Source organism: Taudactylus pleione, unplaced genomic scaffold (assembly GCF_031769625.1).
Source record: "Taudactylus pleione unplaced genomic scaffold, aTauple2 ptg000393l, whole genome shotgun sequence".
NCBI classification, from domain to species: Eukaryota; Metazoa; Chordata; class Amphibia; order Anura; family Myobatrachidae; genus Taudactylus; species Taudactylus pleione.
The window spans coordinates 7,973,917-8,046,005 of NW_028284794.1; the positions used below are offsets into that span (position 1 = coordinate 7,973,917).

At 45.9% G+C, this 72,089-nt stretch overlaps 1 protein-coding gene and 1 pseudogene across 1 annotated transcript; both read right to left on the reverse strand.

Annotated features, from left to right (window-relative positions):
* Positions 1-30,507: 30,507 nt before the first annotated feature.
* On the reverse strand, positions 30,508-31,832 carry LOC148507445 (uncharacterized; annotated as a pseudogene).
* A 10,700-nt stretch (positions 31,833-42,532) lies between these two features.
* On the reverse strand, positions 42,533-45,793 carry LOC148507446 (galactose-3-O-sulfotransferase 4-like). The gene is made up of 2 exons (XM_088446103.1): positions 45,509-45,793; positions 42,533-43,348 (listed from the first exon to the last, which is right to left on the reverse strand). Exons 1-2 carry the CDS (start codon positions 45,791-45,793, stop codon positions 42,533-42,535), a joined length of 1,101 nt encoding a protein of 366 aa, XP_088302229.1.
* Positions 45,794-72,089: the final 26,296 nt, after the last annotated feature.

Below are 72,089 nucleotides of genomic sequence, written 5' to 3' on the forward strand. Positions count from 1 at the left end.
TATATTTATTTACACTTATTTATATAAATTCATATGATAAAAATATTTTGGTATATCCTTTAATATAATACTTGTATTAATGTGGACACAGAGACTATGGGCGGTATTCAATAAGTTTTGCACCCACAATAAAGTTTTGCATGCCGGACTTTTCACATACATCATGCATTTTAGCTGTGGAAACTTTTGGTGCGTGTATCCTCTATTCGCCCTATTCAATTCCAAAAGACGTGAAAATGGCAACACGCGAAGTCAGAACAGGAGAAAAGTGGTTCCAGAATCGGGGAAATAAGCCTGAACCCCGGTGCAGAAACATTGGGGATCAATGTATTAGTGCCCAATTAGACCTAATAAAACTGTTTGGGGTACTTAAGTACGCACAATGCTCCTTCGTCCCCATCTACCCCATCTGTGTCAACCCAGTTTGTCTTCCCCCACCTTTTTAGAATGTAAGCTCTCACGAGCAGGGCCATCTACCCTCTTGTTCTTCTCCTTACTATAGTGTCATTTACTTCTTACTCACCACTAGGGCACCTAACACTTGGTTGCTTATGCTCTGTTGCTTATCTGGGTGATATGGTCGCTAATGTAGCAATATATATTATTTATTTTATTTATTTATTAACAGTTTCTTATATAGCGCAGCATATTCCGTTGCGCTTTACAATTGTAAACATTAATAGAACAAAACTGGGTAATAACAGACAGATATATAGGTAGGAAGGCCCTGCTCGCAAGCTTACAATCTATAGGGAAATAGGCATTGATACACAAGGATAGGTGCTATATATTGCATTTGGTCCAGCCAGAATGCACAGTTTCTTGGTTGGCTGCATGATCCAGTCACACAGGAATGTCGACCAAATGTCATGAGGATGTGAGAGAAAGACAATGTGTGAGATTGTGTGTGGACTGTAAAAAGGGGATGTAATTAGATATGGAAGCTATGAATGTTATGTGGGAGGTTCTGGAATTTGATAAGCTTGCCTGAAGAGGTGAGTTTTCAGGGATCACTTGAAGGATTGGAGACTAGATGAAAGTCTTATTGTGCGAGGTAGTTCATTCCATAGAGTGGGTGCAGTGCAAAGAAAGTCCTGTAACCGTGAATGGGAGCAAGTAATGCATGGGGATGAGTGACGCAGATCTTGTGCAGAGCAGAGAGGTCGGGTTGGGAGATATTTTGAGATGAGTGAAGAGATGTATGTTGGTGTGGTTTGGTTAATAGCCTTATGTGTAAGTGAAAGTATTTTGTATTGAATACGGTAGAAAACCGGCAACCAATGGAGGGACTGACAGAGCGGGGCAGCAGAAGAAGAACATTTTGCAAGGAAGATAAGCCTTGCAGCTGCATTCATAATGGATTGTAATGGTGATAGCCTGTTTTTGGGAAGACCAGTAAGGAGGCTATTGCAATAGTCAATGCGGGAAATAATAAGTGCATGGATTAGAGTTTTTGCAGTGTCTTGTGTGAGATATGGTCGAATTTTGAATATGTTTTTTAAGTGTATGTAACATGATTTTGAGACAGATTGAATGTGGGGAAAAAAGGACAGTTCAGAGTCAAGGATGACACCAAGGCAGCGAGCTTGTGGGGCGGGGTGGATGGTCGAGGTATCAACAGTGATAGAGAGATCAGGTTGGTAACTGTTATTGGCCGGTGGAAATATAGTTAATTCTGTTTTAGAAATATTAAGTTTCAGGTGGCGAGATGACATCCAAGATGAAATGGCAGAAAGACATTCAGTGACACGGACCAATACAGATGGAGATAAATCTGGAGAGGATAGGTAGATTTGAGTATCATCCGCATACAGATGGTACTGAAATCCAAAAGAGCTGATTAGTTTGCCAAGAGAGGTGGTATAGATTGAGAATAGCAGAGGACCTAAGACAGAGCCTTGCGGTACTCCAACTGATAGAGGTAGCGAAGAGGAGGCAGAATCCAAAAAATGAAAAGAGCGATCAGATAGGTAGGAAGAAAACCAAGAAAGAGCTTATCCATGTCCTGTATTGTATTGTTCTGTAAGTCACTTGTCTACAATTTGTTTATGTACTTTGTAAGGCGCTGCGGAACACTTGTGGCGCCATATAAATAAATGATAATAATAATAATAATAATAATAATAATAATAAAGTGTTTCCAAGTAGCATTTTTAAGAAGCTATTCACTTTTAAATCATAATCTATAATGAAAGCACAACAACATGGCTTTTTGCTGCTAGAGTTACTGGGGCTGAATATATGTGACCGGATGGCCTCTTGCTGATTCCCAATCACAGGTTGGGGCTTCGACCACCACTGGAACTTGGGGATTCAGGGATTCCCACTTACCGTCAGTGACTGCCTGTCACTGACTCCACCCACTGCGCCATAGGCGTAGCAATGCTGCCACCACCAAACTCTACTATCAGCATTTGGAACTGCTTCTTAGGTACACTCAGGCTCCTACCGCCGGCACCTGGAACCGCTCTGCTGTGTATGCATTGACTAGCTGTGGCCACAACTCCTGTTTGGTGTCGGCTGTTCCCGCCTGATCCATCGCAATGGACCAAGCTCTGCACGGTAGCTGGCAGGGGGCTTGAGCTTTGGAGATGTTTGGCTCTACCCAGAACAGTAGGAGAACAGAATAGTGTTTGGCGCAATTCTATTGGTCGCAGGATAAAATGCAATCGAATAGGCAAAGGTGTTTATTGCTCAAAGTCTTAAAAAAGACTTGTCCCTTTGGATTGAAGGGGAATATCAGCATACAAAATATGTTACAGCAATTTTTCTCCACACAGGATATACAAGGATGTACAATTTTTACCAGGCACGAAGCCTTCTCTTATGCTACTCCAATACACATTACCACAGGGGGTAAGCCCATCCTGTGGTTTCCAACCAATTATCTTAAGTGCATAACCTGTGCATGTGCTGGCCACATGCATGTTTATCATTGTCCCATATGGACAGTGGGGAGTGGTCACTCCTCGGTGTCCGAGCCCACCCAACCCACAGCTCCGACTCATCTGGAAGGCCCAAAGCTTTTCCCTCCAAAACTGACTTCCAGGAATCTGCTAAGGGACCAAGCCTGCCATCTCTGCCTGAATCTGTGCTCCAGAGATGGGAAAGCAGTGTACCCGGGCACGGTTTCCGGGCCACAGAAGGGAAGCTATTTTGGAGATCCCTGAAATGGTTAGTTGGCTGCATTAGCCAGCTTCCTATGCACCTCCTCATACCACTTCCAGGCATGAGGCTGCATAGGACATTTTATTTCTCTGAAAGGGGCTGGGGGATCCAGCAGCCCACCCACGACTCTGGATCCCCTGGTCACCCAGAGAATCACAGGTAAGTGTATTTACATTTAAAATGACACCTTTAACATACATGCACTTAATATACACATTTTATTGAACATTATGTATCCAGGTGTGTGTTTTTTTTTAAATGTGTGCCCAGTGCTCAGTGCTGGGCTTTACTAAACTTAGCCCTGCCATGCTGGGACACTGGGAGCTGAGCTCCCAGGCCCCAGCATAGTGCTTTCAGCTATGCAGCCAGGGACCCCGCCCTGGCTGCAGCAGCTACAACTTACACCCAGCAGCACTCAGCTGCTGGTCCCCTCTCAGTGCTGGAGATACAGGAAGTTGGCTCTTTCTGACCCCCAATGTGTGGCAACTGTGCTCCACACTGGGAGCCAGCTTCCCCAGTCTCCAAGTGTGCAGCTGCTAAGCCCTGCCCTCCACTGCCTGGCTGCAGTAAGCAACCAGCACTGAGGGACCAGTGGTGACCCTGTGTAGCTGGGGCTCCGGGAGCCAGGTATGAAATCCACACTGTTGCCCTGCCACAGCCGTCGGAGATGATCCGGGGTTGAGACGCTCACATACCATCCACACCCCCGATGCAGCACGCCGGGGGTTAACACTGCCATCCTTAAATGCTGGGGCACCGGGAACTCGGCTCCCAGTCCCCAGCTGCCGGCACACAGCCCCCTTTTACCCCGCTGCACTGAGGAGCTGGGAGCTCGGCTCTCGGTCTCCAACGTTAGTGCACAGCACCACACAGGGAGCCGGTTAACCTGGTTCCCCTGTGTATGGTGCGTGGCTTAATTGCACGATTCTTCATGATTCACATCATTTGGTCCTGCCCCCTATTTAAATTTGAGCCTATTGCGGCTCTTTGCTGCTAGGGATCGGGGCTTAATGACGCGAATCGCCAGGCCCCGCTATACCATCACCACCCTCCTGCTTCTCTTACCCGGGCTTCTCCCGGGAAGAGAATAAAAAAGGTAGGCAAGTATGCCCTAACCATGCTCCTGTTCACACTATACTACCCCTAACCCTGCTCCCCCTCCCTGCAGTGGTAAACGCATGATATCTTGAGGGGGGTTTACAAATGCTTGATTTTAGAGTGAGTGTGGCCAGTCCATGAAGAGGGCATAATTAGGACTTATCAATCTTTTCGTCAAACAAAGTGTATTGTGTGTCATAAAACCAGCATACAGTATCAGCTATCACAGCAAGGCATTAAATGCAGCAGTAGGGCCATCTTGCCTGACCTGAATGTTTTTATTTGAGATGTGGGCACCATTCCAGAGCATTGGAACAAGTCCGGGAGTCTGGGTGAGCAGCAGAAGAACCTAGCACTGCCCTGGACATATATGTACATATTGGTCTCATTATTATTACTGGCTGACACATGTTAAAAGATCCACAGGTGGTACTAATTATTTAATTTGTGATACTGAGAAGAACATGCAGCACTAGTAATATTCTATTATATTACTATTTCTATTGTAGTCATGGTGTGGGCTGGGGAGGGGGGAGGGTTTCCAGGCAACTGGAACCCCCCCTGTGTTTGCCTATGCCCTCCACACTACCCCTAACCATGCTTCCCCTCCTTCCACACTCCACACTACCCCTATCCATGCTCCCACTCACACTATACTACCCCTAAACCTGCTCCCCCTCCCTCCACACACTATACTACCCCTAATCATGCTCCTGCTCACACTACACTACCCCTAACCGTGCTTCCGCTTCCCGCTCACACACTAAACTACCCCTAACCATGCTCCCGCTCACACTACACTACCCCTAACCATGCTTCCGCTTCCCACTCACACACTACACTACCCCTAACCATGCTTCCGCTTCCCGCTCACACACTACACTACCCCTAACCATGCTCCTGCTCACACTACACTACCCATAACCATGCTTCTGCTTCCCGCTCACACACTACACTACCCCTAACCATGCTCCCGCTTCCCGCTCACACACTACACTACCCCAACCATGCTTCCGCCTCCCACTCACACACTACACTACCCCTAACCATGCTCCTGTTCACACTAAACTACCCCTAACCATGCTCCCGCTCACACTACACTACCCCTAAACCTGCTCCCCCTCCCTCCACACACTACACTATCCCTGCTCCCGCTCCCTCAACACACTACACTACCATTACCTTTCTCTGGCTCCAGGCACACACTGCACTACCCCTAAACATGCTCCATCTCCCTCCATACACTGCACTACCCCTATTTCTGCATCCTCCACACACTACACTACCCTTACCCTGCTTCCGCTCCCTGCACACTCACTACACTACCACTAACCCTACTCCTGCTCCCCGCACACTCAGTACACTACCCCTAACCCTGCTCCCACCACACACTATACTACCCTTACCCTTCTCCAGCTCCAGGCACACAATACACTACCTTTAGTTGGTCCCATTCCCTGCACATACTACATTACCACTAAACCTACACCCGCTGCCCACTCACACTACACTACCCCTAAACCTGCTCCCGCTCTCACCACATGCTACACTACCCTTAACCCTGCTCCCACTTTCCGCTCACACACTACCCCTAAACCTGCTCCCCTTCCTCACCCACACTACAGTACCCCTATCCATGCTACCCCTCCCCACACACACTACCCCTAACCCTGCTCCCACTTCCCACTTGCACTACACTATCCATAATTTTTCTGCCACTCCCACCACACAACACTACCCCTAACCCTGCTCCCGCTCCCATCACACACTACACTACCGCTAACCCTGCACCTGCTCCCACCACACGCTACACTACCCCTAACCCTGCTCCCGCTCCCACCACATGCTACACTACCCCTAACCCTGCTCCTGCTGCCACTCCCATCACACGCTACACTACCCCTAACCCTGCTCCCGCTCCCACCACACGCTACACTACCCCTAACCCTGCTCCTGCTCCCACCACACGCTACACTACCCCTAACCATGCTCCCACTCACACTACACTACCTCTAGACATGTTTTTGCTTCCCGCTCACACACGCTACACTACCCCTAACCATGCTCCTGCTCACACTACACTACCCCTAACCATGCTTCCGCTTCCCGCTCACACATTAGACTACCCCTAAACGTGCTCCCGCTCACACTACACTACCCCTAACCATGCTTCCGCTTCCCGCTCACAGACTACACTACCCCTAACCATGCTCCCGCACATACTACACTACCCCTAACCTTGCTCCTGCTCACACTACACTAGCCCTAACCATGCTCCCGCTTACTGCTCACACACTACACTAATCCTAACCATGCTCCCGCTCACACTACACTACCCCTAACCATTCTCCCGCTCACACTACACTACCCCTAAACCTGCTCCCCCTCCCTCCACACACTACACTATCCCTAACAATGCTCCCGCTCACATACACTACCCCTAAACATGCTCCCCCTCCCTCCACACTCAGTACACTACCCCTGCTCCCACTCCCTCCACACACTACACTATCCTTAACTTTCTCCGGCTCCAGGCACACACTACACTGCCCATACCCCACTCCCGCTCCCTGCACATACTACATTACCACTAAACCTACACCCACTCCCCGCACACTCACTACACTACCCATAACCCTGCTCCTGCTTCCCACTCACACTACACTACCCCTAATTCTGTTCCAACACCCACCACACTCTACACTGCCCCTAACCCTGCTACCACACCCACCACACACTAAACTACCCCTAACCATTCCTCCACTTCCTGCTAATACACTACCCCTAACCCTCCTCCCCCTTCCCCTCCCTCCACATACTACACTATCGCTAACCATGTTCCCACTACCCGCTCACACACTACCCCTAAGCATGCAATTTTATTTTAATACCTGCCCCCCCTTATGACCAACCTCCCCCCCCCCCCCGTTTGATCATTGGAAGTACAGTACATTGTAGTTGAGGTGGAAGAAGTAACAGAAAGTGTGTGAGGTCCTGAATGAGGTTACACCAACAACCAGGTAAAGGATCTGGGATAGAAATCACATCAAAGAGGGATATACAGTATTAGTGTAGGATAAGCTGTGAGGGACAGAGCAATTGGGGCGGATTTACTTCTAAGCATCACAGGCGGCCGCTTAGGGCCCAGTGGGTCCCAGGGGGCCCGCTGACAGGGCTATCTAATGGAGTCTGGTATTATAAATTATTAGCCATAGCAAAAGTAATTAGGGATCTTACTTTGAGTCAAAGGGCTGTTATATGCATTTTTGCATAAGTGTGAAAAAATTATATTAAGGAATGTTTTTTATGAAAAATAATTGCTGTAGTAAAATTGGGGGTACATGTAAATGGATACTAGTATATTGTATTTTGGGGGTTGTAAAGTGCAGAATAAATACATGTTAAAAATATACCTGCTGCAGCCTCCTGCAATCCTAAAAACACCTGTCCCATCCATACAGCCCCCAAAATACCTGTCCCAGTACCTTAGACCGATTTTCCAACACTTTTTACATTTTCAAAAATGACGTGCATTTTTTAGGGTAAATTAAGATAATTTTTTTTTTTTGCCTAATTACTCATTAGGGGGGTCCAAAGGGTTCTGAACCAAGTCCCCCCATTTTTACACCAAAATAGGGATTTTGTACATCTTTTCTCCTGCCTTTTGGTGAAGAAACTTTTTCGCCTGTTTTTTGCCTATAGAGTCTTCGCCTAGGCGAAACAGGTGAAAGCAGGAAACAGAAAACAGGTGAAAACCGCGCATCAGCGAAAACTTTTTGCCGATCGCGGCTTTTCACCTCTAATTGAATACGGGCCTAAGACGTATTTAAGAGAAATATGGCCATTGAGCAGAAACTATTATAATTATAAGAAGGGACAAATCGAAGCAAGAGGCACAGCATTGAATATAATTAATTTTTAATTTTATAAACACAATTTTTTTCATCTTTAGTTCACACTAATAAAATATTTTAAATATTTCACCTTTTTCTAATAGCAAGATGATATATTTTTAATGCATGCAAATAAAGAAATATTTTTTTCACAAATTGTTGGTCCTAGTGCACCCTGATATATGTTCTTCTTTTCCTTGTTTTTTGTAGTAATAGGGTGACAGTTTAGAAAATGTGAGAGTAAACTCTCACACTTTTTAAACTCGGCCAATGTAGTAGAGTCCGGGAACAGGAAAACTCGCATGTTTTTCAGACTAAAAAAACTCTAAAGATTTAAATTGTAATCCAGATGTTTTCCCATGTTGAAGATACAAATCGACCAGTGTAAATAGTGGCATAACTAGGGTATTTGGAGCCAGTGTCGGACTGGGGCAGGAAGGGCACATTATGGAAATGTAACTGAAGGGGCCCACTGATAGGGCGTGACCAGCCAATTGGTAGGTGTGGTCATTAACTGGAGGGGTGTGGCTAAAGAGCTTTAGAAAATTAGAGACAAAAATATTATGAATGGAGGCCAGTTTATTTCAGACAGATCTAGCAATCCAGAAAGTGCCCAAGAATGTTGGAGAGGGAAGTGGGGTGATGTAGCAGGATTACCGGCAACCAGGAGTAGTAAAGGGGTTAGTAAGAAAAGAATGTGGTAGGAAGATTTATATGTGAGGGGAGTATTATGGAAAATGTAGGTAGGTGAGGGGATGTAAATAAGGGTAGCAAAAGATATCATAAGAAATTTGTTCCAGAGAGGAGTAAGGTAGAGGCCACTGGGCAAGGTGAAGTACGAGCTGGTTATTAGGAGGTGGAGAGGGAGGGTGCAGAGGAAGCAATTTGGAGCAGTGCAAAGTGAAGGTGTGATACCCCGACAGGTATATGGTATTGGTGCCGTGTGGTGTCACTTAATCCTACCAGATTTCAGCGAGTGCTTTAGCTCCTTTTCTGTTGACAGAGAGGTAAGGAGGGACTACAAGCACAGATTGACAGTAGCGTGGTCTCAATTAGGGGTTACAATTTATTAAACAGATAACATTTCACAATGGGTCACCATCGGCAAATCACAAGTTACAATAATCTTCCTTCACATCTACTAGACAACCAAACTTAAATTACAATGAAGGTTTTATTAAACTGGAACTGTGGCAGGGGTGAATACCCTTTTCCTAACAGGAAACTGGAGAAACTGTGGGATTTGAATGGATCAGTGTAACAATGTAAGAACCACAAGGATATTATTACAACAATATTGTATAAATGAACTTCACAAAATATTCCTGGATCTACGTAACCTTTCAAATATAATCATACTTTATACTAATTCTAAAGTTTTGCTACTTTAACAGCTCTAAACTCCTTTTTTGGTTATAATATACTATTGTAGTTGTGCCTTTACATCTTCCAGCACTGTTCTTCCTTTTCTCTGATTTTGACCTTTGAACTGTACTACTCCCTCATCTCACACTCATATCTACTACTGACTCCCCCCCCCAACTGCCTCATGTACACTATGTCTCTTTTCTTCTACTCCCTCACTCAGCTGCTAAATTATTTTCTCCTCTACTACCAGTTTTCACCTCTTTTCGCATTCCACAGTCCCCTCTACGTTCTCCCCCTTCTTCCTCTCCTCTCTCTCTCTCTCTTCATCACATATAAGTCTTGCCACTGCGTCTCCCACAACTCCAGTATTATTCACTTCTCTTCTACCATGGTTCTACTGCACCACCACTAAACCCTGCACCCTCTCTTTTCTCCAAGTTATCTGTCCTCTCCCCCCCCACCACCACCTGCTGTCACCCTTCCTCATTCAGAAGCCAGCCACATAACTCCACACTCCTTATCCCCCTGCTCTATATCTATATCACCTCCATACTACATCAACCCTAATAATCTCACTCTCCTCTCGCCTCTTAACTCTGTCCCTCTCTCCTGTTCCCTCTGGAAAGCCAGTTTTGTCTGTAATAAACTGGTCCCTGTTCATGAGCACTTCATCTGCAATGCCTTGATTCTCCTTGCCATCACCAAACCCTGGATTTACCCATCTGACACCACTGCTCCTGCAGCTATCTCCTTTGGGGGCCTCATATTCTCTCACACACCCTGGCCTGGAGGTTTCCAGGGTGGTGGTCTTGGGGTCCTGCTATCCTTGGGTCACTCCTACCAAGTCTTATCTTCTGAATCCTACATCTCATTCTTTCCATTCGACACTAATGACATTTGCCTCTTCCAACTTCTTCGACTAGCTGCCTTTTTTTGTCTCCCTGGCCTTCGTTCAAAATTCATCCATCACTTGGTTTCCTAGCTCTTAATCTTCAAATGGGCTCTCAAGACCCATTTCTTCCTCAATGTTTTCCAGAACTCATCCTAACCCACTACTCTATGCCCCTTCCTCACTATCTAGCCCAATTGTGTCACCCCTGTTTGTCTGACCCTCCCCTCAGAATGTAAGCTCTCGCGAGCAGGGCCCTCTTCCCTCACGTGCTTCTTCTTGCCTTACTTTTACTTTCATTTACAATGGCACCTAAAACTTGGTTACTGACACGCTGCTGCTTATTTAGGTGTTATGCAGCATTGTTTATAAATCATGTACTTGTCCTGCATTGTCTGTACTGTTAATAACAGTTGTCTTGTGTGCTCATTTGTTTATGTACTTAGTAAGGCACTGCAGAACCCTTGTGGTGCCATATAAATAAAGGATAATAATAATAATAATAATAATAATAATAATAATAATAACCTCCAACTCTCTTTCTCTAACTATCTAATCCTAATGCATGCATGTAATGTTCTACCAATAATAAAGTCTGTCTGTAGAGATGGTGCACATTAAAGGGATTGCCCTTTGTTTATTTCTATTGTCCTGCTATTTTATTGCTGGATCCCTATAAGATACTATGTAGCCTTTCTCCTTTGGCAATGCTGATGTTATTTATAAGTGTTTGAAGGACCAGCAATATAGACACCTTTTGTAGCAATAGAGGGAGATTTTAGTTGCACTTACTAGTGTCTCTCTTTCTAGCAGATCTCCTTTTTACCAACTATGCTTTCTTTATAGAAGAGTCTAGCACTTTGGTTACTGGCTGAGGGCTTATACATTTGCAGTCCTCCCTGAACTGAAGAGAATCCTGGCTGCTGGCTGTCCCTATGGCTGACCTATGAAGAAGAGTAGCTGCTGCTGAGTGGACCTAGGCATGTAGTACTGCAGTGGGGTGGTGGGACTATAGTGCAGGGTTGTGTTGGGCAATTTAGTTATTACAGACCTCTCTTGCTGGCTCCAGGTGCCCTATAGCTGGTGTCTGCCTTTGCAGGGAGTGCTGTTCTCCCTCCATCTGGTTCCCTCAGCTGGCTCGTTGCTTACTGTGCTACCAACCAGGGAGGTCCGCAGCTCTCACAGGGACACAGCTCCAAAGCTGCCAATCATCATATAGCAGCAAAGGTCACCGAATAGATTTAGAGGACAGGGGATGCCTCAGCACAGATCCCTCCCTCAGGACTCCCTCCAACTGCGGAAACTGCCCAACCCAGCCACCTGCAGCTGGTTTCAGCAGCTTCTAAGTCATGTGACCTGTGGCTGACTTACCATTGGTCCGGCAGCTGGGCTTTTTATAACCTCCCTCCAGTCCATTGGTTGTCTTTCTTGGTACAGAGAATAAACATATATTTGTCCATAATATTGGTTAAATTATATACAAATTACTTACACAGGGTGCTTACACAGGGTGCTAAATATCATACAGGAGAAATGCTGTAAGTATGGCAAAAACAACAGACAGGCAAGGTTTCCATACATTGGAATCTGCTTATGTACCCTTTTTACACCTAGATATATATGTTTCTTAGGGCACTGGGGTACCACAAAGGGACATAAACAGAAAAATTAATTAGATGCATGGCTGTCAGGGCTATGCGGTAACATACCTGTGCTGCTATTCTACAGTCCTTCAAGTGAGAACTCCCATCCTGCTCTCTTAGTGGGAGAGCTTTTAGAGCCTGATTGTGAGTTGGACACTATGCCATTGCCGGACACAGTTGAGCAATTTACATTTTTTCTTACTAGTACTCATTGAGATACAGAGTCGTGGCAGTGATTTGAGATCACTGCGATATTATGCTAATAGATTGCTATCACTATGCAGTTGCAGCACAACATAAGGCGCCCACCTTACTTTACACACATCCGTAATGTTTCACAAGACTGCAAAACCTCCCACAAACAGCAATCACTCTGCGATGGGTCTGCGTAGTCACTGTGATCACAGTGGCTGGTTCATGCACGCATGCTGCATATACATGCACAGAACGCAACAATCGGCCAATTGCAAGCGCAATCACAGTTGTGATCATAGCTGAATCAGGCCCCTAGTCACTCACATTCTAGCCCATATTAGACAGAGATTCTGCACCTAGCATGGGGCTGGTGCAAGTTTCTATGCACCAAGATACAGCTAAAAATATAGCAGTGTTTGGGGATGCTCTAAATGAGTGTCCCTGTCCTTGCACATTCATTCATATGAGTGTACACTAGGAGAGGAACTAAAGAAATTTAATTAAATGAGGTTGGATTAAATTAACAGGATTTATTTCCAATATATGGAGGAATAGTAAAAATAATCTATTAAATGTTTTGGTTTGTATAGGATACTTCTCATAGTATACATAGATTATGTTACATCTGTTTGAAAGCTCTATAAATACCGTAGCTGATGGAAAAAGCAACTTATCTGATGATTGGACAATTGAATATATAATGTGGTACTGATGATTGGGTGATTTGAAATCACTCCTGATAAAAGACGGCATTTGCTGAGCATCCGGCTTGCCTTGAAAAAGCAAACTTAGTGAAACGTGCGTCGGCTGGTACCTGCCACACGGAGCTCCACCTAAACCATGCTCAGTATAAGAAATATATGTTGAATTATGTTCAAGTGATTAGGGGAACTGTGAGGGGGAAAAAAAGCGCGTGATGAGGGATCGTAATACAGAAATCCCAGTGTGATTAATGCAGTGTTCAACTGGCAGTGAAAAGCAGCCAAATACGGCTGTACTTTTTCTTGCTTTATGATCTTGGCAAGTTAAATGTGTTCTGCCACTATCCCCATAACACAGAAACAACGTGTGGGGAGATAAGCTGATCATAAATTACCTCAGTCAAAAGTGATTGAACACGCTAGCACGCAATGTATAAAACCCTTGCAAAGTTTAACTAATACTATCCCTTATAGCACAGGGAGTACTAGATATAACTGCACCATAGTGCCCCCACCCATAGTTCTATTCCTTAAAGTAGTTCCCCCTGTAGTTCTGTCCCTTAAAGTAGTTCCCCTCCATAGTTCTGCCCCTTAAAGTAGTGACCCCCATAGATCTGTCCCTTAAAGTAGTGACCCCCATAGATCTGTCCCTTAAAGTAGTCACCCCCATAGTTCTTTCCATTAAAGTAGTGCACCCCCCATTAGTTCTTTCCATTAAAGTAGTGCACCCCCCGTAGTTCTGTCTATTAAAGTAGTGCACACTTCCCTTCCCTGTACTTACCTGATCTATCACGGCTGTCATCCAGTCTGTTGTTCCAGCTGCTGTGCTGACTGGATCTAACTTGATCCAGCAGGTGCAGCCTCACAGGTTCCTTAGCGCACGGGTGATGTCACGACGTCACCCGTGCACTGCATCACTGGGAATGCCGGCCTCTGAAGAGATTGGAGGCTTCCTTAGCCTCCGATCATTTCAGAAGCCATCGTGCTCAGTTATGCAGTAGTGGTGGAAGCCAGTGCCTTTGGATACCTTTGGCACCTGGAGCTTGTGCTCCACTGGAACCACCCTCCCTAAGCCCCTGGAGGGGGAATATAGACCTGTAAAGAGCAGAACTCATGTGTCTGGGGACAAAGGGCAGAAGCTGACATGCAACTTGGCTTGGGGGGCCCCTGTCCCTGTTACCACCAACAAACGGCACATTCTGTCAGTCAAAATAGCGAGCTCTCTATGTGTTCTGAGTGATCACTTCCAGATCGCTATTAGAGGCTCACGCACATGCACTGCAATGCATACACATGCACAGATCACAAAAACAGGTGGCTGAGTGCTAACGAAGCCTAGTGACCGTGTCTGAATCGGGCCCAAAGAACACAGTTGCACACTCTGAGTACTCGCTCTGAATCAGGGCCCTCCTTTTTTTTGTGAGCAGCCTCCTGGCCGCTCGCATAGCTGTGGGTGACCACCCGCAGCTATAGCGAGCGGCCAGGAAGATGGTCAAAACCATCGCGACCATCGGGCTTGCAACAAGACCCTTGTGGTAGGGTCTCATTGCCGCAAGCCCCAGAGTGCTTTCAGCTCTAACAGAGCAGAAAGCACTCCCACTGACATCACTTGTGATGTCAGTGGGGCCGGACCCAGACGGTAGGCGTTCACATGGGAACGCCTCTATCTGGGCAGGCATGCCCCGGCCCGCCCACCAAAGGGGGCGTGCTGTAACTCAACATCGACAGCACGCACCCTTTGGTACGAGACCCGGAGCGATGGAGTGCCCGTCGCTATCTGGGTCTTACGCATGCGCACGACGGAGCCGGCTCCGTCGTGCGCATGCGCACTGGGCCACCATCGACCCGCTTGGGGTCTGAATCAGGCCCAAAGAACAATGATAGTCAAAATAATCCTGATAAACTCGACAATTATGTTAAATGGAGAATAAGTGAGGTTCTTAGTACAAGTTTGGCTAAAAATGTTTGCCCATCCACAGCGTCAAGGTGAACCCCATAAGATGGGACCTGAACATCTCTAATGCATAGGGGTATAGTTATCAAAGGTCATTCGACTTTCATTTTGAAGTTCAATTTAGCTCACCTCAAACCGACTCAAATCGAACGTTCAAATCCCTCTGAAAATCTTTAATTTACAAAAATTCGATTTGAGAAGCTTTCTCTAAATCGAATTTGATTTTGGTCGGTTTGGAAAAGTAATTTGCTGTTTGATTTATCATGTTCATGTACAAATCGAGCAGCAAATCCCACTTCATACCCAACTGCAAACCCCCAACTGGAGAGATCTGCTACATGCTTTCACTTTCAGCACGAGCAGTTCATTTTCACACAGATACATGCAGACATCAGTGAGATGCCTGCATGTATCTTACTGTAACTAGCTTAGAAGTAGTTAAATTCTGAAAAAAAAAAAATTAAGGGAGGACCCCCCTAAAACAGAACCAGCCCCGGACTTTTCATACCCAGTCCTGGTTGTTTAAGTACAGGGAATAAAATACGTATGGTTCCACTGTACTTAAGGCCTGATTCAGATCCGGATGATAAGAAGCGTTCACTCGTAGCTGCCGAAGGTTCACTTTGTGCGCATGCATATGCATCGCAGTGCGTGTGCTCGAGCCAGTCACTGTGATTGGGAATCGTGCGCTCGTAACACAAAGACTGAGCTCTATTTTGAGTGACAGATAGCGCCGTTAGTGGGTGGTAACAGGAGAAGGTGCTTGTGAATGGGGGAGTGGATGTGCGAATGTAGGGCGTCTGGGCGTCAAAACGGAGTTTTATGGGTGTGTATAATTAGCATGGAAGCGTCATTGTAGATGTCACTTGGTTGGATTTCAGCCTGCAGTGATCGCAGTGCTTGCGGTGGGGTAGGGGCTACCTCAAGCGCTGCGTGCAGCTCCGATGGCTCTTGATGGTTCTGATTAATCATACATTTCCTGGAGATGACGTGTGTTAAGAAAGGAAATTGGGCGTGTATAGACACCTGAGTTCGCTCACTGCCGTCGCTCTATAAGACATAGGGCCTGATTCAGAGCCGGACGCTATTTGCGGTCGTTCGTTCACAAAAAAGGGGTGGCTATTCAAATAAACCGTTCGCTCTTTGCGATCTGTTCATGCCTCTATGTCTGAACGAGCGAACAAAACTTGCAGTTGTCATTTTGAAAAAAGACACCCCCTGGCCGCTCGCATCATATGTCATGACCGCTATTTATTAGATTAATTGAGTACATCGAACAGCGTATGAACTGCTCGCTATTCTTGTGGCTGGTTTTTCCTACTACTATATTGTGAGCAGTTCTGACTGTAAAACAACCACGTGACGTGGTCAATGACGCTGCTGTATTAATTATGCACCCCCATAATACGCCCGTTTTGACCTTTAAGCATGCCTGCTTTCTGAATTCCATTCCCCGTTTTCAAGCACCATCCCCTGTTACCACCCACATACGCCTCCCTCTGTCACTCAAAATAGCAGGCATTCGCTATATAGCGAACAAACATTTTTCGGCCGCACTGACTGGTTCGCGCATGCGTATTACAATCCATACGCATGCGCAGATCTGCAAACATTGCTCGGAATGAGCGAAAGGCCGCTTACGAGCGGCTCTGAGGCAGGCCCATAGAGGGTGTCCTTGCACCACACAGTGCGATCGCGGAATTTGCAAACCGGGCCCCTTTTGGCCATGAGCGATCACGGCTTAGCGTCCAGGTCTGAATAAGGCCCTTAATACAACCAGCACTGGGCTCTGGGAACCAATCCTGGTTCTGGACTTACAAGCCAAAAAATATGTAGGGGGTTTCCCTGTAAGATCCAGAAGCAGCACCAGACCCTTTTTTAGTGGGGGACTGATGCCACAGCCAGGGGAGCCCTATCACTGGGCCCCAGCAACAGCATCAGCCCTGACTGCTAGTCAGCCCAGGCCAGGTATCCTTGGGGAATTGGGGACCCCTCTCCAGGGCACCCCTAGCCTATGCTGACAGCCCGGGGCTATCCCTGTATCAATATCTAATTTTAAACCTATATGCAATCCTGCCTGATACCTCTAAACCTTCCTGCCTACAACCTCTAAACCTTAGGTGACGCTAGTAAGCGTCACGAGTAGTCGCACATAGGAATAAATATTTTCAGACTTTGGCTTGTGGTTCCAACGCACAAAAAGTTATTATTCAAGAAAAAGGCAGATAGTTACACGCTGTGATCTAATACAATAAGCGTAAATAAATTATACAGTCACAATGTACAGTCGATACATACGCATGCGCTCTGGATCCAGATCCCGGCATCAAGATGAAACTTCTGTCAACAGCAAAGCAAGAAGACTGGGAGTCCAGTTTCAGAGTGTCTACATATATACCCTTACCGTGATAAGCAATACAATAAAACACGTTGGCATGTTCCCATTGGTTCTTCTTCCTGCTTCTTCTGTTACGGTACAATTCATAGGTCAGTCCTACAGCTCATTGTGTCTACTTTCCCACTGCATGATAATTCTAATCTGGTTACATGACAAAATACATTTTAATGCCTAACTCTCTATAGATCATAATTTGCAGACACATGTTGCAATATCACCACCGAAGATCTGCAAAGACACAGTAGTTTAGAATGGTACCAAAAACGGTCTGCTTATCATGTACTAAACCATAGTTATCATATAACATACATTTCACAGTATTGTAGATAAAAGTAAAACCTTGGGTAATAACCTTTATTAACGCAGAACCTTTTTATGTAATTATGTAATATGTGTGCATTAGGAATATGAGGAAAAGACGCTAGTTAGCGCTGTGCGCATATGTGTTTATGTGGTACACCCTGGTACGTGTTATGCAAGGTTGTCTTTAAAAAGGGCTTAGATATATCAGGGTACGGTTTCTGGAAGGATTATTAAAGATCTTCTTGTGCGTCTGAGTCGCATGTTGCTACATTATAACATCGCCATATGTACTTATTATCGTGAGTTGTAGCTAAAATGGCGACTAGCGATCAGTCGCAAAATGGCATCCTGTTTGCCATTCGCAAGATGGTGTTGTGCAGATTCTGATTGTAACAGATTCTGTCTTAGCCAATTACCCGGCTTCGACACCTGCCACCCCTGGTGGCGGTGAGTGGGGGGGTTGATAGTGTAGGTGTTGTGCATTTGAATTAGTTTTAAATATTGACTTTTGCTGTGGAACTGCAGGTCCCAGCAAGCCTCCCCCTCATGCTTAATCACACGTACCAGCATTCGGGGCATTACTGGCCCACTGGTATCTGTAGTTCCACTGCAAAAGCAATATTAAAAAAAACACAGGACACACACACACCCTACACAGTATAATTTTATTAAACATTCATGCACTCACACATGTACACACACATTAGAATTTCCATACAGTACCTGTAAAAAAAAAAAAACATACTCACCCTCTCCTGTACGTGGTTCTGTCCTCTTCTTTCCAAGGTAGGCATCCAAGGTCTTCTTAAAATAAAAAATGCGATCCATGCAACAGATCACAACCAGACGTGGCTCTAGCCTTTGTAGAGCCGTATCTGAGTGTTCATTGGCTGAGAGAGGTCAACCCCAGCCTCTCTCAGCCAATGAACGGCTCCTCCATTGAAGTCAATGGAGAGCCGCAGAGTAACTAAATTTTACTTTCCGGTTCCCACCATTGACTTCAATGGAGGAGTCATTCATTGGCTGAGAGAGGCAGGGGCTGACCTCTCTCAGCCAATGAACACTCAGATATGGCTCTACAAAGGCTAGAGCCATCTCTGAGCTCTTCATTCGGGAGATGATAATCATCCTGGTTGTTATCTGTTGCATGGATCGCATAATTTTTGTTTTTTTATTTTAAGAAGACCTTACAGGGGCAAGTGGACCAGTTCAGGTAATGTAGGTGAGTATGTATATATGGATTAAAACTTTACTGTCATCTTTACAGGTGAACTACAGGTACCAGCGGGTCCTTAATGCCCCATATGCTGGTACTTGTGGTTCCCCAAGTACCAGCATGCAGGGGAGGCTTGCTGGGACCTGCAGTTCTACTGTAAAGACCATGTTTATACACCTATACTATCAACCCACCGCCACCAGGGGTGGTGGGGATAGCCCTGGGCTATCAACCTAGGCTAGGGGCACCCTGGAGAGGGGGTCCCCTTTATTGAGGGGGTTTCCAAATCCCCAGGCATCCCTTGCCTAGGCTGTCTAGTGGTCAAGGCTGAAGCTGCAGCTGGGGGCCCAGTGATAGGGCTCCCCTGGCTGTGGCAGAAATGGCCCGATGCTGGGGAACCCTACACAAGTTTTTCCCTATAAGTCGAGAACCTGGACTGGTTCCCAGAGCCCAGTCCTGGTTTTATTAAGAACAGTGGAACCCTACATATTTTTTTCCCTGTACTTAAACAACCAGGATTGGGTATGAAAAGTCCGAGGCTGGTTCTGTTTTAGGGGGGACCTCACATTTTTTTTTAAAAATTAACTTTTTCTAAACATTTTACGGTAAGATACATGCAGGCATCTCACTGATGTATGCATGTATCTGTGTCAATTCGACCTGCTCATGCTCAAATCGAAAGCATTAAGCCGGTCTATTCCTTGTGCGATTTGAAGTTCGATATGTTGGTCGATTTAGTGTTCGATTTCAAATCGAATGATAATAAATTAGGTATTTGTGTGTTGGACTATGTAAAAGTACCGATGTTTTTTTAATGTTCGATATGAGAGCGTTTTGAGTAAAATTAAGTTTAAAGTTTGATTTTACATTAAATTTGGCCTTTAGTAAATACCCAAATGCAAAAATTGAATGCAAATCACTCAAAATGCTAAATCGAATGTTAGTAAATTTACCCCATAATGTCAATTTATCCAGGATTTACCTAAAATAGTGTCCATTCTAATATGTATACAGCAAAGTAGGAACCTGTGTAGATAATTAAAAGCACCTAAGGGCAAATGGGTGGGGTTCAAATAACAAGCAGAAGGAATCTCAGCCTTCAGGTGTGCAATATGCACACAAATATAGAAGAAAGGGGGAGGGGGTTTGGACTGCACAACTCAATTGTACAGTAAACATAATAAGAGGTGCTACCATGCAGAGACTGCTAGTACAATGCAGGGGACAAAGAATACAGGTGCACACCCTAGGTACTAAGAACAAGGATAGTCAAAATAATCCTGATAAACTTTACAATTACCATGGAGTATAGTTCTTAGCACACAGATAAGCAACATCGTACGTATATACGAGAAGGCAGCGGTGGGCATCATTATGCTTGGGTAGGCTTTGGAACTATTAATATTTTCTCACCTGTGTTACAGTATGTGCGAAATTGCAGTTGCGATCACATTATTGTCAATCAGAGAAGGCCGCTAATGCAATTTTTATGAAGATTGGGCCTGATACACTAGGGATTGCTATTGCGATCGCATCTGCGATTACGCGCTCAGGTCTGCAGTGAAAATATGGTAATGACTGCAGTTGCAAAGCTAGTATAGAGACGCCCAAAGCCAGCATAGATACGCCCACTATCGCTTTCACACATCCATAATACCTTGCAGTCCTGCATATACATCGGTAACAATGAGTAACATCGGCCCCTCACGTACAATTACAGCAGGTCTGAGCTTACCCAGAAATCGCTAACCTCATCGCACGCAGTGAGTACACAAGCCGCATATGCCGTCGCACAGGCTTATTTATGCTCACCTATGCAACGGCGTTCAAACGGACAGGCACACCTGCGTTTCTCCGACCACTCCCCCGTCACCTCCCCCAAACGCTGACGGCCCGTCACTCACTCTGCAATGGCTTACCGTGCTCTGCGTGACAGACCGCAGAGCGATTGCAATGCTAACTCACGCACTGCGATGCATACGCATGCGTAGCACGCACCATCGACCGACCGGCGTACGCTGCAGAAGTTGCGATCCATCATGAATCCGGCCACTTGAGCAATTGTTCACCATAGCAAATGTGTGTAAGCCGTATTGCGCACACTTTCAAATTGGTTTGCGATTACGCTGGCACAAAGGATCTATTCGCAAAGTAAGTGACTGGTAGTCAGCGTTTGGGGGAGGTAATGGGTGTCGGTTAATAAAATGCAGGCGTGTCGGGCTGTTTCAATGCCATTACATGGGTGTGCATAAATTAGCCCTTGCTACGCAGCATGAGAGGCCCTTTCAGCTCTCCAATTGGTTCATTCATGATTACAACACAGAACAGCGGTTGATGAAGGGAGATTATTTGTACAATTATTTGACATCTGATATTACAGATATGACCATGAATGCATTATATATATATATATATATATATATACAATGTACAAAAAAATAGGCAGCACTCGGAGACTGGATAAGACTCGTGAAACCCTCAGCCGAGGGACTTTTAATCAATCATAGGTCGACGTTTCGGGGTCTTGCACCCCTTCCTCAGGACAGCAGTCCTGAGGAAGGGGTGCAAGACCCCGAAACGTCGACCTATGATTGATTAAAAGTCCCTCGGCTGAGGGTTTCACGAATCTTATCCAGTCTCCGAGTGCTGCCTATTTTTTTGTACATTGTGTATTGGGGGTGCTGTCTTCCTAATAAGGAAGGCACCGGAGCAAGGTGTGGGCTGTTTGTCCAAGTTACACTGCGTGAAGGAGTGCCGGAGTTGTTGCTTCTATATATATATATATATATATATATGTATATATATATATATATATATATATATATATATATGAGGATCGACAGATAAATCTGGTAAGTTATTATAATTAATATCCTTGCGGCCCAAAATAAAAATTCATATACATATCTGCCACATACATAAATGCCATAAATGATGTATATTGTGAATTTATGAATAATAACAATCCCACATGAGTTCAATATAATGTTGAAGTATATATTTACAATTATCCTGGGTTAAGAGTGAATATTTTCAATTATCTGATTGTCCTAAGTTGGAAGGGAAGTATCCATAAAAATAAATATTCGTAATTAATTATCTGATGGTCCTAAATTTAGAAATAAATGTTCCTAAAGTTGTCCTCATGAATTAGTCATAAATAAATTTTAATCTCAACGTTAAAGATATACAGTAATTACTTATCAAATTTCAGTCCTGGAAAATAATATACTCTCTTGGATATACATTGAATTTCATAAACACATATATATAAATAAATTAGGGGTGTGCACCGGCCACTTTTCGTGTTTTGTGTTTTGGTTTTGGATCTGGATCTTTCTTCGTGTTTTGGATCTGGATTGGTTTTGCCAAAACCACCCTTCCGTGTTTTGGGTTCTGGGTTTTGTGTTTTGGATCTGTATTTTTTTTTTAAAAAGCATAAAAACAGCTAAAATCACAGAATTTGTAGGTTTTTCTGCTCCTATGCTATTATTAACCTCAATAACCTTAATTTCCACTCATTTCCAGTCTATTCTGAACAACTCACACCTCACAATAGTGTTTTTATGTCCAAAACGTTGCACCGAGGTAGCTGGATGACTATGCTAAGCGACACGAGTGGGCGGCACAAACACGTGACCCATCTAGGCGTGAAACTGCAGTGGCAGACAGGATGGCAGTTTGAAAAACTAGGCCCCAAACTGTACATAATGCAAAGAAAAAAAAGAGGTGCAAGATGGAATTGTCCTTGGGCCCTCCCACCCACCCTTATGTTGTATAAACAGGACATGCACACTTTAACAAACCAATCATTTCAGCGCCAGGGTCTGCCACACAACTGTGGCTGAAATGATTGTTTCGTTTGGGCCCCCACAAAACAAGCTGGCAATTAATGTGTCCCTGCACAAACTGGCTCTATGGAGGCAAGATGTCATCCTCATCCTCCTCATCCACCGATTCCTCACCCTCTTCAGTGTGTACATCCTCATCCTCACAAAGTATTAACTCGTCCCCACTTGAATCCACCACCACAGGTCCCTCTGTACCTTCTGGAGGCTGGTCTCCCTGGAAGAGCTGATAATTCATTTTGATGAACATCATCTTCTCCACATTCTGTGGAAGCAACCTCCTACGCCTTTCGCTGACAAGGTTCCCGGCTGCACTAAACACTCTTTCGGAGTACACACTGGAGGGGGGGCAACTCAGGTAAAATAGAGCCAGTTTGTACAGGGGCCTCCAAATTGCCTCTTTTTCCTGCCAGTACAGGTATGGACTGTCTGCCATGCCTACTTGGATGCTGTCACCGATGTAATCCTCCACCATTCTGTCAATGGTGACAGTATCATATGCAGTGACAGTAGACATGTCAGAAATTGTTGCCAGGTCCTTCAGTCCGGACCAGATGTCCAAACTTGGTCCTGCCTGCCCTGCATCACCGCCAGCGGGTTGCTTAGGATACCTAAGTTTTTTCCTGGCAGCCCCAGTTGCAGGAGAAAATGAAGAAGGAGCCGTTGACGTGTCACGTTCCGCTTCAGCTGACAGTGTGTTCACCAGCAGGTCTTTGCACCTCTGCAGGCTTGTGTCGGCCGGAAAGAGAGACACCACATAGGCTTTAAACCTAGGATCGAGCATGGTGGCCAAAACGTAGTGGTCTGATTTCAACAGATTGACCACCCTGGAATCCTGGCAAAGCGAATGAAGGGCTTCATCCACAAGTCCCACATGCCGAGCGGAATCGCTCCATCTTAGCTCCTCCTTCACTTTCTCCAGCTGCTTCTGCAAAAGCCTGATGAGGGGAATGACCTGACTCAAGCTGGCAGTGTCAGAACTGACTTCACGTGTGGCAAGTTCGAAGGGCTGGAGAACCTTGCACAACACGGAAATCATTCTCCACTGCGCTTGAGTCAGGTGCATACCCCCTCCTTTGCCTATGTCATAGGTGGATGTATAGGCTTGTATGGCCTTTTGCTGCTCCTCCATCCTCTGAAGCATATAGAGGGTTGAGTTCCACCGCGTCACAACCTCTTGCTTCAGGTGATGGCGGGGCAGGTTCAAGAGTGTTTGCTGGCGCTCCAGTCTTCGGCACGCAGTCGCTGAATGGCGAAAGTGTCCAGAAATTTTTCGGGCCACCCAAAGCGTCTCCTGCACGCCCCTGTCGCTTTTCAGAAAATTCTGCACCACCAAGTTTATTGTGTGAGCAAAACATGGGACGTGCTGGAATTTGCCCAGATGTAATGCCCGCACAATATTGGTGGCATTGTCAGATATCACAAATCCCCAGGAGAGTCTAAGTGGGGTAAGCCACTGGGCGATGATTTCCCTCAGTTTCTCTAAGAGGTTGTCGGCGGTGTGCCTCTTACTGAAACCGGTGATACACAGCGTAGCCTGCCTTGTAACGAGCAGGCATTTCTGAGATGCTGCTACTGGTGACGCTGCTGCTGTTGCTGCGTAAGGTGATACATCTACCCAGTGGGCTGTCACAGTCATATAGTCCTTAGTCTGCCCTGTTCCACTTGTCCACATGTCCGTGGTTAAGTGGACATTGTGTACAACGGCATTTTTCAGGACACTGAGGACACTTTTTCTGACGTTTCTGTACAGTCTCGGTATCGCCTGCCTAGTGAAGTGGAATCTAGACGGGATTTGGAACCGGGGACACACTACCTCCATCAATTGTCTAAATCCCACTGCACTAATGGCGGATACCGGACGCACGTCTAACACCAACATAGCAGTCAAGGCCTCAGTTATACGTTTTGCTTCAGGATGACTGCTGTCGTACTTCATCCTCCTCGCTAAGGACTGTTGGAGGGTCAATTGTTTAGTAAAAGTAGTGGTGTTCCTACTTCCTCTCTGGGATGATGAACGACTCCCAGCAGCAGCAACAGCAGCAGCGGCAGCAGTAGGCGTAGCAATGCAGGATCCTCCAGAGGAATCCCGGATAGGAGAGTCAGTCATGCCAGTGACATGGCCTGCAGGACTACTTCCGATCCTGACTAAGGAGGAAATTGACGAGGAGGGAGTTGACGGTGTGGTTTGCAGGCGCTTGGATACAACAGGACAACGGGATTTAGGTGTCCCTGGACTGCTTACGGTCTTAGCCAAAGTTTCTGAACTTGACAGTAACTTTTTATGAACGCGCTGCAGGTGCCGTATAAGGGAGGATGTTCCTAGGTGGTTGACGTCCCTACCCCTACTTATTTCACCTTTACATATGGTACATATGGCAAGACAGTTGTTGTCCGGATTTGGATAGAAATATTGCCAGACCAAAGAGGTGGAATGTTTGGTCTTCTGCCCAGGCATGACCGTGATGGGCTTTTTCATCCCACGGACAACAACTGTCTCCCCCGGAGCCTGATTTAAGCAAACCACATCACCATCAGAATCCTCCTCGCCAACTTCCTCCTCAGCGCCAGCTACACCAGTATCCTCATCCTGTTGTACTTCAACAGTGACATCTTCAATTTGCATATCAGCAAGTGGACTGTGGGTGCTCCTTTCAGCACTTGCAGGGGGCATACAAATGGTGGAAAGAGCCACCTCTTCCCGTCCAGTGCTGGGAAGGTCAGGCATCGCAACCACCACCACACTTGGACTCTCCTTGGGGATTTGTGATATCTTCTTAGAAAGCACAGTTCTTCGCTGTGCTTTTGCCAGCTTAACTCTTTTGATTTTTTTAGTGGGAGGAGGGCTTCCATCGTCATGTGAAGCTGAACCACTAGTCATGAACATACTAGGGATCGACCTTAGCCGTTCCTTGCCACTCCGTGTCGTAAATGGCATATTGGCAAGTTTACGTTTCTCTTCAGCTGATTTAAATGTCTTTTTCAAGGTCATTTTCCTGAACTTTGCCATTTGGGATTGTATGTGCCCTCTACTATGACATTGGGCATCGGCCTTGGCAGACGACGTTGATGGCATGTTATCGTCTATGTCATGACTAGTGGCAGCAGCTTCAGCACTAGGAGGAAGTGGTTCTTGATCTTTCTCTATTTTATTTTTATCGGAGAAAGTTTGGTCCTCCATTTATGTTATATCGATTTGATATATACGTGCGGCTAAACACAGAAAATAATTTTTTTTTTGGTTTGGACTGGAGTGTACTTTGTGGGTTGCAGCACCCTTTAACGGTCAAGCCAGCCGGCCCTTTACTTATGACACAGGCGCACGCTTGGCACTACTTTGTTGATGCACGTGCGGCTACTGCGCACACAATTCACAAACACAGAAAATAATTTTTTTTTGGTTTGGACTGGAGTGTACTTTCGGGGGTTACAGCACCCTTTAACGGTCAAGCCAGCCGGCCCTTTACTTATGACACAGGCGCACGCTTGGCACTACTTTGTTGATGCACGTGCGGCTACTGCGCACACAATTCACAAACACAGAAAATAATTTTTTTTTGGTTTGGACTGGAGTGTACTTTCGGGGGTTACAGCACCCTTTAACGGTCAAGCCAGCCGGCCCTTTACTTATGACACAGGCGCACGCTTGGCACTACTTTGTTGATGCACGTGCGGCTACTGCGCACACAATTCACAAACACAGAAAATAATTTTTTTTTGGTTTGGACTGGAGTGTACTTTCGGGGGTTACAGCACCCTTTAACAGTCAAGCCAGCCGGCCCTTTACTTATGACACAGGCGCACGCTTGGCACTACTTTGTTGATGCACGTGCGGCTACTGCGCACACAATTCACAAACACAGAAAATAATTTTTTTTTGGTTTGGACTGGAGTGTACTTTCGGGGGTTACAGCACCCTTTAACGGTCAAGCCAGCCGGCCCTTTACTTATGACACAGGCGCACGCTTGGCACTACTTTGTTGATGCACGTGCGGCTACTGCGCACACAATTCACAAACACAGAAAATAATTTTTTTTTGGTTTGGACTGGAGTGTACTTTCGGGGGTTACAGCACCCTTTAACGGTCAAGCCAGCCGGCCCTTTACTTATGACACAGGCGCACGCTTGGCACTACTTTGTTGATGCACGTGCGGCTACTGCGCACACAATTCACAAACACAGAAAATAATTTTTTTTTGGTTTGGACTGGAGTGTACTTTCGGGGGTTACAGCACCCTTTAACGGTCAAGCCAGCCGGCCCTTTACTTATGACACAGGCGCACGCTTGGCACTACTTTGTTGACGCACGTGCGGCTACTGCGCACACAATTCACAAACACAGAAAATAATTTTTTTTTGGTTTGGACTGGAGTGTACTTTCGGGGGTTACAGCACCCTTTAACGGTCAAGCCAGCCGGCCCTTTACTTATGACACAGGCGCACGCTTGGCACTACTTTGTTGATGCACGTGCGGCTACTGCGCACACAATTCACAAACACAGAAAATAATTTTTTTTTTGGTTTGGACTGGAGTGTACTTTGGGGGTTACAGCACCCTTTAACGGTCAAGCCAGCCGGCCCTTTACTTATGACACAGGCGCACGCTTGGCACTACTTTGTTGATGCACGTGCGGCTACTGCGCACACAATTCACAAACACAGAAAATAATTTTTTTTTTGGTTTGGACTGGAGTGTACTTTCGGGGGTTACAGCACCCTTTAACGGTCAAGCCAGCCGGCCCTTTACTTATGACACAGGTGCACGCTTGGCACTACTTTGTTGATGCACGTGCGGCTACTGCGCACACAATTCACAAACACAGAAAATAATTTTTTTTTTGGTTTGGACTGGAGTGTACTTTCGGGGGTTACAGCACCCTTTAATGGTCAAGCCAGCCGGCCCTTTACTTATGACACAGGCGCACGCTTGGCACTACTTTGTTGATGCACGTGCGGCTACTGCGCACACAATTCACAAACACAGAAAATAATATTTTTTTTGGTTTGGACTGGAGTGTACATTGGGGGTTACAGCACCCTTTAACGGTCAAGCCAGCCGGCCCTTTACTTATGACACAGGCGCACGCTTGGCACTACTTTGTTGATGCACGTGCGGCTACTGCGCACACAATTCACAAACACAGAAAATAATTTTTTTTTTGGTTTGGAATGGAGTGTACTTTCGGGGGTTACAGCACCCTTAACGGTCAAGCCAGCCGGCCCTTTACTTATGACACAGGTGCACGCTTGGCACTACTTTGTTGATGCACGTGCGGCTACTGCGCACACAATTCACAAACACAGAAAATAATTTTTTTTTTGGTTTGGACTGGAGTGTACTTTCGGGGGTTACAGCACCCTTAACGGTCAAGCCAGCCGGCCCTTTACTTATGACACAGGCGCACGCTTGGCACTACTTTGTTGATGCACGTGCGGCTACTGCGCACACAATTCACAAACACAGAAAATAATTTTTTTTTGGTTTGGACTGGAGTGTACTTTCGGGGGTTACAGCACCCTTTAACGGTCAAGCCAGCCGGCCCTTTACTTATGACACAGGCGCACGCTTGGCACTACTTTGTTGATGCACGTGCGGCTACTGCGCACACAATTCACAAACACAGAAAATATATTATTTTTTTAGCACTTGGGGGGAGCACCCCTGATGGACAGAGCTCCCCCTGGACAACACTACAGCACTCCTTTAGGACTGGGACACTGCACAGGACTTTGGAGTGGACACAGCCCCTATGGAGAACTGACTGCACAACACAGTCCAGCCAGCCCCTATGGACTTTGAAGTAGTGGACACAGCCCCTATTAACAACAGCAGCACAGCACAACACAGCCAGCCCCTATGGACTTTGAAGTAGTGGACAACAGCAGCACTACACTACACTACACAGCCCTAACTCCCACCCTCCCTCTTCACTGTCCACAGCCGAGTGAGAAAATGGCGCCGACGCGGGTACCTTATATAGGATCCAAAACCCGCGAGACTCGGAAGGCGGGATGATGACGTTTTGCCTCGATTTCAGATCCGAGTCAGGCGGGAAAAGTCGAGCCTGACTCGGATCGGACTCGGATCGGGGGAGCTCGGGGGGGTTCGGATTTCAGAAATCCGAACCCGCTCACCCCTAAAATAAATATATATATATATATATATATATATATATTAACCCCATATCATGTGTAAATATTTCTTACAAATAATTTAATTATGATAAATTGAGGTTACGGATATGTGATGAATATGTGACATAGTAACATCTGTGATTATTGGGCCTGTTCATCAACCGTAAAGTTCTGTTTTAAACTAATTTTTCCTATACAGTATTTATCTTTCATTTGTATTCATTAAAAAAACGTAACCAGGAGTTATCAGCGATATCTCCTGCATTAAGTCTGTCTCTGTTAACTTCCACACTTCCCATATATTAATATGGGGATGCCGAAATATGTACCTTTATTCATCAAAAGCCTAAAATCTTATATTTTCAGTAATTGATGTTGTAAATGTACACAGCCCCTGAAAGCGCTCACAATCTGCCGTTTAGACAGCACGGTATCTTGTGTAGCAGATATTCCTCCCGCTTCTGTGCACTCCTCCTCCCTCTCCTTGTGGTGTCCAGCAGTGGCCCCCCTCTCCCGCGGCATGACAAATCTTACCGCAGCCGCTGCCTACTGTTTACAGCAGTCTTCTCCAGGAGGTCGGCTTAGTCCTCCAGCTCCCTCTTCATTTAGGTCCCTTCAGGCTCCCTCCTCCAGGTCCCTCCAGCTGCACTTGTAAGTTCTCCCCACTGATGCATGCTGCTGCTTCTGGCGGTAAGCATCTCCTCTCTGTTCCATCAGTATGCCGAGCATAGGGATCCCGGCATAGGTAAAGTGACAGGTGCCGGGATTTCGACGCCTGTCATTATACCCTTGCTGGGATTAGATATGCCGACGGTCGGTATTTAGATAGTCAGCATCCCGACTGCATACCTTTGTAAGTAAGCTTAATAATACCTCTTTTCCACCAAATACCCGGGTCCAACCTGGGTTTTTAGACATGGTTCCAACCCAGGTCAGACACAGTTGACACAGCACCATCGATCTGGGTTATTCTCAGGTCAGCCCCATTCACACTGAACCTGGGTCTGCCCTGCTAGACTTGTGAGGTCATAAAAAGTGGGAGGTGACTGCTCCACAACCACCAATCAGCTCATTTTAGGCATGACCAAGGTCAGATAACCTGGGTTGCGCCATTTACACTGCACCATTACCCAGGTCCATCCTGGGTAAAACCCTGGTAGCTACCTGGGTTGGATTGCAGGCAGTGGCGGAACTAGAGAGTGGAAGGCCCAGGTGCAAGAATATGCTTTGGGCCCCCCTACCCATTCCTGGCACCCTGCACCCCAATATCTAACACAAACCCACAGAAGAAAAACAAGAGTCATTAGTAGCTTGTTGCATTGTTTACTTCCTTTCAAGCATGTGTACAGTACAATATAATATGACCACATACAATTACCAAAAATGTAGAAAAAAACCTGAAACATATACAATGCCACATATAAATATTAAACATAACATTAAGATCAATAAATAATATATTAAATTTTAGCACAAAGTCTGTTTTCCTTGTTGGCATTTCTCTTACGCATAAACAATTTCAAGAGGGACCCAGGTTTCTGAGGTCTTTGGGATATAACCATCACCTACTGCTATAGGAAACAAAGCAGATTCTACACCCATTTTTTCAGGGGTTTTTGTGAGTGAACACATTTAAATTGTAAAGACAAACTTATTACTGCTCATCCAAAAATCCACAAAAATGAATCTACTTTATACTATGACTTGAAGTTCATCTTCCTTGCGTTTCGGTCAGCAAATTCGTCAATGATCTTATCTAATTGAAGGTTCTTTGCCCTCTCATTTTCGGTTGATAATATTGCTAATCCTTGAAGTCTTTCTTGTCCCATTGTGCTACGTAGGTAATTTTTTATTATTTTAAGTTTTGAGAATGAACGTCCAGCAGTTGCTACGGTTACTGGGATGGACAGAAACAAGATAATAGCTGGAAAACTTGATGACAAGACACTATTCTCAGTAATGAGTAACTTTGCCAAATCTTCCACTGTGGATAAATTTAGACATTTCTGGTTTTAAGCATTCTCTGAGAAAGACCCAGTAAAGTCTTTACTGAAATATTTAGCTGTTCAGCATCCTCATAGAGCTGGTCATCTGTTGCTGTCACAAGTGTGCTTGGTAGTATTGCTTTAAACTTTTTGACAGTGGCATCCAGACTCTTGAAACGATTAGACAGTTGTGCCACAATAATATCTAAACAACCACAGGAAATATTTACTTTAAAGGATCTTTCTGGATCATTTAGCCTTTCATCCTCACATTCCACTTTTCAGACATGTTTATAGCAATATTTTTAGCTTCTTCAAAATTGTTTCTAAACAGTGTCAGTGACTCTGGGCCTGATTCAGAGCCGCTCGTAAGCGGCAGTACGCTCGTTCCGAGCGATGTTCACACTTCTGCGCATGCGTACGGATCGTAATACGCATGCGCGAACCAGTCAGTGCGGCCGAAAAACGTTTGTTCGCTATATAGCGAATGCCTGCTATTTTGAGTGACAGGATGAGGCGTATGTGGGTGGTAACAGGGGAAGGTGCTTGAAAACAGGGAGTGGAGATCAGAACGCAGGCGTGCTTAAAGGTCAAAACGGGCGTTTTATGGGAGCGCATAATTAATACAGCAGCGTCACTGACCACATCACTGGGTTATTTTATAGTCAGAACTGCTCGCAAATTTGTGGTAGGAAAAACCAACCACAAGAATAGCGAGCAGTTCATACGCTGGTCGATGTACTCGATTAATCTAATAAATAGCGGACATGACGTATGATGCGAGCGGCCAGGGGGCGTAGTTATCCAAAAAATGACCGCAGGTTTTGTTCGCTCCTTCAGACATAGAGGCGTGAACAGACTGCAAAGAGCGAACGGTTCATTTGAATAGCCACCCCCTATGTTGCTTTACAAATTAGCTTTGCAGCATTTTCTAAGGGTGTTTGTTTGGACTGTAGGAATTTAGAAACAGAATTGACTATTTCAACCATCTTTTTTTGAAGTGCTATCTGTACTACAAACTCAAAACATCCTAACATTTTTTTCAAAACAGCAGCTTCATTACATTCATCTTTATTCTTGCTGAGAAGAATTATTTTTGTAAGTGCCTTCATTATGTCCATATACCGGAATCTCAAAGCAGTAAGAGAATCGGGACTTCATTCAGAGTCGGTCGAAGCGGCCGCACGGTCATACGCAGCCGATGTTCGCTTAACTGCGCATGCGTACAGTTCGCAATGCGCGTTCGCAAACTAGCAGCTACGATCAGAAATTTCTCTCTCCTTGAACACCGCCAGGTCGGTAGTTTGAGTGACAGATTGCGGCGTTTGTGGGTGGTAACAGGGGAAGGTGCTTGAAAACGGGGGAGTGGAGATCCGAACGCAGGCGTGCCTAATTATGCGAACGGCGTTTTATGGGAGTGCATAATTAACAAAGTAGCGTCATGGCACATGTGACATGGGAGGTTTGTACACTGACATGATCGTAGAGCTTAAGAGAGGGTATGGTCAACCTTAAGCTCTACGACCAGTTCTGATGGTTCCCGATGGTCTCGATTAATCCTTATATGCCTGGAGATGACGTGTAATGCGTACGAGAAGGGGGCGTATTTTTTTGTCTTCAGGACGCTTCCGCCCCTTGGTCGGCCAGCTGCCGATCCGATCTTAGGGATGCAACATGCAAGTGCATCATTTGCATATCCGGCCCCTTTTCCCGTACGACCGTGCAGCCGCAACGACCGACTCTGAATGAGGTCCTCATTCCTTGAAGACCAACGTGTTGGACATAATCTTTTAAAAGTAACATTGCTGCCAATCTCAGCATCAGAGAGAGCTGCCAACTCTGACAACATGGCCCATCGTTTCACACTATGGCCAAAGAAAGTGTACACTCTCTCAAGCACAGCATAGAACTGTTTTATTTCAGGTATACCCTGAACACAATCATTTAATGCAAGATTCAAATTGTGGGCAGCGTAATGTACATATTCTGCACTAGGTTCTCGGCGAGCTATTCTTGCCTGCACTCCTGCCTAAACGCCGCTCATATTTGCTGCCCCATCATACCCTTGCCCACGGCACTTTGATAATTCTAAACCTTTTCCTTCAATACAGTTTAGTATTTTTTTCTCAAAGCCAGCAACTGTTTGATCAGATATAGCATGAAACCCTAAAAAGGACTCTGATTTTCACACTAGTGACATTAGAAAGCTCATTACTTTCAAATGGCACATAACTAAATACTTGACTTAGTTGGTCAGTTTTTGAAATATCTTGTGTTGTATCCATGATGATTGAGAAAAAAGGTGCTGCTTTGATTTCGTCAACAATTTCATTCTCAATCTTTTTGGCCAGCAATTCAATAAGTTCATCTTGAATCTTGTGACTTAAATATCTAACAGAGCCTTTAGGCATATTAAATAGCTGCTTCTAAACTGGGCCATACTTTGCAAGAAGTTCAACAATTGACAGAAAATTTCCACTATTTACATCTCCTAAAACTTCCCTATGCCCTCTGAAAGGGAGATTACACATTGACATTGTTAACGTTACATTAATAAGGCGATCCAATACTTGTCTCCTGAAGTTTTTTGCTTTTAAGAGCTCTCGTTCATTTTCTTCATCAATAGTGCCATGCATTCGCCAGTGCTGAAATACAATGCAAGCATTTAAGTGTTGTTGGGATTTTTCATGACTACCTATTCTGTCAGTTAAATGACGCCAATCTCTCACACCAGTCACCCATGCTGCATTATATGCATTAGTATTACGATCAGCAAAGAGCCAACATGGCTCACAGTATGCGCTATTTAATGTAGGTGAATAGCAAAGCCATGTGCGAGGTATGATAATACTGGCCTTTGTTTTCATAGTGTAATAGATTTCAGAAAAGCACCGTCCCCCTTGCTTTTCATCTCTCGGAAAGATCCCTTTGGGCTTACATGATCCCTGAGAAATTATATATCTTTTTGTTTTATTGTCTGTGATATCGGATTAAAAATCTCCTCGATCTGTAGGATATTTGCTTCCTATACACTGTACACTTTCTTCAGGATTTTCCTCTACTGTATAGTTGTCAGATTCATCTATATTTAAACAATACATCACTCCTATCCACTTCTGCAATATTATCCTGATTTTCACGCTCTTTACTTATTTCAGAACTTGTACTTGCTGCACTATGTCTGTACATTCAACATTGCTAATGTTTGGGTTGCTGTCAGAATCAGGGATTTCAATACGTTGAAAAAAAACTGCTAATCTTTGGTAGCGTGGCACTCTTTTCTAATTCTTCCTTCATTTCTTTGCGCTTTTGTGCCCCACTTTTAGATTTAGCCGGCATTCCTGAAAAAGGTGATCAAAATCAAACTAGAGTTGATGACACCCACTGTAAATCAAACGGTAGCCAAATCATTACAAACCTCGTCACCATACAAGGGTCAGAGAGAGAGAACAGAGTTGTCTTTATCTGTGGCATGTTGCAATGATTAAATGAAAAATAAAGGTTATGTTTTAAATTACATTTAGTGCAAAACAGATAAAGACAACTCTGTTCTCTCTCTGACCCTTGTATGTTAAATAGTTGTCAGTGAGCTGCACCCCCTATACTCTATTTGCATCATTATGATTGTTGAATATACAGGATAATATGGGGCCCTTATGTTATTCTGATTAACATTACAATACTAGTGCAGTCATCGTCGTTCTCCCCCTTTTTTCTTATACACCCAAGTCTCCCCAAACCTCTGCCCATTCCCTGTTTTTGCTTACCTTTATTGTTCTGATATGAAATCTCACTCTTTTGCTGCCATCTATTTTCTGCTAGTGGCAGATGGGTGTCATGTACTGTTGGCAGGCGGGTCCTCTGTGTAAAAATGTATACACTTTCAGCAGATCTACACTTTAGGGACATATTATAATTGCAGAATTTGACAACTTCAGTTTCTAAAATGCCTCATAGTAGTGCTGCCAGTTCCTTCCTAACCCCATAGGTGCTACATACCATTTAGAGCAGTGATTTTCAACCTTTTCAACTCGAGGCACACTACACAAGATTTAAAAATTGCCAAGGCACAGTATCCAGCTATGCGGTGTGTGTGACCAATGAAAAAACATTGTTTTCTCCCACATAAAAATATGCATGCATATTGGCCTCCACAGGAATAAAACACACACATTGGCCTCCACAGGAATAAAACACACACATTGGCCTCCACAGGAATAAAACTCACTACATTGGCCTCCTCAGGAATAAAACACACTACATTGGCCTCCTCAGGAATAAAACACACACACTACATTGGCCTTCTCAGGAATAAAACACACACACAACATTGGCCTCCTCAGGAATAAAACTCACTACATTGGCCTCCTCAGGAATAAAACACACACACTACATTGGCCTCCTCAGGAATAAAACACACTACATTGGCCTCCTCAGGAATAAAACTCACTACATTGGCCTCCTCAGGAATAAAACTCACTACATTGGCCTCCTCAGGAATAAAACACACACAGTACATTGGCCTCCTCAGGAATAAAACACACTACATTGGCCTCCTCAGGAATAAAACACACTACATTGGCCTCCTCAGGAATAAAACACACTACATTGGCCTCCACAGGAATAAAACACACTACATTGGCCTCCTCAGGAATAAAACACACTACATTGGCCTCCTCAGGAATAAAACACACTACATTGGCCTCCTCAGGAATAAAACACACTACATTGGCCTCCACAGAAATAAAAAACATACATTGGCCTCCACAGGAATAAAACACACACATTGGCCTCCACAAGCATAAAACACACTACATTGGCCTCCTCAGGAATAAAACACACACACACTACATTGGCCTCCTCAGGAATAAAACACACACATTGGCCTCCACAGGAATAAAACTCACTACATTGGCCTCCACAGGAATAAAACTCACTATTTTGGCCTCCACAGGAATAAAACTCACTACATTGGCCTCCACAGGAATGAAACACACTACATTGTCCTCCACAGGAATTAAACACACTACATTGTCCTCCACAGGAATAAAACTCACTACATTGGGCTCCACAGGAATAAAGCACACTACATTGGCCTCCACAGGAATAAAACTCACTACATTGGCCTCCACAGGAATAAAACACACTACATTGGCCTCCACAGGAATAAAACTCACTACATTGGCCTCTACAGGAATAAAACTCACTACATTGGCCTCCACAAGAATAAAACTCACTTCATTGGCCTCCACAGGAATAAAACACACTACATTGGCCTCCACAGGAATAAAACACAGAACTGTACAGGTGCGCTGAGCTGACCGCCGAGGCACACTTGACAACCACTTGTAGCACACTAGTGTGCCACGGCACAGTGGTTGAAAAATGCAGATTTAGAGACATCTCTCAGTGTATCTCCAGAACCCTGCCAATTCCCCATTTTTACTGACCTTAATTGTTCTGATAAGATGTCTCCATCTTTTGCTGGCAGCTATTCTGTGCTGGCGGCAGGTGGGTCCTTTCTGCTGGCGGCAGGACCTTCCAATAACTTGACCACTGAAGATCACCGTAAGCCAAAGTTATTTTTCAAATTTGCAACATTTTCTGTATCACCTAAATAATCATTCCAAACAGTGTAACAGAAGCCTCAGGTCACTACTCTGTGCTGCTGCAGGACCCTGCTCCTTACACTACACAATTCAGTCTGTTCCTTCCTGCTGCCTCCATTCCCTAATATTTATTTTATATACTGTATTTATCAAGGGGCCCAGACCAGGCATTCAGTAATGATTGGCCAAGCTTCTAAGCATGGGCCCCTGCCACTGCATTCCCCCTCTGGGCACTTCATGCCCCAGTCCGACACTGGGCAGTGACATGATGTGAGGTTCCTTTGAGTTTTGCCTCGGCCCCCAACCAAGAGAATATTTCTTTCCTCTTGTTCACTTAAATACTCAATTCTACTCTCATGGGAGCACCTCCACTTTATTTATTTTGCCGATGATTGAATTAATTTTCCAGTGGAACAACATACCATACATGCCTACTCTCCCGGGAATCGCGGGAGGCTCCCGATTTTTCGGGTAACCCCCCGCGATCCCGGAAGAGTAGGCACATCTCCCGCATCCCGCCCACTTTCTAGTGAAGTGGGCAGGATGGGGAGATTTTACCTGAAATTATCGGGCCCGTCGGGAAGGGGCGGGGCTAAATTAGGCAAATCGCGTCATTTAGCCCCGCCCCCTCCTCACGGACCCGCGAATCACGGGGGTTTTCTGTAAAGGGGGCGGGGCCTAATGCCATCTATTGTCTGGCCCCGCCCTCCGAAGAAGAGAGCAGCAGGTCCCCTCCTGCTGCTACCGGAAAGCTGCCCATCAATGTAGGTAAGTATGCAACATACCTATTTTTCGACTATTTAAAGGCTACTGTCTGACTGTACCAGTGCTCTGCCCTGCTTTTTATTTTCACCAACTTACCCCACTTAGTCATAAATCCAGTCTCTGCCCTCCCCTGCTGCCCAGCTTTTTGTTTTTCACCACCTCACTACACCCCCATCATTAAATCCAATCTCTCTGCCGCAATACCCCCCTCCCCCACTGCCCAGCTTTTTTTTTTTCAGCAACACGCACCACCGCAATACTGACCCCCCTTCTACCACCCTTTTCTTTTCCACCTCCGCCGGCCATCGCTTCAGAGCTGCGCACAGTGCCCCCTGCCCAGACTTTTTTTTTTTCACCACCAGCGAAATGAACCACGCCCCTGATGCCCCCTTTTTTGTCAGACCCCCTAACGCTGCCCGCAACTCCCTCCCGCTGCCCGCCCAGGATTTAACCACTGACAGTTAGTGGTTAAATAAATAATTCACTCACTTACCTTCCGTCAGAGTCCACTTCTTCCCTGGCGCTGCTCCTCTCGATCCGCGCTCTCCAAGTCTCCAGCAGCGCGCGTAATGTCATGATGTCACGTGCGCCGTCTCAATACAGGGGTGGCGCCGGCGGTGGTTACTGTGGGTGCATGTCATGGTGGAGCCAGAGCGGCTGGAGTGGCCCGCTCCGGCTCCATCCAATTTCTTAAAGGGGAACGGGTTGGCGGCAGCGCTGTAGGATGCCGCTAGGTCCGCCTCTGATTGCAGGGTCACTTGACCTGGGTTATTTTTCAGGGACCCTTTTACACTGAGCTGCGACCTGGGTATAGCCAACAAAAACTCAGGTTTTTGCTCTGGTGTAGAAAGGGTATAAGTAACTGTTTATAGTAAACACTCGCAAGTGCCACTGGGGAGCAGACAAAGGGGAGTCACTTCCCATCAGCAGCATGCAGCAGCAGGGAGAACATAGACAAGACTCTTGAATAAATAAAAATATAAATCTATTTTATATTCAATTACAGCAGCTATAATCAGTGCTCAGCTTCTGTGAACTGAAACGGCGCATGCGCAGAACTGATTACTGCTGCAGTAAGTAGAGCAGACAGGGAAAAGGGCCTGATTCAGAGTTGGGAATAGAGAGAGAGATGGCACTTAACTGTGGGCCTGAATCAAAAATGGATGCTCTGAAAGAGCGCTCGCTCTGAATCAGTGCGTCCCTATCTTTTTTCCTTACAGACAACCTCCTGGCCGCTCGCCAAGCAGTGGGTGACCACCCACAGCTTTAGTGAGTGGCCAGCTGATGGTTGCGATGGTCAAGACCATCACGACCATCGGGGCTTGCGATGGGACCCTTGTGGTAGGGTCTCGTCTGCCGCAAGCCCCAGTGAGCTTCCCGGCTCTAATAGAGCCGGAAGCTAACCACTGACATCATTCGTGATGTCGGTGGGGCCGACCCCAAATGGCAGGCGTTCCTTTGGGAACGCCTCTGGTTGGTCAGCCACCCCCCCCGGCCCGCCTACCAAACGGGGCGAGCTGTCGATCAACATCAACAGCCGCCCCGTTTGTAGCGAGCCCCGGAGCGAGAGAAATTCTCTCTCGCTCCGGGGCTTGCACATGCATGCGGCGCGCACAGTACCCGGCCATCGACCTGCTTGCGAGCGGGTCTGAATCAGGCCCTGTGTACCTGAACAAACCATGTTGCAATACAAGGGGTGTAAACACATCATTTTTATTTGCATTTTCCCCTCTCGCACATCCTTGCAATCCAGCCAAAACATCGGTAACATCGAAGTACATCGGAGCTACTCGCACATTTACAGCAGGTCAGACCTCACTTATAAATTGCTAGCTTTCCTGAACACATGGAGCACTCAAGCTGCGTACGCCATCGTAGTGGCTAATTTATGCACGCCCCTGTAACAGCGTTCAAACGCACTGGCACGCCTAAATTTCTCCGACCACCACCCCCCCAACGCTCACTTCCTGTCACTCTGCAATTGCTCTGCGTGGTCTCACTGATCCTAGTGAGGCATTCGCGCACGCATGTGCAGTACGCAACAAATCAGCAATCTGCGTACGTGATCGCATCAGCGATCCTTGCTAAATCAGGCCCATAATCCATAATAATGACAATCCAAATTACTAAAGGAATACCCCATAATTTATATATTCGTTTCTACCCCTTGGTTGTAGTGCACCCATCAAAATAGTCCAGTGGCTCTCTCTTTTTAGCAACTTCTGGGTAACATTTACACCTCTTATGGAGGGTACACACTGTCAGATATCCTTGACGATATGAATGATAAGGATGGAAAAAATCATTACATCGTTCATATCGTTGACATGTTTGGCATGCATCGACCAACGATGAGCGTGTGCGCATGTCAGATAACGATACCTGAAGTCGTCTGTGTTTGCAGTGCAAGTTGGACGACTTCATCATTTAAATAATGTCAGAAAGCGTTCAGCGTTCATCGTTAATGAGATTGTTGGTAAAATCGTTAACATCGTTATCGTTCATGAAAAAAAAAAACATTCAACGATATCGTTGATCTATCAAACCTGGCCTAGTGTATACACCATTATTTCTAAGCGTATTTTTTCTATACCAAAGACTATCAGTCCACTAGGATTGCAATGTTTACTATTGAGGTTGCTTAAATTTACCCTGATTGACTTTGGAGTTCCTAATGGAGCAGACATGATGAAATATTCTTTGCATGAGAGGTCTGGTAGAGAAACCAATATATCTATTTTTCACAGGGACACGTAACAGTACACCACATCTGTGGTGTTACAATCAATGTTATCACATGTATTTCCTATTAAAGGTTTAAACAGGATGCTGCGCTAATAAAACAATTGGAAAATGGCAGACAAATCAATAGTCAGGAAGCTCCTATATATTATTAATATTTAATCTCCTCAAATACTGTATACATACAATGTCATTGAAAAAAGTAATCTCAAAAAATAAATACATAAAAAGCAAAGTAAACATAAAAATCTTATACATTACATGCACTGTTGGAATGGCTAGATTAGGCACATTCAACTCTCTTGTTAGATGTTCTGCTGGCAGAACCCCCCCCGAGCCCCTTAGCGAGGAGGAAGAAGTACGACAGCAGTCATCCTGAAGCAAAACGTATAACTGAGGCCTTGACTGCTATGTTGGTGTTAGATGTGCATCCGGTATCCGCCATTAGTGCAGTGGGATTTAAACAATTGATGGAGGTAGTGTGTCCCCGGTTCCAAATCCCGTCTAGATTCCACTTCACTAGGCAGGTGATACCGAGACTGTACAGAAACTTCAGAAAAAGTGTCCTCAGTGTCCTGAAAAATGCCGTTGTACCCAATGTCCACTTAACCACGGACATGTGGACAAGTGGAACAGGGCAGACTAAGGACTATATGACCGTGACAGCCCACTGGGTAGATGTATCACCTTATTCAGCAACAACAGCAGCGTCACCAGCATCTCAGAAACGCCAGCTCGTTCCAAGGCAGGCTACGCTGTGTATCACCGGTTTCAGTAAGAAGCACACCGCCGTCAACCTCTTAGAGAAACTGAGGGAAATCATCGCCCAGTGGCTTACCCACTTACACTCTCCTGGAAATTTGTGATATCTGACACCACCAATATTGTGCAGGCATTACATCTGGGCAAATTCCAGCACGTCCCATGTTTTGCTCACACAATAAATTTGGTGGTGCAGAATTTTCTGAAAAGTGACAGGGGTGTGCAGGAGACGATTTGGGTGGCCCGAAAAATTTCTGCCCACTTTCGCAATTCAGCGACTTTGTGCCGAAGACTGGAGCGCCAGCAAACACTCTTGATTCCAGGGTGGTCAATCTGTTGAAATCAGACCACTAGATTTTGGCCACCGTGCTCGATCCTAGGTTTAAAGCCTATGTGGTGTCTCTCTTTCCGGCTGACACAAGCCTGCAGAGGTGCAAAGACCTGCTGGTGAAAACACTGTCAGCTGAAGCAGGACAAGACACGTCAACAGCTCCTTCTTCATTTTCTCCCGCAACTGGGGCTGCCAGGAAAAAACTTAGGTATCCTAAGCAACCCGCTGTCGGTGATGCAGGGCAGGCAGGACCGAGTTTGGACATCTTGTCTGGACTGAAGGACCTGGCAACAATTTCTGACAGGTCTACTGTCACTGCATATGATACTGTCACCATTGACAGAATGGTGGAGGATTACATCGGTGACAGCATCCAAGTAGGCATGTCAGACAGTCCGTACCTGTACTGGCAGGAAAAAGGCAATTTGGAGGCCCCTGTACAAATTGGCTCTATTTTACCTGAGTTGCCCCCCCTCCAGTTTGTACTCCGAAAGAGTGTTTAGTGCAGCCGGGAACCTTGTCAGCGAAAGGCGTAGGAGGTTGCTTCCACAAAATGTGGAGAAGATGATGTTCATAAAAATGAATTATCAACTCTTCCAGGGAGACAAGCTTCCAGAACGTACAGAGGGACCTATGGTGGTGGATTCCAGTGGGGACGAATTAATACTCTGTGAGGATGAGGATGTAGACAACACTGAAGAGAGTGAGGAATTGGTGGATGAGGAGGATGAGGACGACATCTTGCCTCCGTAGAGCCAGTTTGTGCAGGGACAGATTCATTGCCAGCTTGTTTTGTGGGGGCCCAAACAAACCAATCTTTTCAGCCACAGTCGTGTGGCAGACCCTAGCGCTGAAATGATTGGTTTGTTAAAGTGTGCATGTCCTGTTTATAAAACATAAGAGTGGGTGGGAGGGCCCAAGGACAATTCCATCTTGCACCTCTTTTTTTTCTTTGCATTATGTACTGTTTGGGGCCTAGTTTTTCAAACTGCCATCCTGTCTGCCACTGCAGTGTCACTCCTAGATGGGCCACGTGTTTGTACCGCCCACTCGTGTCGCTTAGCATAGTCATCCAGCTACCTCGGTGCAACCTTTTGGCCATAAAAACAATATTGTGAGGTGTGAGGTGTTCAGAATAGACTGGAAATGAGTGGAAATGAAGGTTATTGAGGTTAATAATTGAATATTAGCATAAAAACCCACAAATTCTGTGATTTTAGCTGTTTTTATGATTTTTTTCAAATTAATACAGATCCAAAACACAAAACCCAGAACCCAAAACACGGAAGGGTGGTTTTGGCAAAACCAATCCAGATCCAAAACACGAAGAAAGATCAAGATCCAAAACCAAAACACAAAACACGAAAAGTGGCCGGTGCACACCCCTAGTTTAAACATATATAATATGATTATATAAAACACAGACTTGACCTTTTCCTAATATAGTCTATAAGTGAAATATGCACTATAAAAGTGGTCTTATGCTGTACCCCAAGAGTATGTTGCTTACATGACTTATCTGGTCCTCTCACTGACCTGTAGCCCTTGTTAGCTTTGTATTATTTTGTCCCCCTACTAGAAACTGACGTGCATGTAAGAGTTCCAGGTATTGCAGCTCTGGGGTCACCATTTTAACACAACGTAAATGGTCTTGGAGCGGAATGTTTGTCCTAAGATCCCACCCTAGGATCTTCTGCTGTCCAGATTGAAAGGGCATAAAAGCTTTTTCTTTAATGTCTTCTGGTTTAACAGGCTCCAAATCCGCAAGACAAAGTTCAGCCAACTGCTGTCTCCTTTCTCTCAATTTCTTCACCTCATTTTTCATCTTTGCCCTCCCAAAACATTCCACCTTCTCCCAGAATGTGTGGTTAAAGTGAGAATAAAGGTACCAGTCCAGAGCATTCCATGCCCTTGATTTCTCTACTTCTTTTTGCTCCAGCGGCATTGAGGCCTCACGCATGTTAAGTTTAAAGGTCAGCACATCATCAAGCTCCCAACACAGCTCCTCTTTCAGGAGGATCATAGATTCATCAAAGTGCTCAGCTAGAAGGACCAAGTTAAAAGTCCCCTCCACTGCTTGGACACCTGTACTTGCCAGATCTTCTGTAAATGGGGCATCTGGGTTAAATCCTAGATCAAACCACAATAGGTTGAGTGCAAGATGATTGTCCTGTTCTCCTGGTTTATAGTAGCGTGATGGATTGGAAATAAATGCACTAAAATTATCGGCCTTCTTGAAAGCAGGTGTTATAAAATGATTGTAGGAGAAGGAGGACTCGGCCATTGTAGCTGGATCCCGAAGAATTGTGAAGTAGAAGGAGTCTGACGGCATGACCTTCCGTACCTGCAACATATACAAACTATGTTTTATTTACAGTTTGGTGTAATTATTCCATGACTTATGTGCACAGTGACTAGCAGCAGCCATGGCACCTGTCTGTAAATGTGTGCATGCACAGAATCGCAATCCCACATGGTGCACAAATTAACAAGCCAGACAACTTCTAGGGATTGCATCAGCTGCAGCCCTTAGAAGCCAGTAAGGGCTGCCCTGACAGCGAGGGGAGTGGCTTCCCATGGAAAGCATTCTTTGCAATCACAGTCCAGACTGGCAGTCCCAGGGGGAGAAAACACCTCCCCTTGGGACTGCCTGTCCATTATGTGATTAGTAGAGAGTGCTTCCAATGGCCACAGCCACTGGTAGGCTGTCACTGGGGTTGTAGATTTTACTGGAAAGGTTGCAGTCCTGCAGCCTCTAGGTACAATCCACCACTCATAAGCAGCAAGTACATGAAATAGAAAAGTCACAGGGTAAATAGTAATGGTAGCCAGTGGCATCACTATGCATGGAAACACCTGGTGCTGTAGTTTGTAGCCTTTGCATGTGAAAGGGGGCATGTCCTAGAGCTTGCAAAGCCACACCCCTGGTTTGTGACATTTTTGGGGCCTGACACCCATTCTAGTCATGCTGGGGGCCTGCCCAGCACTCTGGCAGCTCCCAGCCTTTCCGGGTAAAGTGTGAATGACGTGTGCATGCCCACGTCATCCATCACCATTTCCTGGTAACACCATTTGTGGTAACATGTACATTTCTAATTAATCAGATGGGGGCTCATCCCCAGACACTCATATATTTCTTACACAAGAGTGGACTCATACTATTAGAGGTGGTAAGCAGCAGACAATTGCACCACTGGCATCTCAATTGCTTCTAGGTTGGCTCCAGGTGCACTGATGCCAAGGGTAGAGGGAGGTATGCCTTCAGTGTGGGACAGGGTCAGAGTGGAGGGGGGAGACACAGAATCTTTCCTCTGTCTTGGTTGTTGCCCATCGGCTTCCATCAATGAGGTCATAGTGACCTAAGCTGGCTGGCACTCTATGTGCCAGCTCAATCAGAGTAGAGGTTGGGTCAGCCCTGCACTAAAAAGTTTTGGAAGGCTGGAAGAACAATAAGCAGTAATGACGATGACTATCGGCAGCGCAGTCTAGGGTCTTCTGCTTGTCTGATTGCATGTAGACCTCTCTTTATCATAGTAATGAAATCATTAATGTCTCAGTATTATTATATGAAGTTGTTGCTGTTTTTTCATTACTTTCTGTGATGCAAGGATTTATTGCCAATACTGCAAAGTCTTATCTCCACGGTATGGGTAGGCGTTGGCGTACAGTATCTAAAATGATTGCAGAGTGTGCACTGCACAGGGGTCACATTGATTACCTTGCACCCATATAATTATACTTCTCTCCAGAGTCCCAACCCAGCCGGCGCTGCAGGTCAGCAGAATCAATGGGAAAATGGCGCGGCCAGAGATTTCCACATGCACAGTAGAGAAGTCATCGGAAACATGACTGTAGGTGCCATTTTCTCAGAGACCTTGACTATGGCACATAGTCAAAGTGTACTGCGTTGCCAGAAAGGAGAGGGCCCTGTATGGAGTCTGCACATGGGCCCTTTCCTCTCCTAAACCGCCCCTGTGGTCAGGTATATGTAAATACACTTGTACAATGACACACAACATACTAAATAGTCAAATAGTCAATAGTCTTATTTTGAATTTGGGAACAAAGCAAAAAAAAGCAAGTAACTTTGTATCTGGAACAAACCATGTTACAGTACTAGGTGTGTAAATATATAATTTATTTATAGCATGCAGGGTAAATACTGTCTGCTTACATGTTAAATCTCCCTAATGTGGTTTTGCCAAGGTGTAAAGTTACTGCTTGGTTGGCTTTGCTCCCATCTCCAAATGATCCCCAATATGTTTAGCACAGTTTACATGCTGACAAATAATTACAGTACTAGGTGTGTAAATATATCATTTATTTATTGCATGCAGGGTAAATACTGTCTGCTTACATGTTAAATCTCCCTAACGTGGTTTTGCCAAGGTGTAAAGTTACTGCTTGGTTGGCTTTGCTCCCATCTCCAAATGATCCCCATTATGTTTAGCACAGTTTACATGCTGACAAATATATAGAGCAGAACACAAGACTGTGGCATTACCTCTGGCAGGTTGAAGCGCATGTGGTGACACATTATGTCATACTTCTGCCTCATGGAGAAATTGAACCCCTTAACCATGTGAGAGTGGAAGAGATTGGGATAACTGAATCGACTTCTTGAAGGTAAAGCGAAGAGTAATCCGTTCCTGTCTCCATATTGGTGCAGTAGGTTCAATACGGTGCTCGAAGCTGTTTTGTGCGTCTTTAGAAACATAATGTGTCTTTTAGCCTGGCATGTTGGAGGAGAGGATGGAGGCTCAGCAGACACCTGGGGCAGATCAACCATCTGAAGGGACCTGACAAAGGAGTACAGACAATTACATCTCATTACACAGTACAGTGCATACATTTATATTTACACAGGCTCATTAATACAAACATATGCATAGAATGGCCCTAGCAGAAGTAATACATTTTATTTGTTGTCACAATGGAATCAAATTGCAGTTTTGTGAATTTTTAACACTGATCAAGACAAAATTATGTCAGTAACAAAAATAAAAAAAATAAAAAAAATTGAATTTCAAACAAACAAAAACAGACAATAACTGAGTACATATAACACCGAAATGAACTCTGGGCAAAGCATCACCTCCCATAGCGACTTCTCCTCCTCCTTTTCCCTTCTTCGCAGTACAGTATATTTTGCTTTCTACTGTTTCCTTTTTCTTATACTTTTCTGATTATATAAATATGTATGTATACATAAAGCGAAGATGGGCGGCACTCGGTGTAAAATGCAAGAAGAGGTCTCTAGCGGTCAAACGTGACTACTGGCGAAATCTTGTGGGACCCAGCACTGTCAGTATCCCAGCAAGTCATGTAAACAATCAAAAACATACAAAGCAGGGAATAATAAAGAAAACAAAGGATAACAACCCAATGCCCAAAAACCAAATATAGAGCCTGATTCATTATGGATCACTATCTATTGCAATCACAGCCCCATAATCACACGCAGACCATCAGCGAAAATATGCTAATGGTTGCTATCGCAATGCCATCGCAGCCTAACATAAGGACGCCCACTTCTCCTTACTCACATCCTTTATACTTAGCAAGTCTGCAAAAACATTGGTTACAATAAGTAACATCGGAGCCTCACACACAATAATTGCTACAGGTCTGACCTTACTCATAATTTGCCAACCTCATCGCATGCAGTGAAAGCTCAAGCCGCGTATCTCATCGCAGTGGCTAATTTACGTACGCCCCTGTAACGGAGTTCAAATGCACTGGCACACCTCAGTTTCTCCAACTACCCCCCCCCCCCGTCACCACCCCCAAATGGTCACTTTCTGTCAATCACACAGTGATGGGTCTGCGTGAGACCTTTGCAGAACGCAACAATCGGCCATTGGCGTGTGTAATTACCCATCCAACGAACCCTAACGTAATAGAAAACACACATCAATATACACTACATGTAAAGAAAAGAGCAGAGCATAGTCAAATGGACAATAAACCAGTAAATGAAACAATTGAATCCATGTTGTTCGTTGAGCCCCTTGGGAGCAAGAGTCCCCAACTGGATCCACAAGTTGACTCCAACTCCTTGACAAAGGCTCAAAAGCCGAAACACGTTGGTGACCCTACCACAAGTGCACCAGTACTCCCACCAGCTGCACTGCTACACCTGTCCCTTCCGGGACACGGACGCTGATCCCACGGGAGCGTGGGATCACCTGAAGCACGCGGACCTCCGCATCATCCCACCACTACCAATGGGCTGTCACCATTCACCCTCGTGGCCGCCCATCCACCTGACTACCCCGCGGGACCGTGGAGTCCAGGAACATCACCAAGCTTGGCATCAGGACATTTATTACAACTGCCACCCATCGTAGACCCCTCCCCACCTACTGGTAGGTAAGTCCACCCCCAAGCAGAGCGGGACACCGCCAACTCATTAGACACCCTGGTTCACAGCCTACAATATACCCCGTTGCCATAAGTCTGTCGACCAAAGGTCCAGCAGGAGGATGTGCAGGAGTGAGGACCACACGCCAAAGGAGCCCCCTAAAAGGGTCTACCCAGCATACGGGAATACCTAGGGAAAATTGTGTCTACCCAATAAATATGTTTGGATCCGACATCATTTGTCAGTTTTCATTCCATCCACCCACTGACACAATACCACATCCTCTCCACACTCCCCCCCCCACCCCCACCCCCACCCACAGACGCCTTTATTACACATCCCACACCTACGACCACATTCTCTCCCACTTAGGAGCGCACGTATATCCATCCCCATTTGTCACATATACTAAGCAAGAAGTGGTACTCTTGCATACATTGCAGCACCTACCTGACCTACCCGACCCCCCTCCCCAACATATAGGACCTACTTCATCACCACTATTAGAAGCGCGGCCCACCTTCTTCAAGCCTACTATTGTTAGACTATTTCTGATTGTTTTTCTTTTTATAGGGGATCTATATGTATACAATCTCCATTATTTCGCAGCAGGGCATTTTGTCATTCATAAGGAGACTGTAATTCTTTTGTTTATTCTCCTATGTATTATTATATGTTATAGGTTTATTATTCGGTGTTATAAGGTAAGCTCTCCACTGTGTTTCTTGTTCTTTGACAGGGTATTCTATTGGCTCTTATACTTGCATTTCCTCAGTCCTGATGACAGGGCCCTGCAAGGCCCGGAAACATTGACTTTGAAGAGGATTAGGATGTATCATTTATAAAATCATATTTTGATATTTTACACAAAAATCCTGTTAGTGCCGTGCTTCTCATCATGGGACAAATATTATATATATATATATATATATATATATATATATATATACACACACACACACACACATACATACAGGTTGAGTCTCCCATATCCAAATATTCCGAAATACGGAATATTCCGAAATACAGAATATATTTACCATGACTGAAAAAGTGAAACCTTTGATTTTTGATGGTTCAATGTTCACAAACTTTGTTTAAAGCACAACATTATTAAAAATATAGTATAGAATAACCTTCAAGCTGTGAGTATAAGGTGTAGATGAAACATAAATTAATTTCATTTATGTACACAAACTTTTTTTGATGCACAATATTATTAAAAATATTGTATAAAATTAACTGCAGGATGTGTGAATAAGGTGTATATAAAATATAAATGCATTCTGTGTGTATATTTGGGTCCCATTCCCAAGATATTTCATTATAGTATGAAAATATTCCAAAATACGGAATATTCCGATATCCAAAATAACCCTGGTCCCAAGCATTTTGGATATGGGAGACTCAACCTGTATAATAGTAATAATATATATATATTTATTTTTTTTAAATATTAAAATAGAACATGAGTAACTGCACATAAATTAACAGATTAAGGCCATGATTCAGAGCCGGTCGCTATTTGCGGTCGTTTGTTCCAAAAAAAGGGGTGGCTATTCAAATGAACCGTTCGCTCTTTGTGGTCTGTTCACGCCTCTATGTCTGAACGAGCGAACAAAACTTGCGGTCGTTTTTGGGTTAACTACGCCCCCTGGCCGCTCGCATCCTACGTCATGTCCGCTATTTATTAGATTAATCGAGTACATCGACCAGCGTATGAACTGCTCGCTATTGTTGTGGTTGGTTTTTCCTACCACAAATTTGCGAGCAGTTCAGACTATAAAATAACCCAGTGACGTGGTCAGTGACGCTGCTGTATTAATTATGTACACCCATAAAACACCCGTTTTGACCTTTAAGCACGCCTGCGTTCGGATCTCCACTCCCCGTTTTCAAGCACCTTCCCATGTTACCACCCACATACGCCTCCTCCTGTCACTCAAATTGTCAGGCATTCGCTATTTAGCGAACAAACGATTTTCGGCCGCACTGACTGGTTTGCGCATGCTTATTACGATCCGTACGTATGCGCAGTTGGGTAAACATCGCTCGGAACGAACGAGCGGCCGCTTACGAGCGGCTCTGAATCAGGCCCTAAATCCCAAACCGAGCAGCAAAAAAAACAAACAATTATAAGCAACAATATTTAATACTGATGCCATCTACCAACTTCAAGGCACTGTAGCATGTGTTACAAATAGCATTAAATTAATAATTGTACACTGAAAATGCAACGATGATGTAAAGATAAACTAATGGACCAAAAACATGGCCCCATACCTCTGTGCCAAAAAGCACTGTGGGCCTGATTAATTACGGATCGTTATTGCAATTGCAGCTCCGTAATCGCATAGAGGTCTACTGCGCATATATGCTAATGACTGCTATCGCACTGTCGTTGCAGTGCCAGCATAGAGTCGCCCACTGCCTCTGCTACCGCCATCTCACATCGTAATACCTTGCACACCTCCATAAACATCGGTAACATCGAGTACCATCAGCCCCTCACACAGAATTACAGCAGCACTGACCTCTCTTAGAAATTGACAACCTCATTGCACGTAGTGAGTACACAAGAAGCATATGCAATCACAGAGGGTAATTTATGCACGCCAGTGTTTTGCTGACCACCCCCCGTCCCCACACCCAAATGCTCACTGCCTGTCAATCACTCTGCATGGTTTCCGCGATTGCAGTGGTGCCTTCGCGCATGTGCGCTGCGATGTATATGCATGCGCAGTACGCAACAATCGGCAAACAGCGAGCGCTGTTGTAGTTTTCATCCTTAATGAATGAGGCCCTATATCTCCATGTACCAAACAAATGTCCACTATCCAAACATATTGCAGGCTATAGGGCGTAATACATCAATCCGAGTACAAAGGTCAATTATCACAGAGTTATCACCTGTAACAGAGGGAAAAAAAACAAACAGAAGGTGTAGTCGGCAATTTGCATACAGTAGATATTATGGACACCCACTGCTGCGTCCAGCGATTATTAGCCATCATGCATGCCTATAAGCAGCACTGCGTGTGTGATGTAACCGCACTGCGATTAGGGAAGCACCGAGGAATCCATCACAGAGTGAAGGATAGGCTGTGAGCATTTGGGGGGTGGTGATGTGGGAGTGGTCGGAAAAACGCAGACGTGCCTGTCCGTTTGAACGGCGTGCATAAATTAGCCACTGAGAGTGCATACGTACCATGAGAGCTCTCTGCTTGTGAAGAGACTTGCAATATCTGCGGCTGATTGCAAAAGAAGGGAAAGGACAGGGAAGAGGCTGCACAGGAGTATATAGTGAACATAGGGCCTGATTCAGAGCCGGACGCAATTAGCGCTCGCTTGTCCAGAAAATAGGGGTGGCTTTTCAAATGAACCGTTCGCTCTTTGCGGTCTGTTCACGCCTCTAGGTCTGAACGAGCGAACAAAACTTGTGGTAATTTTTTTGATAAATACGCCCCCTGGCCGCTCGCATCCAACGTCATGTCCGCTATTTATTAGATTAATCGAGTACATCAACCAGTGTATGAACTGCTCGCAATTCTTGTGGTTGGTTTTTGCTAACACAATCTTGCGAGCAGTTCTGGCTATAAAATAACCCAGTGACGTGGTCAATGACGCTGCTGTTTTAATTATGCACACCCATAAAACGCCCGTTTTGACCTTTAAGCACGCCTACGTTCGGATCTCCACTCCCCATTTTCAAGCACCTTCCCCTGTTACCACCCACATACGCCTCTTTCTGTCACTCAAATTATCAGGCATTCGCTATTTTGCAAGCACAAGATTTTCGACCGCACTGACTGGTTCGCGCATGCGTATAACGATCCGTACGCATGCGCAGTTGGGCAAACATCGCTCGGAGCGAACGAGCGGCCACTTACTAGCGGTTCTGAATCAGGCCCATAATCCACTATGTACAGTATTTCTAGGAATCCCTACCAAAAAAGGGGGAACTGGGTGGCTGGAGTCTCCCCTATAAAATCAAGGTGCAATGGAGGTGCTCCCCTAGAGCAAATATAAGACTGTCAGTATAAAAGAACCAAAAAATACTCTATAATGGGGACACACTCCTCTTAATAGAACAAATTTAAAACATAACTTGTAATATTATATAGATAAAACCTAAACAAGTACTATATTGAAACTAGACATACACTTATTTGATACTCAATTACTGTGGTAAAAAGTAGGGGTGAGCGGGTTCGGATTTCTGAAATCCGAACCCCCCCGAGCCCCCCCGATCCGAGTCCGATCCGAGTCAGGCTCGACTTTTCCCGCCTGACTCGGATCTGAAATCGAGGCAAAACGTCATCATCCCGCCTTCCGAGTCTCGCGGGTTTTGGATCCTATATAAGGTACCCGCGTCGGCGCCATTTTCTCACTCGGCTGTGGACAGTGAAGAGGGAGGGTGGGAGTTAGGGCTGTGTAGTGTAGTGTAGTGTAGTGTAGTGTAGTGCTGCTGTTGTCCACTACTTCAAAGTCCATAGGGGCTGGCTGTGTTGTGCTGTGCTGCTGTTGTTAATAGGGGCTGTGTCCACTACTTCAAAGTCCATAGGGGCTGGCTGGACTGTGTTGTGCAGTCAGTTCTCCATAGGGGCTGTGTCCACTCCAAAGTCCTGTGCAGTGTCCCAGTCCTAAAGGAGTGCTGTAGTGTTGTCCAGGGGGTGCTCTGTCCATCAGGGGTGCTCCCCCCAAGTGCTAAAAAAATAATATATTTTCTGTGTTTGTGAATTGTGTGCGCAGTAGCCGCACGTGCATCAACAAAGTAGTGCCAAGCGTGCGCCTGTGTCATAAGTAAAGGGCCGGCTGGCTTGACCGTTAAAGGGTGCTGTAACCCCCGAAAGTACACTCCAGTCCAAACCAAAAAAAAATTATTTTCTGTGTTTGTGAATTGTGTGCGCAGTAGCCGCACGTGCATCAACAAAGTAGTGCCAAGCGTGCGCCTGTGTCATAAGTAAAGGGCCGGCTGGCTTGACCGTTAAGGGTGCTGTAACCCCCGAAAGTACACTCCAGTCCAAACCAAAAAAAAAATTATTTTCTGTGTTTGTGAATTGTGTGCGCAGTAGCCGCACGTGCATCAACAAAGTAGTGCCAAGCGTGCGCCTGTGTCATAAGTAAAGGACCGACTGGCTTGACCGTTAAGGGTGCTGTAACCCCCGAAAGTACACTCCAGTCCAAACCAAAAAAAAAATTATTTTCTGTGTTTGTGAATTGTGTGCGCAGTAGCCGCACGTGCATCAACAAAGTAGTGCCAAGCGTGCACCTGTGTCATAAGTAAAGGGCCGGCTGGCTTGACCGTTAAGGGTGCTGTAACCCCCGAAAGTACACTCCAGTCCAAACCAAAAAAAAAATTATTTTCTGTGTTTGTGAATTGTGTGCGCAGTAGCCGCACGTGCATCAACAAAGTAGTGCCAAGCGTGCGCCTGTGTCATAAGTAAAGGGCCGGCTGGCTTGACCGTTAAGGGTGCTGTAACCCCCGAAAGTACACTACAGTCCAAACCAAAAAAAAATTATTTTCTGTGTTTGTGAATTGTGTGCGCAGTAGCCGCACGTGCATCAACAAAGTAGTGCCAAGCGTGCGCCTGTGTCATAAGTAAAGGGCCGGCTGGCTTGACCGTTAAGGGTGCTGTAACCCCCGAAAGTACACTCCAGTCCAAACCAAAAAAAAAATTATTTTCTGTGTTTGTGAATTGTGTGCGCAGTAGCCGCACGTGCATCAACAAAGTAGTGCCAAGCGTGCACCTGTGTCATAAGTAAAGGGCCGGCTGGCTTGACCGTTAAGGGTGCTGTAACCCCCGAAAGTACACTCCAGTCCAAACCAAAAAAAAAATTATTTTCTGTGTTTGTGAATTGTGTGCGCAGAAGCCGCACGTGCATCAACAAAGTAGTGCCAAGCGTGCGCCTGTGTCATAAGTAAAGGGCCGGCTGGCTTGACCGTTAAAGGGTGCTGTAACCCCCAAAGTACACTCCAGTCCAAACCAAAAAAAAAAATATTTTCTGTGTTTGTGAATTGTGTGCGCAGTAGCCGCACGTGCATCAACAAAGTAGTGCCAAGCGTGCGCCTGTGTCATAAGTAAAGGGCCGGCTGGCTTGACCGTTAAAGGGTGCTGTAACCCCCGAAAGTACACTCCAGTCCAAACCAAAAAAAAATTATTTTCTGTGTTTGTGAATTGTGTGCGCAGTAGCCGCACGTGCATCAACAAAGTAGTGCCAAGCGTGCGCCTGTGTCATAAGTAAAGGTCCGGCTGGCTTGACCGTTAAGGGTGCTGTAACCCCCGAAAGTACACTCCAGTCCAAACCAAAAAAAAAATTATTTTCTGTGTTTGTGAATTGTGTGCGCAGTAGCCGCACGTGCATCAACAAAGTAGTGCCAAGCGTGCGCCTGTGTCATAAGTAAAGGGCCGGCTGGCTTGACCGTTAAAGGGTGCTGTAACCCCCGAAAGTACACTCCAGTCCAAACCAAAAAAAAATTATTTTCTGTGTTTGTGAATTGTGTGCGCAGTAGCCGCACGTGCATCAACAAAGTAGTGCCAAGCGTGCGCCTGTGTCATAAGTAAAGGGCCGGCTGGCTTGACCGTTAAAGGGTGCTGTAACCCACAAAGTACACTCCAGTCCAAACCCAAAAAAAAATTATTTTCTGTGTTTAGCCGCACGTATATATCAAATCGATATAACATAAATGGAGGACCAAACTTTCTCCGATAAAAATAAAATAGAGAAAGATCAAGAACCACTTCCTCCTAGTGCTGAAGCTGCTGCCACTAGTCATGACATAGACGATAACATGCCATCAACGTCGTCTGCCAAGGCCGATGCCCAATGTCATAGTAGAGGGCACATACAATCCCAAATGGCAAAGTTCAGGAAAATGACCTTGAAAAAGACATTTAAATCAGCTGAAGAGAAACGTAAACTTGCCAATAAGCCATTTACGACACGGAGTGGCAAGGAACGGCTAAGGTCGATCCCTAGTATGTTCATGACTAGTGGTTCAGCTTCACATGACGATGGAAGCCCTCCTCCCACTAAAAAAATCAAAAGAGTTAAGCTGGCAAAAGCACAGCGAAGAACTGTGCTTTCTAAGAAGATATCACAAATCCCCAAGGAGAGTCCAAGTGTGGTGGTGGTTGCGATGCCTGACCTTCCCAGCACTGGACGGGAAGAGGTGGCTCTTTCCACCATTTGCACGCCCCCTGCAAGTGCTGAAAGGAGCACCCACAGTCCACTTGCTGATATGCAAATTGAAGATGTCACTGTTGAAGTACAACAGGATGAGGATACTGGTGTAGCTGGCGCTGAGGAGGAAGTTGGCGAGGAGGATTCTGATGGTGATGTGGTTTGTTTAAATCAGGCTCCGGGGGAGACAGTTGTTGTCCGTGGGATGAAAAAGCCCATCACGGTCATGCCTGGGCAGAAGACCAAACATTCCACCTCTTTGGTCTGGCAATATTTCTATCCAAATCCGGACAACAACTGTCTTGCCATATGTACCATATGTAAAGGTGAAATAAGTAGGGGTAGGGACGTCAACCACCTAGGAACATCCTCCCTTATACGGCACCTGCAGCGCGTTCATAAAAAGTTACTGTCAAGTTCAGAAACTTTGGCTAAGACCGTAAGCAGTCCAGGGACACCTAAATCCCGTTGTCCTGTTGTATCCAAGCGCCTGCAAACCACACCGTCAACTCCCTCCTCGTCAATTTCCTCCTTAGTTAGGATCGGAAGTAGTCCTGCAGGCCATGTCACTGGCATGACTGACTCTCCTATCCGGGATTCCTCCGGAGGATCCTGCATTGCTACGCCTACTGCTGCCGCTGCTGCTGTTGCTGCTGCTGGGAGTCGTTCATCATCCCAGAGAGGAAGTAGGAACACCACTACTTTTACTAAACAATTGACCCTCCAACAGTCCTTAGCGAGGAGGATGAAGTACGACAGCAGTCATCCTGAAGCAAAACGTATAACTGAGGCCTTGACTGCTATGTTGGTGTTAGACGTGCGTCCGGTATCCGCCATTAGTGCAGTGGGATTTAGACAATTGATGGAGGTAGTGTGTCCCCGGTTCCAAATCCCGTCTAGATTCCACTTCACTAGGCAGGCGATACCGAGACTGAACAGAAACGTCAGAAAAAGTGTCCTCAGTGTCCTGAAAAATGCCGTTGTACACAATGTCCACTTAACCACGGACATGTGGACAAGTGGAACAGGGCAGACTAAGGACTATATGACTGTGACAGCCCACTGGGTAGATGTATCACCTTACGCAGCAACAGCAGCAGCGTCACCAGTAGCAGCATCTCAGAAATGCCAGCTCGTTACAAGGCAGGCTACGCTGTGTATCACCGGTTTCAGTAAGAGGCACACCGCCGACAACCTCTTAGAGAAACTGAGGGAAATCATCGCCCAGTGGCTTACCCCACTTAGACTCTCCTGGGGATTTGTGATATCTGACAACGCCACCAATATTGTGCGGGCATTACATCTGGGCAAATTCCAGCACGTCCCATGTTTTGCTCACACAATAAACTTGGTGGTGCAGAATTTTCTGAAAAGCGACAGGGGCGTGCAGGAGACGCTTTGGGTGGCCCGAAAAATTTCTGGCCACTTTCGCCATTCAGCGACTGCGTGCCGAAGACTGGAGCGCCAGCAAACACTCTTGAACCTGCCCCGCCATCACCTGAAGCAAGAGGTTGTGACGCGGTGGAACTCAACCCTCTATATGCTTCAGAGGATGGAGGAGCAGCAAAAGGCCATACAAGCCTATACATCCACCTATGACATAGGCAAAGGAGGGGGTATGCACCTGACTCAAGCGCAGTGGAGAATGATTTCCGTGTTGTGCAAGGTTCTCCAGCCCTTCGAACTTGCCACACGTGAAGTCAGTTCAGACACTGCCAGCTTGAGTCAGGTCATTCCCCTCATCAGGCTTTTGCAGAAGCAGCTGGAGAAAGTGAAGGAGGAGCTAAGACGGAGCGATTCCGCTCGGCATGTGGGACTTGTGGATGAAGCCCTTCATTCGCTTTGCCAGGATTCCAGGGTGGTCAATCTGTTGAAATCAGACCACTACGTTTTGGCCACCGTGCTCGATCCTAGGTTTAAAGCCTATGTGGTGTCTCTCTTTCCGGCCGACACAAGCCTGCAGAGGTGCAAAGACCTGCTGGTGAACACACTGTCAGCTGAAGCGGAACGTGACACGTCAACGGCTCCTTCTTCATTTTCTCCTGCAACTGGGGCTGCCAGGAAAAAACTTAGGTATCCTAAGCAACCCGCTGGCGGTGATGCAGGGCAGGCAGGACCAAGTTTGGACATCTGGTCCGGACTGAAGGACCTGGCAACAATTTCTGACATGTCTACTGTCACTGCATATGATACTGTCACCATTGACAGAATGGTGGAGGATTACATCGGTGACAGCATCCAAGTAGGCATGGCAGCCAGTCCATACCTGTACTGGCAGGAAAAAGAGGCAATTTGGAGGCCCCTGTACAAACTGGCTCTATTTTACCTGAGTTGCCCCCCCTCCAGTGTGTACTCCGAAAGAGTGTTTAGTGCAGCCGGGAACCTTGTCAGCGAAAGGCGTAGGAGGTTGCTTCCACAGAATGTGGAGAAGATGATGTTCATCAAAATGAATTATCAGCTCTTCCAGGGAGACCAGCCTCCAGAAGGTACAGAGGGACCTGTGGTGGTGGATTCAAGTGGGGACGAGTTAATACTTTGTGAGGATGAGGATGTACACACTGAAGAGGGTGAGGAATCGGTGGATGAGGAGGATGAGGATGACATCTTGCCTCCATAGAGCCAGTTTGTGCAGGGACACATTAATTGCCAGCTTGTTTTGTGGGGGCCCAAACGAACCAATCATTTCAGCCACAGTTGTGTGGCAGACCCTGGCGCTGAAATGATTGGTTTGTTAAAGTGTGCATGTCCTGTTTATACAACATAAGGGTGGGTGGGAGGGCCCAAGGACAATTCCATCTTGCACCTCTTTTTTTTCTTTGCATTATGTACAGTTTGGGGCCTAGTTTTTCAAACTGCCATCCTGTCTGCCACTGCAGTTTCACGCCTAGATGGGTCACGTGTTTGTGCCGCCCACTCGTGTCGCTTAGCATAGTCATCCAGCTACCTCGGTGCAACGTTTTGGACATAAAAACACTATTGTGAGGTGTGAGGTGTTCAGAATAGACTGGAAATGAGTGGAAATTAAGGTTATTGAGGTTAATAATAGCATAGGAGCAGAAAAACCTACAAATTCTGTGATTTTAGCTGTTTTTATGCTTTTTTAAAAAAAAATACAGATCCAAAACACAAAACCCAGAACCCAAAACACGGAAGGGTGGTTTTGGCAAAACCAATCCAGATCCAAAACACGAAGAAAGATCCAGATCCAAAACCAAAACACAAAACACGAAAAGTGGCCGGTGCACACCCCTAGTAAAAAGGCACTGTACCTGCACTGTATTGACAATATAAATCATGTATGCTATACAATAGAATTAAAAGAGCAATATACAAAAAAACATGATCCCAATTAAGGGAGAACCAGTGAGATGTGAGGGGCGCAATATAGAAAATATATAGGAAATAAATAGAAAAAAGGAAAAGAATATTAAAATCAAATCACCCCTTCCCAAATTCTATAACAACTAAGCAACAGTACATATATGACCAATTGGCACCATCCAGGAGATTGTAGTTAATTACATATAATTACAACTGGATTACAAAAAATATGTATCTAAAAATTAGAACATCTGCAGAAAACTCTCCAGTCATGAAATAAACAGGTTATTTATGTGCAAAAGAGCAATAAAGATATATTTCCAAAGGTGCGTACAGACGTAACGATTTTTTGAACGATTTAACTATAACGGCGTCATTATCGTTAAATCGTTTAAAAAATCGTTAATTTTTGGGGGTGAACGAAGAACGCGCTCCCGTTTGTAGTTTATTGTCCATTCCGACTGTCCAACATAACGATTTTCATTCAGAAAATTGTTCATGTTGTACAGAATGAACGATGAACGATGTCCATTCACTGTACTTGTACTTGATCAGGGTACTATATTACACATATCCATACATGCCTACCCTGCCGGTTTTCGCGGGAGGCTCCCGATTTTTCGGGTAACCCCCCGCACCCCCGGAAGGGTAGGCATTTCTCCCGCATTCTGCCCACTTCCTAGTGAAGTGGGCAGAATGAGGAGAATAACCTTGGCGATCGCGGGTCTCTGTGAAGGGGGCGGGGCTTAGGATGTGATTCTGCATGAATCACAGCATTAGGCTCCCCCCCATGTAAATTTTACCCAATCGCGGCAGTTTTGCCGCGAGGGGGCGGGGCTTAATGACGCGAATCGTTAGGCCCGGCCCCCATCGGCCCCTTGCTGCTTCTCTTACCCGGGCTTCTCCCGGAAAGAGATTGTTGAAAGTAGGTAACTATGCACATATCTCAACCTCAGTATCGGCCGTATTCAATTAGCGACGATAATATTGGCTGATCATCGCCAATTTTTCTGCATCCATGATAATTTATCGCACATTTAAGTGAGAAACAGGAGAAATGTTTTCTCCATCGGAGAGAAAAAAAAAAAATCCCTATTTTTGCCTACAAATGTGGGGATCTATTTGAGAACCCTTAGGACACCCACCCTAATGATAAATTACCCCACTTTTTTTCGTAAGGTGCATACTTTGGTGAAAAACGACCACTCAAATTTTTGGCAAAAGAAAAAAGTAAAAAATTGGTTTCAAGTATTGGGTCTGGCTTTTCGGTGGGGCTGTATGGAAGTGTTTTAATCATTGCACATGGCCGCAGCAGGCCTTTTTATAACAATTTTAAATACTGTTCAAAAAACGCCTGATGCGGCCACGTGCGATGTTTAAAACACAGTCAAATGCCATTCATAACACAGTATCCTGCACCAGGTAATGATTTTTGGTGCGGATTATTATATGCAAAGACACTACATAAATCTCACATATAAATGACAAGCATTGCAGTGTTCATTTCTTGAGAGTATTTCAAAGAAGATAAATAAATGCATACAGTAGCATTGCTAATATCTAATTAGGTGTGCAATAAATAACACATATCTAACTCTCAGTACAGTATATTAGAAGCCACAGGGAAAACAGAATAAAAGAGCCACTTGCATTTAGATGTGCCGCAATCTGCTTTTCCGAGTTTTACCAGAGGCATAGAACTCGGAATGAGATTAGCCACAGCATAGGCACAGTGATAAAAAGATGAGCGATATCTGCTGTCAGGGATATCCGTCAACGGTGCCCTGTTGCTTCATGCAGTGCAGGACATCATGGCAGGGAGGCCCCTGATGAGAGTATCAAAGAGGAAATAGAAAAGATACCTGTGGTGAAATGGTTAATCCTGGAAGGACATAGGAGGTGGCCTTGGAGGTGTCCTGTGCGCACAGGGACACCCCCCCGTAGGTGATCGACGTGCGTTTTGCCTGAGTTTTTTCACAAGAGCTGTATGTCATGGTAAATGGCCAAGAAATAAATATCTGTCAGTACCCAATCGCCACACTGTAAAGTTATTGAGCGGGCGTATTGAGCAATCAGGGAGGATGGACAAAGTAACCAATCAAAGTCACTATTACCTTATAGACATATCAGAGAACCAATCAGAAAAAGATTGAGTCTGGTCTTGTATCCCAGGAATTAATCAGTGTAAAGTACCTGGCAGCGTGATGTCTAAAAAACAGTCAATTAATAAGCATATGTACAGTAGATGTAAATGAGCCTATGATCAAAGTGAGTATTCCTGAATGTAATCAGGAAACGGGATTAGACCTATTAGTAGTGAATAATGGGGCAGTTGTATGAAGCTCTCGGAAGTGATAAAGTGGAGTGTGATAAGCGACCAGCAGCCACTCAGCTCCCAACTGTCATGTTGCAGGCTGTGTTTGAAAAACAGTTGGGTGCTGATTGGTTGGTCATTTATCATTCAGCACTTTATCACTTCCCAGACCTTCATACATCTGCCCCATTAATTCATAAAGTCCCTTCACAGTAGGTGGTCACCTGCGTATTCACACAGGGTCTGAGTCAGAGATGGACGCTTTGAATCAGGTCTTTTTTTTTTAAAAAAGAACGGCCTCCTGGCCACTCACTAAGCTGTGGGTGACCACCCACATCATTAGCGAGTGGCCAGCTGATGGTCGCGATGGTCGAGACCAATGGTGGCTTGCGACGAGACCCTTGTGGTAGGGTCTCGTCTGCAACAAGCCCCAGAGAGCTTCCAGCTCTAACAGAGTCGGAAGCTCTCCCACTGACATCACTGGTGATGTCAGTGGGGCCGCCCACAAATGGCAGGCGTTCGCTTGGGAACGCCTCTGTTTGCGTAGCCACCCCCCGCCCTGCCTACAAAATGGGGCGAGCTGTCGCTCAACATCAACAGCCGCAGTTGGCCACCATCGACCCGCTTGCGAGTGAGTCTGAACATCCCTAAAACTGCCCATTAGTCACATAGTGATGAAAATACATCCCTTAATACATAAATTATATAACAAAACTATAATATGTTAATAATTACAATAAATACAAATGATCACATAAAATATCTGCGGCTGGTCAGACCTGGTGTAGAAGCTGTGCGAGTGGCCGATGTGCATTGATGGTACTGTTGTTTAAGCAGAAGAGCGAGGTTGGATGGGTATGAGAAGGCAGTAGATAGCTGTGCTTAGCATCAGCTCCAGGCCCTCCCATAAAAACAGGCCCAAAGTATCAGTTGTGCTGCTGTAGACAGGAAATTATTTTTCCTGCAAAAACAGCCTGCCAGTGGCTGTCCGAGACCCCACCCCCATCCGCGGGCCACGACCCCCCCATTCTCTCAGTTACCACCCTCACCGATTGGGGCTTAATTAAAAGGTGCCTCTGCAATTAGGCATTGCCCCACTCTTGTTTTTTTGCCTGAACTCCTCTATTCCACTCAGCCCCGCCCCTGTAATGACCATGCAGTGAGCAGTAGTGTGCACAGCCTGTAACTACTGATGGATGAACACAATGATCTTCAGTAAAGTGGTGATTCAGCTTCAACAATCCAGATTCCAGGGCCAATTAAATCAGGTGTAACAGGTATATAAATGTATGTATATGTAAATTAGGGGTGAGCGGGTTCGGATTTCTGAAATCCGAACCCCCCCGATCCGAGGCCGATCCGAGTCAGGCTTGACTTTTCCCGCCTGACTCGGATCTGAAATCAAGGCAAAACTTCATCATCCCGCCTTCCGGGTCTCGTGGGTTTTGGATCCTATATAAGGTACCCACGTCGGCGCCATTTTCTCACTCGGCTGTGGACAGTGAAGAGGGAGGGTGGGAGTTAGGGCTGGCTGGGCTGTGTAGTGTAGTGTAGTGTTGTAGTGTAGTGTAGTGTAGTGCTGTGCTGCGCTGTGCTGCTGTTGTCCATAGGGGCTGTGTTCACTACTTCAAAGTCCATAGGGGCTGGCTGGACTGTGTTGTGCAGTCAGTTGTCCAAAAAATATTTTTTCTGTGTTTGTGAATTGTGTGCACTGTGGCTGCATGTGCATCAACAAAGGAGCAGCGCCAAGCATGCGCCTGTGTCCCATAAGTAAAAGGCCGGCTGGCTTGTCCATTAAAGGGTGCTGTAACCCCCAAAGGGCACTCCAAACAAAATTTTTAAAAAAAATTTTTTGTGTTTGTACCCGCGTCGGCGCCATTTTCTCACTCGGCTGTGGACAGTGAAGAGGGAGGGTGGGAGTTAGGTCTGTGTAGTGTAGTGTAGTGCAGAGTAGTGTTGTGCTGTGCTGTGCTGCGCTGTGCTGCTGTTGTCCACTACTTCAAAGTCCATAGGGGCTGGCTGTGTTGTGCTGTGCTGCTGTTGTTAATAGGGGCTGTGTCCACTACTTCAAAGTCCATAGGGGCTGGCTGGACTGTGTTGTGCAGTCAGTTCTCCATAGGGGCTGTGTCCACTCCAAAGTCCTGTGCAGTGTTCCAGTCCTAAAGGGGTGCTGTAGTGTTGTCCAGGGGGTGCTCTGTCCATCAGGGGTGCTCCCCCCAAGTGCTAAAAAAATAATATATTTTCTGTGTTTGTGAATTGTGTGCGCAGTAGCCGCACGTGCATCAACAAAGTAGTGCCAAGCGTGCGCCTGTGTCATAAGTAAAGGACCGGCTGGCTTGACCGTTAAAGGGTGCTGTAACCCCCAAAGTACACTCCAGTCCAAACCAAAAAAAAAATTATTTTCTGTGTTTGTGAATTGTGTGCGCAGTAGCCACACGTGCATCAACAAAGTAGTGCCAAGCATGCGCCTGTGTCATAAGTAAAGGGCCAGCTGGCTTGACCGTTAAAGGGTGCTGTAACCCCCGAAAGTACACTCCAGTCCAAACCAAAAAAAAAAATATTTTCTGTGTTTGTGAATTGTGTGCGCAGTAGCCGCACGTGCATCAACAAAGTAGTGCAAAGCGTGCGCCTGTGTCATAAGTAAAGGGCCTGCTGGCTTGACCGTTAAGGGTGCTGTAACCCCCGAAAGTACACTCCAGTCCAAACCAAAAAATTTTTTATTTTCTGTGTTTGTGAATTGTGTGCGCAGTAGCCGCACGTGCATCAACAAAGTAGTGCCAAGCGTGCACCTGTGTCATAAGTAAAGGGCCGGCTGGCTTGACCGTTAAGGGTGCTGTAACCCCCGAAAGTACACTCCAGTCCAAACCCAAAAAAAATTATTTTCTGTGTTTGTGAATTGTGTGCGCAGTAGCTGCACGTGCATCAACAAAGTAGTGCCAAGCGTGCGCCTGTGTCATAAGTAAAGGGCCGGCTTGCTTGACCGTTAAAGGGTGCTGTAACCCCCAAAGTACACTCCTGTCCAAACCAAAAAAAAAATTATTTTCTGTGTTTGTGAATTGTGTGCGCAGTAGCCGCACGTGCATCAACAAAGTAGTGCCAAGCGTGCGCCTGTGTCATAAGTAAAGGGCCAGCTGGCTTGACCGTTAAAGGGTTCTGTAACCCCCAAAGTACACTCCAAAACAAAAAAATATATATTTTCTGTGTTTGTGACTTGTGTGCACTGTGGCTGCACGTGCATCAACAAAGGAGCAGCGCCAAGCGTGCGCCTGTGTCCCAAAAGTAAAGAGCCGGCTGGCTCATTTCTTAAAGGGTGGTGTAACCCACAAAGTGCACTACACTCCAGCAAAAATAAAAAAATATTTTCTGTGTTTGTGTGCGCTTTAGCCGCACGTATATATCAATATAACATAAATGGAGGACCAAACTTTCTCCGATAAAAATAAAATAGGGAAAGATCAAGAACCACTTCCTCCTAGTGCTGTTGCTGCTGCTGGGAGTTGTTCATCATCCCAGAGAGGAAGTAGGAACATCACTACTTTTACTAAACAATTGACCCTCCAACAGTCCCTAGCGATGAGGATGAAGTACGACAGCAGTCATCCTGAAGCAAAACGTATAACTGAGGCCTTGACTGCTATGTTGGTGTTAGACGTGCGTCCGGTATCCGCCATTAGTGCAGTGGGATTTAGACAATTGATGGAGGTAGTGTGTCCTCGGTTCCAAATCCCGTCTAGATTCCACCTGTATCCTCAAAGCAGCAGCGACAAGCGTGCGTCTGTCTGTTAAAGGGTGGTGACACCCTCAAAGTGTGCTACACAAACAATAAAAATATTCTTCTTCATTCTGTCTTTGTGAATTGTGTGGGCTGTAGCCGCACCTGCATCCTTAAAGCTGCAGCGACAAGCGTGCGTCTGTCTGTTAAAGGGTGGTGACACCCTCAAAGTGTGCTACACAAACAATTAAAATATTGTTCTTTTTTTTCTGTCTTTGTGAATTGTGTGGGCTGTAGCCGCACTTGCATCCTCAAAGCAGCAGCGACAAGCGTGCGTCTGTCTGTTAAAGGGTGTTGTAACTCTCAAAGTGCTCCAAAAAATAAAAAAAAAATTTTAATGTGTTTGCGACTTGTGTGCGATGTAGCCGCACTTGCATCCTCAAAGCAGCAGCGACAAGCGTGCGTCTGTCTGTTAAAGGGTGGTGACACCCTCAAAGTGTGCTACACAAACAATAAAAATATTCTTCTTCTTTTTTCTGTCTTTGTGTATTGTGTGGGCTGTAGCCGCACCTGCATCCTTAAAGCAGCAGCGACAAGCGTGCGTCTGTCTGTTAAAGGGTGGTGACACCCTCAAAGTGTGCTACACAAACAATTAAAATATTGTTCTTTTTTTTTGGTCTTTGTGAAATGTGTGGGCTGTAGCCGCACCTGCATCCTTAAAGCAGCAGCGACAAGCGTGCGTCTGTCTGTTAAAGGGTGGTGACACCCTCAAAGTGTGCTACACAAACAAAAATATTCTTCTTCTTTTTTCTGTCTTTGTGAATTGTGTGGGCTGTAGCCGCACTTGCATCCTCAAAGCAGCAGCGACAAGCGTGCGTCTGTCTGTTAAAGGGTGGTGTAACCCTCAAAGTGCGCTCCACAAACAATAAAAATATTCTTTTTTTTTTCTGTCTTTGTGAATTGTGTGGGCTGTAGCCGCACTTGCATCCTCAAAGCAGCAGCGACAAGCGTGCGTCTGTCTGTTAAAGGATTACATCGGTGACAGCATCCAAGTAGGCATGTCAGACAGTCCGTACCTGTACTGGCAGGAAAAAGAAGAAATTTGGAGGTCCCTGTACAAACTGGCTCTATTTTACCTGAGTTGCCCCCCCTCCAGTGTGTACTCCGAAAGAGTGTTTAGTGCAGCCGGGAACCTTGTCAGCGAAAGGCGTAGGTTGTTTCCACAAAATGTGGAGAAGATGATGTTCATAAAATGAATTATCAACTCTTCCAGGGAGACCAGCCTCCAGAACGTACAGAGGGACCTGTGGTTCCAGCAGGGATGAATTAATACTCTGTGAGGATGAGGATGTACACACTGAAGAGGGTGAGGAATCGGTGGATGAGGAGGATGAGGATGACATCTTGCCTCCGTAGAGCCAGTTTGTGCAGGGACAGATTAATTGCCAGCTTGTTTTGTGGGGGCCCAAACAAACCAATCATTTCAGCCACAGTTGTGTGGCAGACCCTGGCGCTGAAATGATTGGTTTGTTAAAGTGTGCATGTCCTGTTTATACAACATAAGGGTGGGTGGGAGGGCCCAAGGACAATTCCATCTTGCACCTCTTTTTTTTCTTTGCATTATGTACAGTTTGGGGCCTAGTTTTTCAAACTGCCATCCTGTCTGCCACTGCAGTTTCATGCCTAGATGGGCCACGTGTTTGTGCCGCCCACTCGTGTCGCTTAGCATAGTCATCCAGCTACCTCGGTGCAACCTTTTGGACATAAAAACACTATTGTGAGGTGTGAGGTGTTCAGAATAGACTGGAAATGAGTGGAAATTAAGGTTATTGAGGTTAATAATAGCATAGGAGCAGAAAAACCTACAAATTCTGTGATTTTAGCTGTTTTTATGCTTCTTTAAAAAAAAATACAGATCCAAAACACAAAACCCAGAACCCAAAACACGGAAGGGTGGTTTTGGCAAAACCAATCCAGATCCAAAACACGAAGAAAGATCCAGATCCAAAACCAAAACACAAAACACGAAAAGTGGCCGGTGCACACCCCTAATGTATATATATAATTTGCCTTGCATTTACACATTCATATTGTAAATGCATCTTATTGTTTACATTTACAGTGCTACCGCACACACATTTCCTCTACTGAATAATAAAAACACCATTCTTCAGACCACCCCATCTGATTGGGATTATTGAAGACTAGAGGTGGTTACACTGGGACTGATTCAGCAAGGATCGCAATTGCAAAGCTGCATGCAGGCAGCACGTAGGCAGCACGTAGGCAGCTTTGCAATGCTATCCCTGCAATCATGCAAATGCAGCAGGAGGTGTATGAAACCCCAACACTGCAACGGACCCCCGTGTTTTGGTTTTGGATACAGATTCTTCTTCATGTTTTGGCATCAGTAGTTACAGCAGCCAATGAGAGTCAGATAGACTCTCATTGACTGCTGCAGCATGCACTGCAAGAGTTGGGCTTCCATCCGGCTCCTGCAGTGGGTAATGGGACAGACGTCATGACATTATGACGTCTCTCCCATAATGCTGAGTGCGCCAGCCCGGGAGGACTAGCGGGCGTCGGCGGGAGTGGTGTCGCGGTCCGGAGCAGCAGCGTGGGTTCAGGTAAGTATATTTGTACATATATATTTTTTAAACATGTCTGCACTACTGGGGGCACAACGGGGGGGCTACTACTGGGGGGACCTCTACTGGGGTGGGGACTACTACTGGGGGCACCATTACTGGGAGGACCTCTACTGGGGGGGTGGCTGGCTACTACTGGGGGCACTTAATCAGGAGGGGGAACCTCTACTGGGGACTACTAATTGGGGGGGACTACTACTGGGGCATTCTAAAAGGGGCCTACTACTAGGGGCACTGCACTGGGGGGACCACTACTGGGGGCAATAATAGGAAGGACCACTATAGAGGGCACTGGATAGGGGGGGTCCGTACTGGGGGCCTGCATCAGGGGGACCACTACTGGGGGCACTGCATGGGGGGGAAGACTACTGCTGGAGACACTATATAAGGGGCTTACTGCTAGGGGCACTGCACTGGGGGGACCACTACAGGGGGCACTAGATAGGGAGGGGATCACTACTGGATGCCTGCATAAGGGGGACCACTACTGGGAAAACTGCATGGGGGGGGACTACTGCTGGGGGCACTATATAAAGGGCACTGCATAAGGGGATACCACTACTGGGTGCACTGCATTGTGGGGACTGCAACTGGGGGCACTGCATAAGGGGGAACACTACATTGGGCACTACCTTTGGGGGGACCACTACTGGGGGTACTGAATAAGGGGTACTAATTGGGGGCTGTATAAGGGGGACCACTACTGGGGATACTGTATAAGGGGGACTACTATGGGCCTACATAAGAGGGACCACAACTGCATACTGGGGGTACTGTATAAGGGGCACTACTGGGGTTAAGGTGCATATGGATTAGGGGTGAGCGGGTTCGGATTTCTGAAATCCGAACCCCCCCGAGCCCCCCCGATCCGAGTCCGATCCGAGTCAGGCTCGACTTTTCCCGCCTGACTCGGATCTGACATCGAGGCAAAACGTCATCATCCCGCCTTCCGAGTCTCGCGGGTTTTGGATCCTATATAAGGTACCCGCGTCGGCGCCATTTTCTCACTCGGCTGTGGACAGTGAAGAGGGAGGGTGGGAGTTAGTGCTGTGTAGTGTAGTGTAGTGTAGTGCTGCTGTTGTCCACTACTTCAAAGTCCATAGGGGCTGGCTGTGTTGTGCTGTGCTGCTGTTGTTAATAGGGGCTGTGTCCACTACTTCAAAGTCCATAGGGGCTGGCTGGACTGTGTTGTGCAGTCAGTTCTCCATAGGGGCTGTGTCCACTCCAAAGTCCTGTGCAGTGTCCCAGTCCTAAAGGGGTGCTGTAGTGTTGTCCAGGGGGTGCTCTGTCCATCAGGGGTGCTCCCCCCAAGTGCTAAAAAAATAATATATTTTCTGTGTTTGTGAATTGTGTGCGCAGTAGCCGCACGTGCATCAACAAAGTAGTGCCAAGCGTGCGCCTGTGTCATAAGTAAAGGGCCGGCTGGCTTGACCGTTAAGGGTGCTGTAACCCCCGAAAGTACACTCCAGTCCAAACCAAAAAAAAAATTATTTTCTGTGTTTGTGAATTGTGTGCGCAGTAGCCGCACGTGCATCAACAAAGTAGTGCCAAGCGTGCGCCTGTGTCATAAGTAAAGGGCCGGCTGGCTTGACCGTTAAGGGTGCTGTAACCCCCGAAAGTACACTCCAGTCCAAACCAAAAAAAAAATTATTTTCTGTGTTTGTGAATTGTGTGCGCAGTAGCCGCACGTGCATCAACAAAGTAGTGCCAAGCGTGCGCCTGTGTCATAAGTAAAGGGCCGGCTGGCTTGACCGTTAAGGGTGCTGTAACCCCCGAAAGTACACTCCAGTCCAAACCTAAAAAAAAATTATTTTCTGTGTTTGTGAATTGTGTGCGCAGTAGCCGCACGTGCATCAACAAAGTAGTGCCAAGCGTGCGCCTGTGTCATAAGTAAAGGGCCGGCTGGCTTGACCGTTAAAGGGTGCTGTAACCCCTGAAAGTACACTCCAGTCCAAACCAAAAAAAAATTATTTTCTGTGTTTGTGAATTGTGTGCGCAGTAGCCGCACGTGCATCAACAAAGTAGTGTCAAGCGTTCGCCTGTGTCATAAGTAAAGGGCCGGCTGGCTTGACCGTTAAGGGTGCTGTAACCCCCGAAAGTACACTCCAGTCCAAACCAAAAAAAAAATTATTTTCTGTGTTTGTGAATTGTGTGCGCAGTAGCCGCACGTGCATCAACAAAGTAGTGCCAAGCGTGCGCCTGTGTCATAAGTAAAGGGCCGGCTGGCTTGACCGTTAAGGGTGCTGTAACCCCCGAAAGTACACTCCAGTCCAAACCAAAAAAAAAATTATTTTCTGTGTTTGTGAATTGTGTGCGCAGTAGCCGCACGTGCATCAACAAAGTAGTGCCAAGCGTGCGCCTGTGTCATAAGTAAAGGGCCGGCTGGCTTGACCGTTAAGGGTGCTGTAACCCCCGAAAGTACACTCCAGTCCAAACCTAAAAAAAAATTATTTTCTGTGTTTGTGAATTGTGTGCGCAGTAGCCGCACGTGCATCAACAAAGTAGTGCCAAGCGTGCGCCTGTGTCATAAGTAAAGGGCCGGCTGGCTTGACCGTTAAAGGGTGCTGTAACCCCCGAAAGTACACTCCAGTCCAAACCAAAAAAAAATTATTTTCTGTGTTTGTGAATTGTGTGCGCAGTAGCCGCACGTGCATCAACAAAGTAGTGCCAAGCGTGCGCCTGTGTCATAAGTAAAGGGCCGGCTGGCTTGACCGTTAAGGGTGCTGTAACCTCTGAAAGTACACTCCAGTCCAAACCTAAAAAAAAATTATTTTCTGTGTTTGTGAATTGTGTGCGCAGTAGCCGCACGTGCATCAACAAAGTAGTGCCAAGAGTGCGCCTGTGTCATAAGTAAAGGGCCGGCTGGCTTGACCGTTAAAGGGTGCTGTAACCCCCGAAAGTACACTCCAGTCCAAACCAAAAAAAAATTATTTTCTGTGTTTGTGAATTGTGTGCGCAGTAGCCGCACGTGCATCAACAAAGTAGTGCCAAGCGTGCGCCTGTGTCATAAGTAAAGGGCCGGCTGGCTTGACCGTTAAAGGGTGCTGTAACCCCTGAAAGTACACTCCAGTCCAAACCAAAAAAAAATTATTTTCTGTGTTTGTGAATTGTGTGCGCAGTAGCCGCACGTGCATCAACAAAGTAGTGTCAAGCGTGCGCCTGTGTCATAAGTAAAGGGCCGGCTGGCTTGACCGTTAAGGGTGCTGTAACCCCCGAAAGTACACTCCAGTCCAAACCAAAAAAAAAATTATTTTCTGTGTTTGTGAATTGTGTGCGCAGTAGCCGCACGTGCATCAACAAAGTAGTGCCAAGCGTGCGCCTGTGTCATAAGTAAAGGGCCGGCTGGCTTGACCGTTAAGGGTGCTGTAACCCCCGAAAGTACACTCCAGTCCAAACCAAAAAAAAAATTATTTTCTGTGTTTGTGAATTGTGTGCGCAGTAGCCGCACGTGCATCAACAAAGTAGTGCCAAGCGTGCGCCTGTGTCATAAGTAAAGGGCCGGCTGGCTTGACCGTTAAGGGTGCTGTAACCCCCGAAAGTACACTCCAGTCCAAACCAAAAAAAAATTATTTTCTGTGTTTGTGAATTGTGTGCGCAGTAGCCGCACGTGCATCAACAAAGTAGTGCCAAGCGTGCGCCTGTGTCATAAGTAAAGGGCCGGCTGGCTTGACCGTTAAAGGGTGCTGTAACCCCCAAAGTACACTCCAGTCCAAACCAAAAAAAAATTATTTTCTGTGTTTGTGAATTGTGTGCGCAGTAGCCGCACGTGCATCAACAAAGTAGTGCCAAGAGTGCGCCTGTGTCATAAGTAAAGGGCCGGCTGGCTTGACCGTTAAAGGGTGCTGTAACCCACAAAGTACACTCCAGTCCGAACCAAAAAAAAATTTATTTTCTGTGTTTAGCCGCACGTATATATCAAATCGATCTAACATAAATGGAGGACCAAACTTTCTCCGATAAAAATAAAATAGAGAAAGATCAAGAACCACTTCCTCCTAGTGCTGAAGCTGCTGCCACTAGTCATGACATAGACGATAACATGCCATCAACGTCGTCTGCCAAGGCCGATGCCCAATGTCATAGTAGAGGGCACATACAATCCCAAATGGCAAAGTTCAGGAAAATGACCTTGAAAAAGACATTTAAATCAGCTGAAGAGAAACGTAAACTTGCCAATATGCCATTTACGACACGGAGTGGCAAGGAACGGCTAAGGTCGATCCCTAGTATGTTCATGACTAGTGGTTCAGCTTCACATGACGATGGAAGCACTCCTCCCACTAAAAAAATCAAAAGAGTTAAGCTGGCAAAAGCACAGCGAAGAACTGTGCTTTCTAAGAAGATATCACAAATCCCCAAAGAGAGTCCAAGTGTGGTGGTGGTTGCGATGCCTGACCTTCCCAGCACTGGACGGGAAGAGGTGGCTCTTTCCACCATTTGCACGCCCCCTGCAAGTGCTGAAAGGAGCACCCACAGTCCACTTGCTGATATGCAAATTGAAGATGTCACTGTTGAAGTACAACAGGATGAGGATACTGGTGTAGCTGGCGCTGAGGAGGAAGTTGGCGAGGAGGATTCTGATGGTGATGTGGTTTGTTTAAATCAGGCTCCGGGGGAGACAGTTGTTGTCCGTGGGATGAAAAAGCCCATCACGGTCATGCCTGGGCAGAAGACCAAACATTCCACCTCTTTGGTCTGGCAATATTTCTATCCAATTCCGGACAACAACTGTCTTGCCATATGTACCATATGTAAAGGTGAAATAAGTAGGGGTAGGGACGTCAACCACCTAGGAACATCCTCCCTTATACGGCACCTGCAGCGCGTTCATAAAAAGTTACTGTCAAGTTCAGAAACTTTGGCTCAGACCGTAAGCAGTCCAGGGACACCTAAATCCCGTTGTCCTGTTGTATCCAAGCGCCTGCAAACCACACCGTCAACTCCCTCCTCGTCAATTTCCTCCTTAGTCAGGATCGGAAGTAGTCCTGCAGGCCATATCACTGGCATGACTGACTCTCCTATCCGGGATTCCTCCGGAGGATCCTGCATTGCTACGCCTACTGCTGCCGCTGCTGCTGTTGCTGCTGCTGCTGGGAGTCGTTCATCATCCCAGAGAGGAAGTAGGAACACCACTACTTTTACTAAACAATTGACCCTCCAACAGTCCTTAGCGAGGAGGATGAAGTACGACAGCAGTCATCCTGAAGCAAAACGTATAACTGAGGCCTTGACTGCTATGTTGGTGTTAGACGTGCGTCCGGTATCCGCCATTAGTGCAGTGGGATTTAGACAATTGATGGAGGTAGTGTGTCCCCGGTTCCAAATCCCGTCTAGATTCCACTTCACTAGGCAGGCGATACCGAGACTGTACAGAAACGTCAGAAAAAGTGTCCTCAGTGTCCTGAAAAATGCCGTTGTACACAATGTCCACTTAACCACGGACATGTGGACAAGTGGAACAGGGCAGACTAAGGACTATATGACTGTGACAGCCCACTGGGTAGATGTATCACCTTACGCAGCAACAGCAGCAGCGTCACC

Coding starts and splice junctions, on each gene's coding strand:
- LOC148507446 (XM_088446103.1), bottom strand. CDS start 45,793: ATGGTTGATCTGCCCCAGGTGTCTGCTGAGCCTCCATCCTCTCCTCCA. Junction 43,349..45,508: donor TGCGCTTCAACCTGCCAGAG/GTAATGCCACAG, acceptor TATATGTTGCAG/GTACGGAAGGTCATGCCGTC.